The sequence below is a fragment of the Hemicordylus capensis genome, chromosome 2 (assembly GCF_027244095.1).
Source record: "Hemicordylus capensis ecotype Gifberg chromosome 2, rHemCap1.1.pri, whole genome shotgun sequence".
Classification (NCBI taxonomy): Eukaryota; Metazoa; Chordata; class Lepidosauria; order Squamata; family Cordylidae; genus Hemicordylus; species Hemicordylus capensis.
The window spans coordinates 164,722,205-164,779,013 of record NC_069658.1 but is presented as its reverse complement, the minus strand read 5'-3'; the positions used below and the strand labels follow the sequence as shown (position 1 = coordinate 164,779,013).

General features: G+C 46.4%; 2 protein-coding genes across 6 annotated transcripts; one reads left to right on the top strand and one right to left on the bottom strand.

Annotated features, from left to right (window-relative positions):
- The first annotated feature begins 2,153 nt into the window (after positions 1-2,153).
- LOC128347344 (protein Wnt-4-like) lies at positions 2,154-55,077 on the top strand. Of its 4 annotated transcripts, none has more exons than XM_053301829.1 (6): positions 2,154-2,290; positions 33,509-33,567; positions 49,140-49,378; positions 51,196-51,327; positions 52,348-52,490; positions 54,161-55,077. In XM_053301829.1, the coding sequence occupies exons 3-6, from the start codon at positions 49,255-49,257 to the stop codon at positions 54,626-54,628; spliced, it is 867 nt and encodes a 288-aa protein (XP_053157804.1). In that variant the 5' UTR covers positions 2,154-2,290; positions 33,509-33,567; positions 49,140-49,254; the 3' UTR covers positions 54,629-55,077. The 4 variants fall into 4 exon arrangements, with proteins under 4 accessions (XP_053157804.1, XP_053157802.1, XP_053157803.1 ...); XM_053301827.1 differs by having other exon boundaries at positions 2,155-2,477; XM_053301828.1 differs by lacking the exon at positions 2,154-2,290 and adding an exon at positions 17,333-17,387.
- On the bottom strand, positions 24,077-36,904 carry LPAR5 (lysophosphatidic acid receptor 5). 2 transcript variants are annotated; one of them, XM_053301824.1, is made up of 3 exons: positions 36,405-36,904; positions 30,384-30,540; positions 24,077-26,631 (listed from the first exon to the last, which is right to left on the bottom strand). In XM_053301824.1, the coding sequence occupies exon 3, from the start codon at positions 26,384-26,386 to the stop codon at positions 25,259-25,261; it is 1,128 nt and encodes a 375-aa protein (XP_053157799.1). In that variant the 5' UTR covers positions 26,387-26,631; positions 30,384-30,540; positions 36,405-36,904; the 3' UTR covers positions 24,077-25,258. The 2 variants fall into 2 exon arrangements, with proteins under 2 accessions (XP_053157799.1, XP_053157800.1); XM_053301825.1 differs by lacking the exon at positions 36,405-36,904 and adding an exon at positions 31,170-31,227.
- Positions 55,078-56,809: the final 1,732 nt, after the last annotated feature.

The following is a 56,809-nucleotide window of genomic DNA, read 5'->3' as shown; positions in this document are numbered from 1 at the left end:
CAGGGCAGAGGGATCTGAGGATGGAATCCGTTTTTCCAGCCTCTGGGCATCCTTCAATGCAATGCAAGGCTCTATGCGCCCATCTTGGTGACTCTTTGGGCTGCACACAGCCCGAGAACTCACATGATACCTGCTAGCCAGCTTAAGGGTATGAGAGCACCCTTATCGTCATCTAAAAGCTGGGTTTGTTAAGGGGGTTAGGCAGGTGGGGAGCAGAGGGGTCTGCAAGGATCCCTCCGCTTCTCATGAACAGCCTAACCCACCCTGGACCAGCAGGGTCGTGAGAACAGCCTCATAACTTCCCTAAATGCCTGTCTGGAGACAGTGATGAGCTGGGTGAGGGACAACAAACTGAGACTGAATCCAGATAAGATGAAAGTACTTATTGCGTGGGGTTGGAACATGGGAGATGATTTTGATCTGCTGGTTGTGGATGGGGTCACACTTCTCCAGGAGGAACAAGTACACAGTTTGGGAGTGCTTCTGGATCCAAACTTCTCGGGTGTTCCAGGTTAAGGTGGTGGCCAGACTTGATTACTGCAATGCACTCTATGTGGAGCTGCCTTTGTACATAGTCCAGAAACTGCAGTTGGTACAGAATGCCACAGCCAGGTTGGTCATCTTGGAGAGACCGTATTACCCCTGTGTTCAAAGAACACAGTCAACCAAGACACATCTGTTCATCCAGGCTTTTAGTTAGATTTACTATTTAACTATTTTTAACCTTGTTTTAAGTTTTAAATTGTTTTAATGTTTGATTTTTTTTAAAAAATTGTGTTTTTATTGTAAACTTCTCAGAGACGTAAGTTTTGGCCAGTATAGAAATTTGTCAAATAAAATAAAACAAACAAATAATAACTAGAGTCAAGGGTCTAGATAAGATAGAAAAGTGGTATATAAACATATATAGTAGCAAGATATTTACTTACTTACTTACTTATTTGATTGATTGATTTCTATACTGCCCATCCAAAAATGGCTCAGGGTGGTTTACACAGAGAAATAATAAATAAATAAGATGGAACCCTGTCCCCAAAGGGCTCACAGTCTAAAAAGAAACATAATTTGGACACCAGCAACAGTTACTGGAAGTACTGTGCTGGGGGTGGATATGGCCAGTTACACTCCTCCTGCTAAATAAAGAGAGAATATGCTTTCGAATATTCAGGGGTAAATACAGGAGGTCCTGGTGCTTTACATAAAGCATAGTTTGGTAGTTTGCATGTTTCTAACAAATCCGTTGATAACTTTTAACTTTAATAACCCTATTTGTTGGGATTCTATTTAAGTCTTAGTTCTAGATCTTTAATTTCTTTACAATATTTTTCACAATCAAGTTGTCTATGTTTGTTAACGTAAGAGGCTATATTGATAAAAAGGCATCTAATATCTAACATAGGCAGGCTGTACCTGCTTCCCAAATAGTTGTTATAGGTATTTCTTTTGTTAAATTAATGTTGTTTAAGGCCATTTATTTTTCTTTTACTTTTAAAGCAACTTAACGTTAAAGTACTGTATAAGTAATAAGTAAACAAATACTTCGACCACTGCACAATATCGAAAGTAACTCCCATTATATAAATTGGATAATGACCTGCATATATTGCACTTGCAGTATATATAATACATTCGTAACTAAGATGATTGAGACGTTTAAAAAACACACCCCTGTTCATGAATTCTGTGCGTGTCAATAATATGTAACCTCTTTCTTCTGAGAGGTGTAATCTCCATATATCCTTTAGCTGAAAATGGTTCATAGAAGACCTAAACAACGTAGAATATTATTTCCCCTGTTCATTCCTGATTCAGGACCTATCTAGAGAGGCTCTTTCAAACGTTAGTCTGAAGGCTTGCGAGACTTGTAAGCAGCGGGGCGAAAGGGGAGGAAGTCCCGCTCCTGGAGCGTCATTCCTCCCCGCGCGCCCCCGTCACTCACGGGTCCGACGGCGGGGCTTGTCTGAAGTAGGAAAAGCCCTCTCCGGGATGGTGGGCGGACCTGTGATTGGCTCAATGTACCCTCGCAATCAGGGATCCGCCAGCCATCCCGGAGAGGACTTGCCCCCTTTCAGACAACCTCCGTCGGACTCGGACCCGTGAGCGACGAGGCGGGGATGGGCGACAGGGCGGGGGCGGGACTTCCTCTCCCTTCGCCCCGCCGCTCACAGGGATGGTAAGCTTTCAGACGTCTGAAGGAGCCATAACAGAGTTCATATCGCTTGCTACAAGTAGTTGTCCTTCTACAGAGTTGATCCGTTTATGTTTAATTTTTAAAAAATTGCTTTGTTCTGTGAGTATATACTGTCCTAATCATCTGTTGCTCCCCACCAAAGGTTCCCTTTAACCCATTCTAGGTTATCTTGTAAGATATTTTCTATTTCATAACGAATTAGGTTTCTATACATAACTACACCGTCTGTTCAGTATTAGAATGCTAAAAATAATTACCCAGTTTGCACTGAGATGAACTCATCTTGGTAAGTTCAGTTCGTTTACATTTACCTCAATGAATTTAAGTTACAACTTCTATTTTAGTTAACAAATATATAAGAATTTAGTGTTATTAATATGTACTGTTTGTCTATGGCTGATAACCATGAACTTGATGGTATCAGTACTGTAGTTTAATACATTGTCCTCAGGGGTCTTTTATCTTACAAAATATTTTGTTGTATCACTAATTTTTATGGAACCCTCCAGTTGTATTTGACATTTTCATTTCTCAACCAATCAGTTAGAAAGCTTCCATCTACTTTTTTTCTAGGGTAAATAAAGGCATATCAGGAAAAATTAACTTATTTATCATCAATTTTTGGATTAAGGTCTTTATACATAGCATTTGGAATTAAGTTCTATGTTGTGTTTTCAAAAGTAACTATTACAGCTCTTCAACTACAATTTCTTTAACTATGGTTAATCGGGTGGCAGCGCTGCTTTCAACATATTTTTCCTATGGGACCTCAGTTCTGTTTGGTGGAGATCAGCAGCACTACTACAGATCTGAACATTACATTTTTGATCTGTGGAGTTCACTTCATCATCCATGACGTGTTTACAGGCTACTTCTTGGCATGATCACATGTGACCATAATGCATTTGATCTGGCTACTGAGATTCCATTCTAGAATTGGTACCACCAATTCATGTGGAATTATGGTGAGGCCCAATAGAGCTAGTATAAGTCTCACTAAGTCTCACTATGGAAGGAGAGCTGGTCTTGTGGTAGCAAGCAAGCATTAATAGTCCACTTTGTTAAGCAGGGTCCACCCTAGTTTGCATGTGAATGGGAGACTACATGTGAATACTGTAAGATATTCCCCTTAGGGGATGTGGACGCCAGGGGCATAGCAAGGTTGGAGTGGGCCCAGAGACAAGATTTTAAAATGGGCCCCCCTCACTGAAGCTCAGCTCATGAAGTAAAGAAATCTTAAATGATGCTGAATAGTGGTAACCAAATTTTTTTAAAGGCTTTGTAAATTAAAAGGTTTTGTAAATTGTGGACGATGCAAGTCATTTAATGGCACTAGAGAAGGACATGCTGTTCTGGTAGCTCCAGGTCTTAACACTCACATCAATTTCGGAGGATGAATACAACTGAAGGAAGCCCGGGCGGGTGCACTGCTGGGGGAGTCAGTCATGTGACCTGCCTCTGGGGGGGCCCCCAAGGCAGCGGGGCCCCAGACAACTGTCTTCCTTTGCCCGATTATAGTTACGCCCCTGGTGGACACTCTGGATAGAGCATCTGTGTGGTTGCATGCCTGCCTACAACCTTGGAGAAGCCGCTGCCAGTCTGTGTAGACAATACTGAGCTGGATGGACCAATGGTCTGACTCAGTATAAGGCAGCTTCCTATGTTCCTAAATCCACTGTCTGGATTTAGATACCCTAAAGTGGTGATTAGGTTCAAGAAAGGGAGATTAATTTCATGAACTGATTTGAACCAAGCAGCTAAAACTAAGGGAGAAAGGAACATAAATCCTGAATCAAGCTAGCTCTGAGTACTAGTCAGTCTCCATAATATGCAAGGTGAATAGTAGTTACAGAATTTGTTCTGCTTTGTTGGTGTTGGCCCAGAACATTTTGCTGCCTTGAAGTAGAGCAACAAATTGCATCACCCCTCCATTGCCACCTCCCCAGCCCTTATTAAAATCACACATTCAGTTAGAACATAAGAACAGCCCTGCTGGATCAGGCCCAAGACTCATCTAGTCCAGCATCCTGTTTCGCACAGTGGCCCACCAGATGCCGCTGGAAGCCATAGGCAGGAGTTGAGGGTGTGCCCTCTCTCCTGCCATTACTCCCCAGCAACTGGTACTCAGAGCAGGGGCGTAACAATAGGGGGGTAGGGGGGCACGTGCCCCGGGCGCTAGCCCGGCGGGCCACGTGGGGGGCGCCAAAAAGTGGCTTCCCCCGCCCCCCCGGATCACCCGCCGAGTGTGGCGGCAGGCGTGCGGCGGCGGGTCACCCGCGGCCCACTGAGCACTCCGTCCTCGGCGGGTGATCCGCCGCCGCTCGGGCCGCGCTACAGCCCATCGCCACCACGCCAACCACCAGCCAGCCACCGCCGCATTCAGCGGGCCGCGGGCGACCCGCCCCCGCCGCCCGCCCCCGCCAAATCGCCGCCGCACACCCGCCGCCACACTCGGCGGGTGACCCGCCGCCGCACGCCACCGCCGAATCGCCGCCACCGCCGGCGATCTGCCGTCTGGGGGGCGCCGCCATGCCCTCACAGGTATGTGGGGGCCGGGGGCCGGGGGCGCGCCATTTCAGGGCCAGCTTGCCCTGGGCACCATTTCCCCCCGATACGCCACTGACTCAGAGGCATCCTGCCTTCTTTCAGATAGCTCCTCTTTCCTTCCCTTTTGATTGGGGAGAGGAAAGGCACTTTGCCTGCCTTCCTTCCTCTGCAGGCCATCCATGAGGTGATGCTGGATGGGCTTCTCTACTGCCCTGAGAAATGGCCCGTTCTACCACCTGAACTTAGCCTGCTTCATGGTAGGGCCAGCCCTGGCCTTACTCCCACTAGAGAGCATCCAGACTAGTCTTGCACTAGCACAAATGCTGTTGTGCGAGCGTAGGGACTGTGCAGACACTGAGAAGGTTGGATTTGAATGTATTATATGTATATGTATTAGTATTTGTATATATTACTAAGTGACTCAGAGCAGCCCCTCAGCAGAAGCTGGGCTGGCAAACATATAGGAGTGTAGGTAGGTGAGAGGGGCCTGTGTTCACCTCTCTCTCTGGTGATCCCTCAGAGTGAGGGAGATAATGAAGAAAATAGGGAGAGGTGGAGCTGGGGGCCCCTCAGAAGCTGGGGGACCGGGTTGGACTCTTTTGCTCAATTATAGCTACACCCCTGCAAACATAGCAGTCCTATTCTAATGATATTCTAATAACTTTATCATTTGAATAATTGCTATCTAGCTATGTAAATAATTAATAATATGTTGCTGTTTATTTAGTACACCTTGGATCCTGAAAGTCATGAATACAAGAATACGGATGTTAGTTGAGGATGTTGCTCAAACAAAGTAACCTCTGTTCCAAACTAGTTCTTGTGCTAGTAGTTGTACAAAAATGTGCTTGAATTGGAACATATTGTTCCAATTGTTGCACAACATGTTGCTCTAGCTTTTTCACAAGTTTCATATATTCATATATATGAGCCAGCATGGTGTAGTGGTTAGAGTGCTGGACTAGGACCGGGGAGACCCAAGTTCAAATCTCCATTCAGCCATGAAACTAGCTGGGTGACTCTGGGCCAGTCACTTCTCTCTCAGGCGAACCTACTTCACAGGGTTGTTGTGAGGAGAAACTCAAGTATGTAGTACACCGCTCTGGGCTCCTTGGAGGAAGAGCAGGATATAAATGTAAAAATAAATAAATAAAATATACTGTATGTCTCAGAACATGTTTCTCTTTTGCTAGCAGCCAGCCAGCACAGCCAACACAAAAAGCCTTTCTTTCCTTCTCTTTGTGAGAGCAGCACTGAGATGCACAGGTGTCACTGCCACTGAGGGAGACTAGCAAAGTGAGAAAGACACCTTAGGCCTCATCTCATCTCACTTCCTCTTTCTAGTCTATAATCCCAACCCAACCCAACCCTTGCTTGCATCATAGCATGGTGGCCTTCTCTCATACCATGATGCAAGGGCGTGCATGTTCATAAATAATGGGCTGAAGTGAAGCAAAAGGCATTGGTCAAGTTCAGTTACGAGCATCTCCTTAGCTCCTATCTCACCTATAGCAGTGGTTTTCAAACTGCATTTGGAGGAATCCTAGATTATGATTATTTTTTAAGTTGATCAAGGATTTATCAGTAAGAAGATAAATGGGAATGGATGATGTGCACTATAAGTTGTGCCCATTAATAAACACTGCCTACCAAGTTCAGCTGCACCCAGCAATGTGAACAGAACATATTGGGATACACACACACACACACACACACACACACACACACACACACACACACACTGCTGTATCCACTGAGGGGTAGAAAGCCAGTGGTAATGCTGCATGTAGCTCAGAGTGGAAGAGCAATCTCTGGGTAGCGCCAATAGTCTCCAGTATGGAAACCACCAGTGGTCTTTGGTGGGAGAATAGAGACAAACTCGTGTGTTCCTATTTTTCATATGTGAAATTAGGAGGCATGTACTCATAATGTTCTATATTACTATAGCTTAACCTCTGAATAATTTTGTTTTTATATGACAAGAAGGATGGCATCACATTCACATTCAGTAAGGCTACCAGCCAATTTTTTTGAGGCATTTAAAGGCATCATTTGTTTGTTTGTTTATTTATTTATTTAGCATATTTTTATACCGCCCAAAACTTACGTCTCTTGGCAGTTTACAACAAAATAAAAATATTAAAACATTAGTTAAAAACAAAAACAAGAAATTTAAAATATGACAATTTAAATTTTTTTAAACAATATTCTAAAACTACATTAAAAACAATCAAAACAGTATCAGTTAAAAGCCTGGGTGAAAAGGTGGGTCTTTAAAGACTTTTTAAAAATTGTCAGAGATGGGGAGGCTCTTATTTCAATAGGGAGCGCATTCCAAAGTTTAGGCTTCCTGCAGTGCTAAAGCAGGTGACTACCACATTTTAGCTTTTGCACAATACTTCTGCAAGTCCTCTTTTAAAGGCATGGGTGCAATATCGCCATCTGTGTGTAGATGGGGGAATGGGAGGAAGCCAAGGAGGAAGCCTTGCTGTTGTTCCCACCTCCCTTTTAAAGTCTTGGGTGGTACTGTTCAGGAGAGGAGTTAAAATGATAGTTACACGTTCCCACGTAGGTGAGAAATTCCAAGGACAGCACTACCTGGGTTTGGCTTCCTCTGGAGGAGGGATCACTGAAGCTTTTGGGAAATTATTTACAGATATGCAAATAGAGCATCAGTATTTACAGATATGCAAACTGAGCATCAGTTGGAGGCAAGAAGCATGTGCACTCCTACAAAGCAGCAGATGAGCTGCTTCACATCAGATCTCCAAAGAGAGGCCCTGCATGCCTCCCAAGGTGCCTCAACTTGCAGCTTTCCCTCTGAGCAGGTTCAGATGACATAAGGGCAGGTAAGGTGGCGAAAACCGCTGGCTCCTGCTGAGCATATGCTCCCACTGCCATCAAGAACCACTGGCTCCTGCTGAGCATGTGCTCCCACTGCTATCCACAAGTGCTGTACATCTCATGTTGTCCAAATCTGGAAATTTTGGCTTCCCAAGCATCACTCCCCCGCCACATGACATCTGCTGCCCAGCTTCAAGTCATGTTTACAGACGCCAGGTGGCAAAGGGAAGTGCTGCTCAAGAACCTGTCATTTCTGGGTTCAGACAACATGAGCTGTGCTGCACTTGTGGCTGGCAGCAGGATTGTGTGTTCCCTGGGAACTGGATATTCCCATCACCTTACCTGCCGTCTTGTCATCTGTATCTACCCTCTGTAGCTCTGTCTCTTTGTTCACATGAGACACACATACGCACCACCCTTTGCATCAGCCTCACCCCCTTAGTTTGAATGTCACTTATTGCAAGCTGTGATAGCTTTCCACATTCCAGCCCAATCTCTGTACCCAAAGACTCCCATTAAGAAACATCTACCAAGCATCCTGGACTGTTAGCCAGGAATCTGCATAACAAAAGAAATGGCTGGTCAGGAGCCTATAGCATTCTACTGATTAAAGCTTATTTTGCAGTCTTAATAATTAGCTAAAGCTTTAGGTGCTTCACCAGGGAATGGATTTTAGCAAAATAAGGACACACTGATTTATATTCTCATGGGTGTTTTGATTCTGGTATGTTACTATAAAGAGAGCATTAGAGGTGTCCTTTCCTCGTAACCATGAGTGACAGCTTTGTTTATTATGTTGTAAGTGCTCTTATGCTTCCCTTCCCTATCTCAAAAAGGTACCTAATTCAAGGTGTTGGTAATATGCATATTAATTTCAGTGTAATCATGAAATGGTTAAAACGGGAGATGATTAATCAACTAAAATCTTTAATTGGTTGACAGCCCAGAAAAGACTTCTGTTAATCCACTTTAAAAAAACCCAAAAAATATGATGAGCATTCCTGTGTCTAAGGCAAGTACACATTATCCTAATAATAATAATAGAAGTAGTAGTAGTAATAGATCAAAACACAGAGAGTGAGACATGGGGAAAGTTGCATCACTCATCACTATTTATTTTTAAAAAGTATAGAATGAGCCCTCAAGCAGCCACTCATAATAAACAATATCCAGTAGCTGTGACATTTGCACAACGACATTCCATACAGCAGTCATATTCATAATGAAGGTGCGATCTCACACAAATATGACATTTCGTAGGTACACTATGTATGTGCTTTCCAGATGTTCATTTTATATGTGCCATTGTTATTCAGTTGTTGCAAGGGGATTCAGACATCTGTTCCCCCACAAAGTAGCACTTCTGTTGCAAAGAAATTGCATTTCCCTCCACTGTGCAATATTTGTTGCTGAGAAAATGCAGTCACTGGTCCTGTGCAGATCCACTCATGTATTTTAAAAACATGGACAAAAGACATAACTGGTGAATGGGGACCCCCTCAAACACATTCTGCAAATATTATTTCCTCCTTTAGCCCTAGGCTGTGCCCTCTTCCTCCCCAGTGCTGGAGCATGTTACCTCCTATCGGGGCTGGCCCTAGGGATTTTGGTGCCCTAAGCAGCAGGGAAATGCTTGACTAACAAGCAGAAGGTTGCCGGTTCGAATCCCCACGGGTACTAAGTCGGGCAGCAGCGTATAGGAAGATGCTGAAAGGCATAATCTCATACTGTGTGGGAGGAGGTAATGGTAAATTCCCTCCTGTATTCTACCAAAAGAAAATCACAGGGCTCTGTGGGCGCCAGGAGCTGAAATCAACTTGACGGCACACTTTACCTTTTAGCAAAATTTGACTTTGGTGCTCCCCAGTCGAAAAGTGTGGAACTCCGGCTTTAAACTGAAACACGCAGGCTGCTTGTTTGTGGGGCTGAATGACCAGCCCATGCAGATGACCAGCAAATGACTAGCTTATGTTGGTTTGGGGAGACAGTAAGAGAGAGAGAAAAGTTGAGGAGCTCAAAGTTTGCCCAACGCCCACCCGTCCTCTTTGCCACTGCCTCCCTCCCCTCAGCAGTGCAGGTCCTGCGATCTTCAGGGCCAGCCAAATGCCCTTTCTCCCTGAAAGGCAGCTTTTAATGGCGCTGTGAGGAGCTTCTCTGCGAGAAACTTCCGTCCATTGTACATACAATTTATTTGCTGTTTGGGTCTGGGCACTTGAAAAACCAAGATGGAAGCTCCCACCTGAGTAGCCGCAGCAGGAACTGAGTGGAGCGAGTGAGTCAGGGAGCAGGTGGGAGCAGAGAGTGCTGAGGGGTGGGAGGAGGAGGAAAGCAAACCAGAGAGCAGCTAGGAGGTGGGCCTTGCTCACTTGACTTCTGCCCAGGGAACTTCCTTTGGTGCAGAACTGGTGTCCTAGGTGACCGGCGAGTCTGCCTAGTGGACAGCCAGCCCTGCCTCCTGTGCACAAAATGAGGTGGGAGGCAGGTGGAAAGCAGAAGACCGGCTAATCCTTCCACAGAGACGCTTGCCCCATTGCAGCAAGACTGCTCTTTCCATTGCATGGAGGGTGAACTGCAAACAGCTGTGAGGCTGTCCTCTGGCAGCAAGATGGGTGTGGGCAACATTACATACCACTAGCACCAGGTTAGACTTTATGTCTCCCTAAGCATAAAAGAGCCACTCTTTCATTGCACCCCCAAAATCCAGGGAGCTCAATTATAGAAACAGTTAATCGAGTGTATGTATTTTACTTGAATGTAACACTTTTATCTATCTATGTGGTCGCTAAGAGTCGACACCGACTTGACGGCATTTAATCAATCAATCAATCACACTTTTTGAACTGCATTGCAAGGTAGTACACCATATCATGGAGACCCCAGTCTCCTTAATCTGGCTCTGCATCTACCTCACTGGAGCTACCTACTGTGTGGTGTTTTTTTTAAATTCGTATGTTTTTATCCTAGAGGTATTGACAGTACATCTAATTGTCAAAAGCTGAAGGTGTTTCCAATTGATTCTAGGTACAGATGTTTGGAGAGAGAATTCCATCACCCTATGTTTAAAAGAGAGAGAGAGAGACTATGAACATGTAGCCTGACCATTTTAGGTGTATCTTTTTTTCTCCTGGCCCTTCTTCTGCTGCTTTCAGAGCAGCCTGACACGTAGAAATTAAACAAGTACATTCCTGTCCCCCACCCCCATATATTTAATCATGCTTAGTTTCTCCGTGGTGGGCTGCCGTTAAAAGCACAAGTTCAGGGCAAATTTTTTTTTAAAAAATGGTAGCATGATTCATTTGATTAACACAGCTTCATGGCAACGATATGAAATAAGATGCAATTAGAAATCAGGTATCTGTATGTCTGCAAGCATCTTGTCCTCTTTCCATTCCCACCAGTCCCTTCGTCTGCCCCTTGTGCAAGAGGCACATGCTGTGCTTCCCTGAACAAACCTCCTGGGCAGCCTCACCCAGCAGACCGGGGCACATCCCATAATACCTCCCACAGGAGACATTCCCTAGCAACTGTCCCCACCCCCACCCTGCAGAGCAGCCATCTCATAATAGTATGCCTGCTTTACTGGTTCTGACAGTTGAAACAGAGATTAAGCCGGGGGGGGGGGGCAGTGGGGGAGCGTTTGGGCTGGTGGCAGAAACAGGCGGTTGGTGATAAAGGGGAGGAGGCAGGATGGTGCTGGGCTGGCTGAAGGGGGTGGGTAGCTGCTTGGACAGAGTCCCAACAGACACAGCCAGACACGCCGTCTGTGTGCCGACATCCCATAATGATCCATTCCCCTCCCGCTTGTCCACAACATCCCGTAGTAATTCAGAGAGGCCAGCCACATCCCATAATGTTCTCCCCCAGTCACGTGTGCTGATTGAAACGCTGAGATATCCCATAATACTCACCGAGCACTCAGATTTACAACACCCCACCTCCCTCTCCTTGCCTCGCCATCCCATAATAGTCCTGGCCTCTCATGGGGCACCATCCCATAATACTCCCGCCAGCTGCAGCAGCCACCACATCCCACAATGCTCTCCACCACCCACCTTTCCTCCACCCCCCTCCCTCGGCTCCAAAATAAATCTCTGGTCACATAAGGCCTTGCTACTGTTCCATCCCATAATATCCATTTGCTTTCCTTCTCTGTCACAGAAAGCCTTGCCAGCCCATAATACTGCCAGAGGCCTGACCCCGTGGGCCAAACCCCAGCCAGCTAAGCCAGCTTTCCTGTGGCTGGGCCTGTGCTTGCTGCTTCCAGTGAGTGTGAAATTTTGGTCACAGGCTGGGCTTGCTGGGATTCCACTTTCCACCTTTTAAAGTCTCCTCTTGCTGCTTCCCTTTGCAGGTTGAAATGTCAGCTTTGGTCTGTTTAATCTGCCTCTTTCTTCCTGTTTTTAGCCACTGATTTTTAAAAATGTTTTATTTTATAATACCCATCTCATCTATATTTTCACCTCATCAGTTTTCTTCCCTATCTCTGAGCCAAATACAGAGCTCCAGTTTGAGTTATTGCCATGCAAGTCAGAGTGGACAAATATTAAGCAAGCAACTCCAACGTTGGTCCCAGTAATTGCCTTTTGTCACCATAGACATTTTGACTTTTGTCTGATTTTCAGACCTAACTACTATCTTTGTAGCTTCAAGGCTAGAATTCTGTAATGTGCTATGCAAGGGCTGCTCTTGAGCCCGACCCTGAGCTGGTGCAACTCTGAGGCTCCCTTGCCCCCTAGTATGGGTGAGCCACAGAAAGCACATTAAATCAGTGCTCCAAAATCAGGGCTCTCCTCAGGGGCGTAACTACCATTAGGCAAGGGGAGGCAGTCGTCTTGGGGCCCCACTGCCTTGAGGGGGCCCCCAGAGGCACATCACATGACTCCCCACCCACCCATGTTTCACCCCCTATGAATTATGTTGAGTCTCTTGGAGATCGGCAGGAGCAGAGAGTAAAAAAACTAGAGTCAATGTGTACTAGATTTTCACCGTATTCATAATGCGGATGTGAGTGTGAGTGCACTATATATTGTGAAGTGTGTTTGTGTGTGTATATCAGCGAGGGGCCCATTTTAAAATCTTGTCTCTGGGCCCCCTCCAACCTTGCTACGCCCCTGGCTCTCCTTATTTTCTTTTGGGAACAATTCAAGGTGCAACTTTTAGTTTGTAAAGCCCTAAACAGCATGGGCCCAGTGTACTTTGGAAACTTCCCTCTCCCTGACTTTCCATTACAGTTTTTAAGACCAGCCAAGAACCCCCTCTTGCCTGGGCTACGTTTTTTCTATAGGGCCATTTACAAGAGAGCCCTTAGTGGGAACGGACCCACAGCTATGCAACCCCCTTCCTGTGGAGACTCGCCAAAGTCAGAGCATTGGCTTGGTTCTTAATGACTGGTGTGAGGCAGTTTGAATTCTAATGTTGCATTTTCATGTTTTAATTTTACATATGGGTTTTAAATCAACATTTTATGTTTATGTTACCACCTGCCCTGAACTCTTGAGATCAGGCAGGCCAGAAATCCAGCTGTGTTATTATACGATACGATACGATAAGTCTTTATTGTCATTGTCCTGTACAGAACAACGAGATTGAAAGAATCTACAACAACCTCTACAGGACCTAACAAGAAATAGCTAAATATATCCCAGTATCCCCCCCCCCCCCCCCGCCATATACCCATTGCTCTAAAAAGAAACACTGTACTCTTATAAAGAGTATAATCTGCAAAAAGAAAAAGGGACAATGAGAAGGAAATTCAATTGTAAGAAAATAAATACAACAAGGGGCAATGCTTTGGGTCTAGTCTTTTTGATTGCAGCCTGTATTATCTTCTGTCTGAAAAATGATTTGATGTTTCCCTGCTTTCATGGTTGGTGTTTGTAACTCTCCTTATAATCCTTACATTCTTTGGTTTGTTTTCTTCTATTGATATGCCCCTTGCAGATGCAAATGTATTTGTTAAACAATGAAGAAATAAATGATCTCTAGGAACCTTTCCATATAATGCTATAGTTATGTTGATTTAGTCCCCCTGGGACTACTGCAGTGACATTGGTCAGTTCTTTTGTCACTGGGCATCAGGGCATTTTCCTAATGTGGAATTAAGCAGAGTAAAGTAGGGTGAGTTATGAGTTATGAGGTGAGTTATGAGGTAATATATACCTGAACCAAATGGCTCAGTGGGGAAATGACTTGATTATCAAGCCAGAGGTTGCAGGTTTGAATCCCCACTGGTGCAGTGCTATGCACCAGTGGGGAAGATGCTGAAAGGCACCACCTCATACTAAGCGGGAGGAGGCAATGGTAAACCCCTCCTGTATTCTATCAAAGACAACCACAGGGCTCTGTGGTCGCCTGGAGTTGACACTGACTTGACAACACACTTTTATGCTGCATATAAGTGCAATAAAGATAATTTGAAGAAACCTGGGGCTGTTCACATAGGGCTGCTTTAATAGGGTTTCTGTCAGTTCTTTCCAATTTTTTTCTGTGCACTGTTCATACTGTGCACTGTTCAAGTCTGTGTAAGGTATACCACTCCCAGAGTGATACACTGGGAGTGTACGACTCCCAGTGGTACTTTATGGTGAACATAAGAACATGTCGGCTTTTCTTAAAGCATCACTTTTTGCTATTTTTACATTTGCTTGGTAATCTTGCGCAACATCATATGCACCCATGTGGGTGAGGGTGCATACTAGGGATGTGCATGGAACCATGGAGGTGCGGTCCGGCGCCAGCGGGGGTCTCCCTTTAAGGGTGGGGGGGTTGCACTTACCCCTCCTGCCGCTTTCCCCCCGCCGGCGCTCTGTTTTTGAGAAACGTTTTGGGGGCGGCAGCATTCCTCCCTTCTGCCCCTGCCCTCGTTGTCCGGAAATATCAGAAGTAGCGATTGCATGTGCACCTGCTGCACGCCCGCCGCACACATCACACATTGCGTGTGCACATCATGCATGCAGCGTGCGCATGCCACATGTGGCGCGGGCAGTGGCGGCCACACACGTGATCACTACTCCCAGTATTTTCAGACAACAACGGGGGCAGGGGCGGCAGGGAGGAGCGCTGCCGCCGCAAAAACCTTTTGCAAAAACGGAGCGCCGGCGAGGGAAAAGCGGCGGGAGGGGTATGTGCAACACACACACGCCCCCCCCCAGCGCCGGACCACCAGACCGGCCAACATTCAAACCGGTTCGGAGGCCTCTATAATGGCCTCCGGACCAGTCCATGCACATCCCTAGTGTATACTTCTGCAAGATCATTAAGCAAATGTGAACAAAGAACAAAGTGAGGCTTTAAGAAAAGGCGCTCTATCAGCATGGCCTCTCCATTCATCTCAGAAGAAACATCAGTGTATATTGGATATACTGAATTATCCCAAAAAGCTGCTATTAAAAAATTGGAACTTTTTAGCCTGGACATAATGCGGGCTAAGCTTCAATGAGCAAGGAAAAACCAGAAATGTATGGAGTGCTCCCTGATATCTCACATGGATGTCAACGTAAATCCACCCGGTCTGCATGCACACCTGCCCTTCTCGTGATGAAGCAAAAGTAAAATCACTGTCTGGGAGCAGCCCAGGTCCTTAGATCCACTACTGTTACAGTCACTTGCTCTTCTGGGCGGTAGGGATGTGTGAACAGGTTTGATGTCGAACAGGATCAACATCAAGCCAGTTTGCTTTGGTGGTTTGATATCGAACCAACCCACCCACCCACCCCAAAAAACCTGGTTCACTTTTGGAATAGAATCCCCTCCCCAGTCATTCGGGGGTGGAGGTTCATGGTTTTTTAATTAAAAAAAAAAAAACTTAGAAAAATTAAATTGTACTTACTGCCACCCGTCTGGGGGCTTAGATTCGGCCACGGGTGTGTGTGTGCGAGCCTCTAGAAGTCCCCTTCCCCACCCGCCGGCCTCCATTTATGTCCAAATCTCTTGGTTTGTGCTGTCTTCAGCCTGTTCCAGGCCTGCTCTCTGTTGTGGAAGCCATTTTGGAAGCCGCCGCGCATGCTCAATTGGCCTCTGCGTGGCCAGGTCATGACCCGGGCCAGGCAGAGGCCTATTGGGCATGCATGGCAGCCTCCAAAATGACTGTCGAAATGGAGAGCAGGCCTGGAATGGGCTGAAGACTGCCCTAACTGGGTAATCTGGAATATAGAGGTCGGTGGCGGGGAGGGGGAACTTCTGGAGACACCCCCCACAGCTGAATCGAAGCCCCTGGACCGGGTGGCAGTGAGTAAAATTTAATTTTAAAAAGTTTTTTTAAACTTTTCCGGACTCGAACCAAACCGGGCAACCCAGTTTTGTGCACACCCCTACTGGGCAGCTGCCAAAGTGCCAGGATTGAGAGGAAGAAAATTAACAAACAGTAAAAAACATGCCTACAATCACCAAGAACTACCTCCTAAATACCCTTCCTTGATACTGCCTTCTGGCTCTTTTACAGTCAGTAGGGGGCAGTGTGGCCCATGCACTTATCCCATGATGCTTATGGCTTCTTATTTAGGGCATAACTGGACAAGATGATGGGGAATTAATGACTGGATCTCCTTCCCCCACCTTCCTAATACTAACATTGTTGTAATGTTTCAACTTTTTCCTATTGTTTATTTTAACCAATGTTTCAATTTGTCTGTTATCATTATTTGTTTTAACTTTTTTGTTATTTTTTGTTGTAAACCGCCCAGAGATGTAAGTTTTGGGTGGTATAAAAATATGTTAAATAAAATAAAATAAAATAAGTAAGTAAGTCCAGGGTGAGAAACGGTGGCACTGGGGAAGCAGTTTTAAGCCCTTTTGTGTACTGTTTTCCCTATCTAAATTCCAGACCCAGTTGCTCTTTTGCCCCATGGAAGAAAACATACATGTGATGCTTAAATGTTTCCCCCTGTAAGGCAAAAAGCAGCTTTGTGTGAGTGTGGGGCAACTCTGATTTGGAAATGGCATGAGGCAACGGGTTAAAAAACCTTATCCCAGGGGCGTAGCAAGGTTGTAGTGGGCCCAGAGACAAGATTTTAAAATGGGCCCCCACCTCAATGAAGCTCAGCTCATGAAGTAAAGAAATCATAAACGAGGCTGAATCATGGTAACAAAAAGCATAGTAAAAATTATCCTCTATAATAAAACACTTGGTGTCCGTCCGTGGACGGACACCAAGCGTGTGTCCGTGCCTCCCTGGACTGTTCTGAGCATGCGCAGAGCGCATGCTCAGAACAGTCCGAGGAAGACACGACCGCCAACACCCGGAGGCCATGATGAGCCGCGGCGACAAGGCCATGATGAGCCGCGGCGACAAGGCAGAGAGCCCGGGCAGCGGAGGGCCTGGCCACAGCCGCGGGCGGCGGCGGTGGGTGGCGGGCCCGCCGGAGCCACGGGCCGCGTCGGCGGTGGGTGGCGGGCCCGCCGGAGCCGTGGGTGGCTGGCCCGGCCAGAGACGCGGGCCGCGATGGGTGGCGGGAAGGGGAATGGCGGCGGGGTCCAGACCGGCCCAGGGACACGGAGGCCGGGCCCGGGGGCGAGTGGAGGCCGCTGCCGCCGCCGTTGCCGCCGAAGTCACACCCTCCCTCCCTCCCAACTTTCGAAACCACCTTAACCCCGGCCCGTGACAGTGAAGGAAAGACAGACCTCAACTGAAGAGGGAGAGAGGAGCTCGCAAGCAGTGCTCCTCCCTCTGCAAAGGCTCTGCCCGAACTGGCGCTTTAGGCGGGAAGGACGCAAGAGGCGTCCTTCCCGCCTAAAGCGCCAGTTCGGGAAGAGCCTTTGCAGAGGGAGGAGCACTGCTTGCGAGCTCCTCTCTCCCTCTTCAGTTGAGGTCTGTCTTTCCTTCACTGTCACGGGCCGGGGTACGGTGGTTTCGAAAGTTGGGAGGGAGGGAGGGAGGGAGGGTGCGACTTCGGCGGCAACAGCGGCGGCAGTATTAAAAAAAAACAAACCAATAAAGGAGAGAGGAAAAGGCTAGGGCCCGTTATTATAACGGGCTTCAAAATACTAGTACTGTATATATATAAAACCTATGTGCCGCAATAGAACATCATCCTAAATTGTTTTTCACAAGGTTTTGTAAATTGTGGACAATGGAAGTCATTTAATGGTACTAGAGAAAGACATGCTTGTCTGGTAGCTCCAGATCTTAATGCTCACATCAATTTCGGAGGATGAATACAACTGAAGGAAGCCCAGGTGGTTATGCGGCTGGGGGAGTCAATCATGTGACTTGCTTGGGGGGGGGCAAGGCAGTGGGCCCCCAGACAACTGTCTCTCCTTGCCCTATTATAGTTATGCCCCTGCCTTACCCTACCTACAATCTAATCTGAATCAGGGAGGCTCTTTTCATGACTGGAGAGCCTGGGGAGGGTTAGTGGGGAGAGCGGGCTTAGTAATGACTTCTGGCTCTGTTACAGAGCTGGCGGTGGCTGGGAGGATCGGGGGCCATGCGGACCCAGAAGCTCCAGCATGCCCTGGAGAGACCCCCGAGCCAGGAGCCTGCTTTTCAGCCTCCCAGTCAGGGGGGGGGTCTACTCGCGAGTTGCTGCAGCGCGGAGCCACGCCACAGCAATTCATGATTGCAAAAACCAGGTTTGCGGAGCGCTCGCTCCACAAACCCGGTTTAAGCACCGGGCTACTTAAGCGGGTGACCCACTTAAGAACCACCGGGCTCGTAGCCGAGCGTGGTGGTTCTCACAGTGGTAGAAAATTGGGCTAGTGGAGGCTAGCCCAATTTTCTACCATCATGTTAATAGCCTCAGGGCCTCCACAGAACTACATTTGTCATTTGACTTTGCGGGGAGGGAAGTATGCAGGAAATTTAGTCACAGATCTATCTATCTATCTATCTATCTATCTATCTATCTATCTATCTATCTATCTATCTGAGACATTTAATATACTGCCCACTCCGAAGACTCTGGGCGGTGCACAATAACAAGCAAACAGGCAACATTAAAAATTACACTCTAAATTGAAAACTAAAGTGACTACCAAAGAACAGAAAAATAAACTACAGGGCAAAAGCCTGGGAAAAAGAAAAGTCTTCAATAGCAATTCGAAGATCAGTACGGAAGGGGCTAGCCGGATCTGTAGGGGGAGAGAGTTCCAAAGGAGCGGGGCAGCAACCGAAAAGGCCCTTTCCCAGGTCCTAGAGCCCCGAATATCTCAGAAATCAGGGACCAACAGAAGGGCCACCTGAGATGATCTAACCAGACGGGATGTAACTGGATGGGAGAGGCGGGTCTGAAGGTAGACAGGCGCTAGGCCCCGCAAGGCTTTGAAGGTCAGAACCAGGACCTTAAATTGAGCTCGGAAGCGAATAGGCAATGACTGTAGGAGAGGTGTTACCCTTTCATATATTTCTGGCACCCATCTATTGTCTCATCTACTGTACTTTAGTTCTTAGAACTAGATTGACTGAGCCTGTCAGCTCCAGCTGGGTGCCCAGTATTCTCAGTCATGGGGAGGATCTCTTTAAAAATAGAAATTTGTCCCTGCAGATAAATGCTGCGTATGTGGTGGGGAGGCAGAGCTACGGAGCATGTTGGCCCAGGAAGTGGGCTTGCCAGCGCATTTCTGTTGGCACTGTGTCACCCTGCAAACACAATTATATAATCGATGAACAAGGCTATCTGGTTAGGATCTCCCTAGTTAAAACAAAATTGTAGCAGCTGTGGGGCTCCTGAATTTGATCAGGACCACCACATTAGAGGAGAGTTTTACAGCCCTTCCCACCTGTACCATTTTCCTGATTAAAATTCCCAACCATGTGGCTATTTGCCACATGGGGAAATTTTCATAGGAATCTTATGGGTGACTGTAAGTGTCCTCTACTGGGCAAATAACATTGGGAGGCAATTTTAATGAGGAAACTGCACAGAGGGGAAGGGTTAACTTGCCCCCTGCTGCGGCACCACGGTTCTGATCCAGTTAGGAGGGCCCCATGGCTACTATTAATATTTTTAAAACTGCAGGAGATCCTAATAATATTTTCCACCTTGTTGCGCCCTTAAGACGGCTGAAAACCAATTAAGTTACTTGGTGCCGGCTCAAGGGATCCCAACAAGGCATACTGGGGGAGGGAGCAATAGCTACTCTCAATATATAAGTTTTTAAAAAGCCAGCAGTGACTCAGATATATCACTAGATCCAAATCTCGAGAAAAGAGTAGAAGGATTCCCTGCCCAGGATCCCCCAAAATATGGCCTGGGGTCATTTTATAGCGGCTTCACTCATAGACACAAATAAAACTTATGTAGATTTAACTAATGTTTTTCCAGCAACAACCCCATTTTCAGATTTATTATATCCTGCATAGCTGGACAGTTTTTCAAACCATACATTTATCACTATTACTTACAATATTTGTACATAATATTTGGATTGTTTTTAGATGTGCTGTATACATGGCTGTCATCCCAAAAGGAAAACAGGGGGATCCTAGTAGGGACATAGAAGAAGCTGCCATCTGCTGAGCCAGACCATTGTTTCATCTAGCTCAGGGGTGGGGAACCTTGGCATTCCAGCTGTTTTTGGACTACAACTCCCATAATCCCCAGCCACAGAGGCCAATAGCTAGGGATTATGGGAATTGTAGGCCAACATCTGCAGGAATGCCAAGGTTCCCCATCCCTGATCTAGCTCATTGTTTCATCTGGCACGGGCTCTCCAGGGCATCAGGCAGGATTTTTTCTCAGCCTACCTGAAATGTTGCTGGGGATTGAACCTGGGACTTCCTGCATGCTCTGCAAATGCTCTACCATTGAGCTCTGGCCCCATTCCCATTCAGAAGCACTCTCACCCCTGGATTTCTGGGCCAAAGTCCAAGGCCTCCACAGCCCCCTGATTGATTGATTAAGTACCGTCAAGTTGGTATCAACTCTTAGCAACCACAGAGATAGATTCTCTCCAGGATGATCTGCCTTCAATTTGGCCGTTAAGGTCTCTCAGTGATGCATTATTTGCTGTCATAATCGAGTCCATCCACCTTGCTGCTGGTTGTCCTCTTCTTCTCTTTCCTTCAACATTTCCCAGCATTATGGCCCCTAAATCCTCTTTAGTCTGTCCCGGGTGGGGTAATTGCCAGGCCGAGCATGATGATTCTTAATTTGCAGGTTGGGGGGCAACCTCCAAAGGCCTTTAGGTCCAGGCTCCAAAATTATCTAGGTGCACCTTGTCTAAGGGTCACAATAAATTTTTACCCAGAGTGCATTATTAAGATTGGCAATGTCTCTTCTTTAACAGAAGCTATTGGGTGGGTGTGTTCAGATCAGGACTGTCACACACAGGGAGAGAGTTAACGCTTCCACCCATACCAATTTCCTTCTGAAAGTTGCCCCCTCATCTGGTATTTGCCTCCTGAAGTGGTTAGTTGCTCAAATAGCTGCTTCAAGAGGAGTGTGCGTGGATTTTCAGAGGTGCAGGGGAAAAGAGTTAACACACCCACCCACCCTACAATGTGGCTGTTCCTGATCTAGATCAGGCTCCTGCAGCAGTTCTTGTTGTTAGAGGAGACATTGCCAGTCTAAAGCACATAGCTCAATAATGCATACTGCATAATGCGTAGTTTGGCCTCGGGAGTTTCTTCAGTTCATTTAGTCCCTGATTAACCCTTTCGTCAATTTCCCCTCCACCAAAGAAAACTCACACCCAGAAAGAGGCTGGAAAATGACGTGACCTCAGAAGAACAGATAATTTAAACAAGCCCTGAATCAATAAAGCTGCAATGGCTATGCCAGGATATTTTCATCCCTGAGGCAGGAAGTCCAAATGCTCTGCCACCTCGCCCTCTAATTAACACAGTGGCAGCGCATAATGTTCTCTTGCACAAGGCTCACTGAAATGACAAGGAGCTATGCGAGAGGCTGACATGCTCAGGATTCATTCAGGGGTCACATTAAGCATGGATTGTGGGTACAAAGGAGTGTGTCAAGAACAGTTTAAGGATGTAGGCATGCTCTTTGGTTGTGCAAGCTGACTTCCCTCCCTCTCCCTAGCTCTTCATATAGCCTGGCCTTCATGTCACCACTTGATCATGGATGGACACCAGGGTCCTGTTTGAGGGCCTTGGAATGTGACTCCAGTCATCAGAAATAGTTTGAAAATAGGGTGGGGAATAATTTGAAGCTTGCTGGAAAAGATGTTTCAGGCTAGAAGAAATATCTTGTCAAGATATTAGGGTCCTGGAGAAATTGAGCTTGGCGTTTGTTACTGCTTGTCTCGTGTGTGTGCATGTGTGCGCACGTGCATGCACTCATATAAGAAGAGCTCTGTCGCATCAGACCAAAGAGCTAGCTAATCCAGCATTTTGTTTCCCACAGTGGCCAGCCAGATGTCTCTGAGAGGTCCACAGGCAGGATATGGACAGATCAACCTTTCCTGCTGATGGCCTCCCAGCAACTGGCATTAAATGATATACTGTTTCTGACCCCGGAAATAGCATTTAGCAATCACCAGGACTAGTAGCCATTGACCGATGGCCTCCATGTATTTGTATAACCCCATTATAAAGCCATTTAAGTCAGTGGCCATCACCACATATCATGGCAATGAATTCCATGCATTGATTATGTGCTGTGTGAAGAAATACTTCTTTTTTTGTCTGTCCCGAATCTCCTGCCAATCAGTTTCATTGATCCTAGGCCCTAGTGTTATGAGAAAGTGTGGCCAGGTGGGCGGTGGGACTTCTCTCGCTCTTTGTACATCATGCATATTTTTTTCAATAATGTCCCCCCTTTGTCATCTGTTTTCCAAACGAAAGAGCCCCAAACTATGTAGTGAAGGTGCTTCAGCCCCCAATAGTTTCTGTCCCCCTTTTTTGCAGACCACTTCCAGATGGACAATCTCCTTTTTGAAATGTGACCACAACTGTGCACAGTATCCCAAGTATGGCCACTCACTAAATATTTGAATAAGGGCATTACAATATTGGCAGTTTAATTTTCAATCCCTTTCCTAAGCATGGAATTCACCTTTTCTGCAGCTGCTGAAAAAAAGGGTCGACATTTTAATTGAGTTGTCTACCATTAATTACCTCAATGCCTTTTTTCTGATTAGTCACTGCTAGCAGGCCCCTTCAGAGTATATGGTCCGGATTTTTTACTCAAGTGTGCATCACCTTACATGTACTTGCAGCATCCCTTCCCCAAACATTAAAAAAATGTGCTGCCGCCCAATTCTCCTTTAAAAAGAAAAAAAGCACTCTACCAGACCACACATTCTGTTCCACTCCATACAAACATCTATCCGTTGTTTTTAAGATCTTCAGAAAAAACACTTTTTTCCTCAACATCTTTCTGGCTACACCAGAAAGAAATGGGGATGTATCTCCTTGCTTTGGGGGTGATTGAGTTTACATTATAAAAGATGAACTGTGTTAAGTCATAACACACACATTATTTAAATAAAAGTTTGTCATCCCTGTTTTCAATAGATTCCAACCAAATTCAGACACCAGGTGGCAGCAGAGGAACAGACCAGGACTGGGAGAGAAAGAGACTAGAGTCGGGGGGGGGGGGGGGGAAATCACAGATTAGCTCTCAGAAGAATCAGAGAAGAGATAAGGAAAACACAGAAAGTAATGGTTTGACATATGGACTGCCTGCATTCTCAACCATCTTATTGATCCATCTTATTTGTTTGTAATTTCTCTGTGTAAACTGCCCTGAGCCATTTTTGGAAGGGTGGTATAGAAATTGAATGGATGAATGAATGAATGAATGAATGAACAACAACAACAACAACTGAGGAATAGTTTCTGAAATAAGAAGCCACCCTGACTGGAACTGGCCTAGTCAGTGGTAAATATTTATAAACTAGACTGGTTTGCCAAAACAAAGTGGTGGACAAATCATACCAATGTTGAACCACTATAAATATAGGAAGAAACTGAAGTCCTATGACATTGGACAGCAGTTATTCTATTGCTCCCACAGAAATGTACTAGCTGCAACACTAGTTGTAGAAATGACTAGTTGCAACACTGATAGCCACCCGTTACACTGTTAATGTGAACAGATCATTTCTAAGGATAACAAATTTATCTATAAGTAAATTTATCTTACTACATTGATCTAAGTAAAACTGCCCTTAAAAGAACAGAATCACTTTCACTTTGCTATGTTAAAAAAATACTCTCCCTCACTTTATACTTATGCTTCATAACATGTTTCACACAGTTTATCATTCAAAAATTCTGCCAAGTACTTTTAGTAATGTTAAAACTCTGTTAGCCCCCAGATCCCCCATCCTGATAACCCATCCATTCTTAGAGCACTTCCAAATGTGCACCTTGTTTCATCTCCTTCGGAGTTGCAAGCAGAATTGCATTACTATTTCCATACCAGCATGCTATTGTGTGTTCTTATAGCACCATGTTCCATCCATTGTACTCCATAGTGTAAAGAAGGTGTGACTGACCTCACACCTTTTTGTGATGGTCATCCCTCTCGCCCACCGCCCACCGCTTTTTATGTTGTAGCTGGTATGACTGGGTACAGGTACAACACAGACATCAATGATAACTTTATTTTAAATGATTGGTACCATGGGGCCATATTGCTAATACATCAGAAGCACCATACCCGGTATAGCACTAGAAACTGGAAGTGATCTTGCCTCAGAGATCGCTCTATAAGCTGGCACTCTAACCACTCCCCTCTCCCCCCATTTTTTAATATTGTACTTTGGCAAGTGCAAATATGAAAGTCAGTAGCATGTTATGTCTTCATCATTATGAGCTAGTCAGTACGGTATTATGTTGCAAAATGTCAGCTATTAACCTTGTAAAGATACTACCACCACCGCCACCGTTATGAAATATCTTCCATGTTGGGCACCATACTAAAGGAATGCCAGGAAAAGCAGACATTTTGTTTGATTTGTTGTGGTTAGAACATGTATACAGGTAAAATTGTGCCTTTGAGTCAGTGTTGACTCCTGGTGACCACAGAGCCATGTGGTTTTCTTTGGTAGAATACAGGAGGGGTTTACCATTGCCATCTCCCACGCACCTTTTTATAATATGCCCTCATCTGCAGTGCAATATACTGAGAGGTGTCAATACTGTGGTGTCTGCTCTAGAGTTGTTCCTGTATTTTCGGCTCCCCCCAATGTCCAGTGGATCAGTAGTCTCTGTGTGCTGCCAGGAAACACCATGGTAATTCTTTCCATTTTCCATTTCAGTTACCATAGGTGCTAATACGGTATAAACTCCAAAGCTAATTAGTCGATCTGGTGTTATGTTGCCAATAATAGGAGCACCTAGTTGACATTTGCAAGAGAATTACAGTGTCAAAAAGAGAAAGAGAGAGAGAGATAGCTTCCTCTCCTCAAAAAAGAACATCTAATGGTGGCAGTCAGAAAGGAAAGGGGCAAAGGTACAGGTGTCCTCTGCCGTAGAAGTGCAGCAGTGTGGTGATTTGGCTCAACTCCTCAAATTACATCACAACCATACCTAAATCAAAACGAAAGAAAAGTTGTGCCACCATATGAAATTACTGCTCAACTGCACTGCTGTTAAAAAACAAAAAAAAGGTGGGGGTGTTTCTGTGGTAATAAATGTGACAATATAAGCGTGGAGAAAGTACAGGTTGACATCCAATGGAGGACAATATTGGGATGGGCGATATTGTCCATCCCAAAACCTGAATGGACAGGTGTGACAATTCTAGACTAAAACCCCATCTGGAAGTGCCCTTATATTTCAGAGTCCTCAATGGGACTGTTCAAAAATATCTTAGGGGAGGCAAATGGCAAGTCCTCACGGGAGAGGATCAAGTTCTGGACTGGGAAACATTTGGCTCCTGGCTTCGCATGTGCCTGGTAGGACTTGCCTTGTGTTACCCGAGTCTGAAGCGTCCCCGTTTCGGAGTCCCAAGCTTGCCCCCTTCTCAGCTTCTTTAAAGTGTTTCGGAAGCCCTCCGTGTTGAAGTAATAGACCAAGGGGTCCAAAGTGCAGTTCATACTGGCCAACAGCACAGTGACAACCAGGGCTTGGCGCACTGAATCCCGCGTTGGTGGTTCAGTCTGAATCACATGGGCTTTTATCAGCCCATAGACGGCCAGGATGATGTTGTAAGGGACAAAGCAGATAACAAAGATGACGAGGTTGACCACCAGCATGCGAATTGTCTTTTGCTGGCGCAGGCTCTGAGCACCACCAGCCTGGCACAGTTTCTGAAAAATTCGGACTGAGCAGTAGGTCACGGAGGTCAGAGGCAGCAGGAAGCCCAGGATCTCTGCTAGGATGACCAGCGGGAAGAGCCCATTCTGCCACAGACCATCGCTGAAGCTTTCAAAACACAGAGTGATGGACTCGTTTGTTTGATTTTCTTTGAAACATTCAGTTGTTTGGTGGACCCCAGCAACTGGAACGGAGCCCACCAGAATAAGCACCCACACCACAAGGCAGAGCAGCCGGGCCACCTTGGGGCGCCTGAGATGGCGCCAGCGTAGTGGATGCACAATAGCAACAAAGCGGTCCAAGTTGATGCACATTAGGAAGAGGCAGCTGCCATACATGTTGATTTGGAAGACAGAGCCAGAGACCTGGCAAAGAATAACTCCAAAGGGCCACTTCCCCACGGAATAGTAGTAAATACGTAATGGCAAAGATATTGTGAAAAGGAGGTCGCTCGCGGCCAAGTTTAACATGTAGATCCTCACCACAGACTTGAGTCTCAGGTAGAACAGGAAGATCCAGAGTGCTGCAACATTGAGTAGCAAGCCTGCTGTGAAGATCAGGCTGTATCCAATCAGGTGCAGCCGGTGACTGGCACTATGATCCTTGCACAAAGTAGCATTGGGAGCTGACATGCCTGTCATCACCAGAGGGCTTCAACAGTGCTGCTCAGGGTGCTGGAAGAAACAGAGAGCACAGAAGAGCATCTCTCTCAAAAAAGTGGGGGACAAGCTAACCCCATACTGCTTTGGTGGGTACTCATCTCTTTCCTTGTTAGATCGTTGCTGACAGATGATTGTCCCAATATTCCAGCTTGAGTCACTAGGCCTCAGAAACTGTTGGAGATGATGTGGATGTCAGGGCCATTCTTCATCACAAAATGATGAGCCTGCAGGAAAATTAGAAGGGCCATTTCTTAATTGCAGAACACTCAGAAAGAGACATGAGGAATGAAATCACAAGGATGGGGAGCATAAAGGAAGGAGGAAAAGGCAATGTATAGGAGGAGGACAGATGTAAAGGGAGACTATAGGGTGGTTCACACAGTAAGGGAGTGCATACCATTGAAAACTGGATAGGACAAGGTTGGACAAAACTGGATACCCCTACCCAGCTTAGGGAACTGTGTACACCCCCAATTTTCAATTGTGTGTGAGTAAACAACTAGGTAGGAGGAGAGGGAGTGATTGTGTGTGAGGCAGGAGGAGCTGGGCAGGACAGCTTTAGCACCCAGCCTTTTAATGGGGTAGGAGGGAAAGCTGTCCCCCACCCCCATCTCCTCTCTCACACCTGATTATGCCCCCTCCTACTACCTAGTTGTTTGCTTGCACATGACTGAAAACCGAGAGCATGCACAGCTCCTCAAGCTGGGCAGAACATTCACCCTACCCAGTTTTTGATCATGTGAACAGCCTTGAAGGCCAGAGATGCCTGCTGCTCCCTGAGTTTGGGAGCTGCGTGTGCTCCTAATATTTGATTTTCTGAGAGAGGGAAACAAGGCCAGAGGCTCCTTCTGTGCCATAAGCAGCAGCTGGGTCAGAGGAGCCCCTCCTATCCAGCCGCTGGATCCAGCGACTGAATTAGGCAGGACAGAAAGCCTTCCAAACCCAGCTGCTGCTTAGCACACAATCATGGAAAGAGCCGCCAACCTTGTTTCCCCCTCACTGAGGACCAAATATTGGGAGTGCACTCAGCTTTCGAACTGGGGACCAGGTGTCTTCTGCCCTAGTCATCCTCATGTGAACTGCCCTATAGTTTGTTGGGTGTTATATTTTCTTTAGAGAAACCCAGACATTTCCCCAGGTTTGTAGTCAACAACTTCTGGAAATCCCTCTTAGAGGGAATACTGGCTGGTGCCCATTCATATTTCTGCCCACTGCAACGTGTTTTCCAGGCAGGAGGTGTCCATATTCTCCTTGAGATGCATTTATCTGCCTACTCCTCCTGTTCCATTTGGGCCAATGGAGTCGCAGGGGATGTGCTGTGATGACCTTTCTTTAAAAAATAATAATTCTCAGCTGCCTTGCACAAATCTGCCAGCAGGAGGAAGCACCGTTCCAAAACAAAAATCTAACTGAGCCTTGCACCATTGCAGCCTTGCGCAAGCGATCCTGGGAAATTTCTTTTTTAAAAACCCAATGGCAGAGAGGGCCATAATAATAGGAGGAAGCAGGGACATTTGTCATTTTTACCACCATTTGCACGCCTGGGGTGGGGGAGCCATCTGGCTCCACCAATTTGTCATTTCCTCCCTGTCACCTTCTGTTCCTCCCCCCCCCGCTTTGCCTCAGGCACCAAAGCAGGGCCGTGTGGAGTGTGTGTTTGTGGGGGGCTCATGATAGCTGGGAGGCTTGGCCCTTTGGTTCCCCCTCCCTCCCTCCCCCTGCTCAATGTCCTCACACGTGTGCTGTGGGGGGCATTTTTGTTTTTTTAGCCCATGGTGCCCGGCTCTGTCTCGCCACCACTGACATGATGAAGCAGCTGCTGCTGCCACCCTCCCTTCAGCCCGCTTCTCTCACCTTGGACCCTCCCACCAAGCCGCTTCCGCCTCCACAGCCATTGTTGCTGCCTCCCGCAAGACCAACCCACCCAGCCCCAACAGTAACCTCAGCCCCGGATCCGCAGGAGGAGCCTGAGCTGCAGTGGTGGGGCGCCCCTTGGCAGTGGCAGGGGAGGCCTCCCTGGAGGAAGCAGCTGGTTTCCCTCGGCTGCTTCAGACCCAGGGCAAGAGGAGCCACCAGAGCTCACGCTGAGGGTGCACTGGGCCACTGCCATGGTGGGCGGAAGGGGGCGAGAGGGCAGACGAGGAGGTAGCAGAGCTAGTTGCCTGCCCACCCACTGCTCCCCATAAGAACAGCCCTGCTGGATCAGGCCCAAGGCAGCCCATCTAGTCCAGCATCCTGTTTTGCACAGTGGCCCATCAGATGCCTCTGGAAGCCTTCTTGGTAGGTCTGCTTTGCTGGAAGAAGTCCCAGACCTGGGCAGCAATAGATTATGCCTCTTCATTGTGCCTAGCCAATTGGGCCTTGCAACTAAGACAAAGAGAGAAAAGACCTTTACTCATCGAAGCCTCAGTCAGGTTACGTCATGATCTGTAGAAGGAAAGGGGATTCACATTTGAGATCCCCCCCCCCCATAGCAACAGGCAAAGCTGTCTCAGCCATACAAGCAGACTACTAGGCAGGGCAGCAGCTCATGACAGCATAGTTCAAAAGGTGCCCTCCGCCTCCATTGTAGCTGTAGCATGTTAACATGAGAACATAAGAACAGCCCTGCTGGCTCAGGCCTAAGGAAGCCCATCTAGCCCAGCTTCCTGTTTCGCACAGTGGCCCACCAGATGCCGCTGGAAGCCTACAGGCAGGAGTTGAGGGCATGCCCTCTCTCCTGCTGTTACTCTCCTGCAAGTGGTACTCAGAGACATCCTGCCTTTGAGGCTGGAGGTGGCCTATAGCCCTCGGACTAGTAGCCAATGATAGACCTCTCCTCCATGAAGTTATCCAAACCCCTCTTAAAGCCATCCAGGTTGTTGGCTGTCACCACATCCTGTGGCAGAGAGTTCCACAAGTGGATTATGCATTGTGTGAAAAAGTACTTCTGTTTGTTGGTCCTAGATTTCCTGGCAATCAATTTCATGGGATGACCCTTGGTTCTGTGAGATGTTGCACAATTATTTGCACAATAAAAAATAATAAATAAAAAGAAAGAAATAATAAGAAACAGGATGTAATAGAGTGGAAAGGAGCCGTAAAAATAGTGATTCAGTTCACTGGGCTTCCTTGAAGTAATCAAGGGGGTGGGGGACTGTAAACAAATGCAGTTAAAAATGGAATTGTACAGTTCAATGGGCTTCCTCTTAAGTAAGTGACCAAATTGTCACACTGTGATTTGAACCATCCACACAACACTTCATTGCAATGCACAAAGGACAGGGCAAGATTCCTCCTACAACAGAAAAATACAGCGACTTTCCTGCAACGGACATACAACATTATAGCACTGAATTGCGGTGATAGGTTCCGAAGCAAGGCATGGGAAATATGGGCACTGTGATGTCAAAACACAGGCAGTACGGAGGGGCACTCGGCAGACACGTTGTGAAACTGTTGCAGCAATTAATCTGGAAAATGTCCAGGAGTCTTCTGTAAACAATTCCTTGGCAGCTGGTGAAAAGAGTTCTCTTCAGGATAGCTTTTACATCGTCTGGGGGCTGATAGTGGTACTGATGTTGAGTTACTCAGGCTTCTGGGCTCTTAGGTAGCTGCACAGACTGGCCACTCTGCTGTTTTTCTTCCAATGTGCAGTTTTGAAAGACGGAATACATACCAAATACTTTGCTTTGTTTTACTTTACTTTAAATACATATTTATGTCCTGCCCCTCTTGTGCAATACTCATGAGGGCAGCTCACCAATATGATAAAACAATAAACATAGCATTAATAAAATAAATACAAGAATTAAAAACAAGACCCAGCTAAAACCAGATTTGAAAGTTGAAAGTTCAATGTTAATTTTTTAAAAAGTTTAAAAAACTAAAATGAAAAACCACTAGAAGGAATTTGACTGTTCTTTTTAGTGTTGTTTGATGCCAAGAGTAGATTCGGAAGCACACACACACACACGGTTCACAAGGGACAATTTACCTGCAGAGTAGCTTCTGTTTTTGCAGAGGCATAGTGGCATACGTGAAAGACCTGATGCTTCTAGGCTCCCTTGGGTGATCCACTTTCAGGGGCAAGGTGGAGCATCCTTTTATCTTCTGTTCTAGATTTTCCATTTGTTGTCGTTTGTCATTGATTCCTGTATGAAAAGATTGATATATTGTAAATAAAACTTTTAAAAAATATATATTATATTATATTATATTATATTATATTATATTATATTATATTATATTATATAAAGGATTTTTTTTTAAAAAAAAGAGTGATTCTTCAATGGCTTAATGAAAAACAACCACCATATCAAATTTGGGAAACAGGATTACCTTCACTAATGGCCACTTCACAGGTTTTTTAGACATAGACCTGGGCACTTTCCAGATTAACCCCTGCAACAGGGTCACTATAGATCTGCTAAGTGTGCTTCCATACGTCCTGTGTTGTGACACTGCAGTCCCTGCGCTGACAGTAAGGTGCTGTTCACATTTCCGTTGCCTTATTTAGCATTTTATCTTTGTGTTATAGTGCTACAGCGTTGCAAGTCCATTGCAGAAAAATAGTTGTATTTTCCTGATGTAGCAGTTTGAGATTCTGGGGATCGTTTTTTATACGATCCTGCCAAGCCGAAATATTTTGCTGCGGTTCTAGAGTGTAGTCCGGTGTTTTAGATTGTGAATTGCCCAGAGATTTGCATATGGGGCAGTATAGAAATGTGCCAAATAAAAAAATTAAGCAGAACTTAGAACCTTTACATGTGAGTAGACTTACCCCCCCTTACTTGTGAGTAGATCCCCATTGTGTTGCTCATGAGAAGCTTGCATCTTCCTTTAAGTAGACACTTAAACTTATTTGTGAGTAAGCCTTCCAACTTTATTTGCAACTTTATTTATTTATTTATTTGATTGATTGATTGATTTGATTTGTATACTGCCCTTCCAAAATGGCTCAGGGCGGTTTACAATTAAAACTTTACTCATGAGCAGTCCTGACGTTACACATAGGTAGCCTCTCAACCTTATTTGTGGGTATTTATTTATTTAACACATGTGTATACTGCCCAAAACTTAATTCTCTGGGCAGTTTACAACAAAACAATACAAATTAAAACAAAATTTAAAATGTTAAGACATTAAAATAATTTAAAATTTAACACAATGTTAAAACTATTAAAAACTGTAGATCTAATTAAAAGCCTGGGTGAACAAATGTGTCTTAACTGCCTTTTTAAAAGTTGCCAGAGATTACTATTTAGCAGGCATTATAGCCTTACTCTTAGAGTATCTTAAAGGAGATATCACAAGACCATCAGCCTTATTCATGAGTTGACCCTCAAAATTACTTGTAAATTGACAGTGTATTGTTGCTCATGAGTAGCCCCTCAATCTTATGAGTAGACTTTGCCATACTTGTGAGTAGGTCTACTCTTGAGAAAGGATGCAAGGATTACGTCAGCAAAAGGTTGCAGATCTACCCACAAGTAAGGGTGCAGTCTACTGATGAGTGAAGCTGGGGTGTTACTGGTGAGTAAGGGCGTATCCCTACTCATGAGCAGACAGCCTTATTCATGAACAGACCCTCAACATTACCCATAAGTGTGTGGTCTACTTCTAAGGATGCAAGGTCTACACATGAGGCTGAGAATCTACTGGTGAGTAGGATTGGGAGGTCTACTCATGAGTGCAGATCAGGTCTATTCGCAACTAAGGAGGCACAGTTTTCGCAGGTGTAAAGTTGTGGGTCTACTCACAACTAAGGGCCTAGGGTGTAATGGAGCAGGGGAGTAGTGGAGGGGGGACATGCAGAGACGGTGCTCCTTGGCTTCTTGGGCTGTTGGGGCAGACAGGGCCTTCCATGGGGCCTGTCATGGAGAGCGCCTGCACCTCTGAATTTGCAACTACAACACTACTTGGGAGCAAGGGTGAGGTCTACTCAAGAGTAGAAGTAGGTGCAAGGAGCCTCATTTCTAAAGCAGCATAATGTGTGAGAAAAGTCTTCTCACCAGAGGTGTAGGGAAGCCACTGCTGGCTCTGGTTCAGTTCGTTGCCACTGCCCCCCCCCCAGCTATGCCCTCTGCATCTGACGTCAGACACAGGGGGCGTGGCTGGGGTGCGAGCCATGGCCCCTGAGTGCGGCGGCTCGGGTTATTTGAACCCGCTCACGCAATGGTGGCTCCACCCCTGCTTTACCGCTTATTAGGTGCAGAAGTTAAGCTGGGCACCTTACCTGGCAATTTCCATTAATTTTAAAGCATGAGTGAAAATCAGAAGTGTAACTATAATAGGGCAAGGGGAGACAGTTGTCTGGGGGCCCACTGCCTTGGCAGGGCCCCCCAGAGGCAAGTCAACATGACTGACTCCCCCAGCTGCACACCCACCCGGGCTTCCTTCAGTTGTATTCATTCTCCAAAACTGATGTGAGTGTTAAGACCTGGAGCTACCAGAACAGCCTGTCTTTCTCTAGTACCATTAAATGACTTGCATTGTCCACAGTTTACAAAACCTTGTAAAAAATAATTTAGGATGATGTTCTATTGTGGCACATAGGAGATATATGCTTTTGGTTACCACTATTCAGCCTCATTTAAGATTTCTTTACGTCATGAGCTGAGCTTCAGTGGGGGGGGGCATTTTAAAATCTTGTCTCTGGGCCCACTCCAACCTTGCTACGCCCCTGCAGAGAAACACAGGGGAGAGGGTCGGCTTAGCAAATCCCTCCTCCTCTTAATTGTCTACTCAAAATGTGAAGTGCTTTGGTGTGAAAGGCAGGATAAAACTATTTTATTAATGAGTACAAATAAAAGTATTCTCCCCCACTCCCAGTCCTAACCCGCGATGCTACTTTCAAAAAAGAAAATGAAAGGAAGAAAAGTCAGAAACCTGTTCACGAGACTCTTACATATCGTTTAGTTGAACTAAATTTTGTTCAACAATCATAGTTCAACTAAATGATATATAAGAGTCTTGTGAACAGGTCTCTGACCTTTTTCTTCCTTTTTGGGGGGCGGGTGGAGTTTGGCCCTTTGCTCTAATAATGAATTTCTGTTAATAATGCTTTGCTGTAATAATTATGTTCTAATAATAATGCCTTTCATAATAATTCATTTTCAGGATTCTCACCATACTACAATTCCCAGGATTCTTCAGATGAAACCCTGACAATGGAACAGGTATAAAACCAATATAAGACTATCATACAGGCAGATAAGCCTGCAGTCTTAAGACAAATACCTGGTCAATTCACCTGATGAGGAGGCCAGTTAAGGAGTTTGTTCAGAAGGTGTCTGAAAACTTGGATTGAACTGGCTGTTGAGTGAAGGTCAAATTAATGGTGTCACTTTCATTTCTCAGCTTTTTGACAGCAGAAGTAAAATGGATAAAATTCCATTTAGAGCAGGGAATGAAAGATGTGACTCCTCCTTCTCCAGAGGAGACTCACTAATCTAGCCCTCATCCCTTTTCATCTTAAGGGATTTCATAGCAGCAGATGTCTCCCCCTGCTCTGCCCTACATACTTTCACAGTAAGCCACCCTCCTCCCATTTATTACCCCCTAGGAAATGTGCTATAACATTATGCTAACTTATGGGACGATTCTGTCAAGATGATGGTATGTGATTGCACTTTGCCACCTCATAATCTGGACACCAGATAGCCTCCTAATACCGTGGAAGATTTAAAGGTTCAAGAACTGTCTCCAGAGCAGAGGAGGCATCCCCATTGCCTGACATCACCTGTTGAGTTCATGGCAAAGGCAATTTGTGAACCAGGAACTAGAACAATCCTGTAAAGCAGGTCAGTAAGTAATTAATAGTCCCATATTGCAGATGGCTGACTGAGAGACAGTAGGTTTCGTAGTAAGGCTACCTAGTGAATGCACAGCAGAGGTGAGATTTTAGCCAGTGACTTCCTGGATTCACTATTCATCTTTTAGCACCAACGTACACTTTCTAGGCCTCCATTCCTTTTCTCTTCAAGGGGACAATTTTGAGAGAAAAAATGGCTGGTAGGGAAGGGTGAACACCACCCCACAACGCACCCCACTTTCTCCCAATTTCAGCTTCCTGCAACTGCTTTTCAAAGAAAAAAAAAATCAAGGAAAGTTCAGGAGCAAAACGTTCAGTGTAAGGTTTTCACCACAATGGTACAGTAGCTTTCAGAAATAAACTTCAGAGAGTTCAGTGGCATTTGCTCCCAAGTAAGCAGGGGCATAACTATAATAGGGCAAGGGGAGACAGTTGTCTGAGGGCCCACTGCCTTGGGGGAGGCCCCAGAGGCAAGTCACATGACTGACTCCCCCAGCCGCGCACCCGCCTGGGCTTCCTTCAGTTGTATTCATCCTCCGAAACTGATGTGAGCGTTAAGACCTGAAGCTACCAGAACAGCATGTCTTCCTAAGCAACATTAAATGACTTGCATCGTCCGCAATTTACAAAACCTTTTTGCATTTTAAAACCTTGTCTCTGGGCCCACTCGAACCTTGCTACGCCTCTGCAAGTAAGCATGCTTAGGACCACGAGTAGTAAGTCTAATTGAAATAAATGGGGCTTCCAAGTAAACAAAGCAAGGCATCTTCTTCTTTTTGGCTATACAGTTTTAATTGTCTGCTTTTACAGAATATTTCTTTGCACTTCTGAGTTCCCTAAATTGCCAGCAACTGGTATGCAATAATATTTACTCTTCTAGAGAAGAATTGCCACATTTTGTTCTGTCAACATGCCTGAGTCTTTAACAGCTACAGGACAGGCAGAAGAGCTACTGCAGATTCATGCAGCTTTATCTGGTGTGGAGATATTATTATCACATTTATATCCCGCTCTTCCTCCAAGGAGCCCAGAGCGGTGTACTACATACTTAAGTTTCTCCTCACAACAACCCCACAAAGTAGGTTAGGCTGAGAGAGGAGTGACGGGCCCAGAGTCACCCAGCTAGTATCATGGCTGAATGGGGATTTGAACTCTGGTCTCCTAGTCCAGCATTCTAACCACTACACCACGCTGGCTCATATAATGACAGGGGAAGTTTTGCCTGTTGAATTTCTGCTTGTTATGCTGCTGTTAACGAAAAGAAAAAGGTAGCAATACTATCTGGAGACAGCATCTGAGCCAGGGTGCACCAGATCTCCATGGAATCCCCCTTTTTTTAATGCTAGAGCAAAGAATTGGCTCTGACTATGATGAAAGAAAGTACGTTTCTTTCATCACTGCATAATCATAATAAAAGTAATGTTGTGCTGTCGAGTCGGTGTCGACTCCTGGCGACCACAGAGCCATGTGGTTTTCTTTGGTAGAATACAGGAGGGGTTTACCATTGAACATGTCCACAAATCTGAGATTTGGCCCATAATGTGGGCAACATCACCTGGGACTAGATGGGCCTTTTGACTGACCCAGGAGGCCCTTGTCTTATGTGCTTATTTGAGATTGGGGCAGGGGCAGGCTTTTTAATGAGGCAGTCTGGAATTTCAGTGCCTCTCATCATACAGATTAACCCCGGGACACATTGCACCCCCCCCAAAGGTTTTATCTTCTACTATGGATTGCCAACATTTTTTCTTTTTACCAATTTCAGTTCTTTCCCCTGTTGCATGATATGTAGTCATTAGGTGATAATCTAATGACTCCATTACCAGAAAGGCTTCACCTGCTGATTCCTGCCTGTCTGTTAACAACACAAGAGCAGGCCAGGCTGTTTTTGTCTGATCAGCAAGTACGCCTACAGATACCAAATATTTTGTGGGGTGTTTTTTTTTTTTTGCCATTTTATAGTTTTATTGATTTTTACAATATCTTAGCAATCAAGTTACACTTAAGTAAATATTGACTTCCCACTTACCAGTCTGCCCGGTTCTTGTTAACTATACACATAAGCCGTTGCTATAATATTACAAAACATATATTCTCTGCCTTACAATTTGATTTTACCCTATCCCAATGTGCTGTGATACTAAATTTCAAACCCTGCTGAAAGGTCCATGTTAGAAAGATACCAAATATTTTGTTAGCTACCGTTTGCCAGCCGCAGCATCTAACCCGGTCTTCCTTCTCAATCCAGCTCCTGTGCTTTACCTCTCTCCTTGCGTAGATTTGGTGGAGTTACAGGCCTTCTAGCCTCTGCTCCGTGTTCACAGCAGATGACGGAACTTCGACCCACCAGAAAAACCCAAAGGCAGCTCTGAAGCAGCACCGGATAGGCTTGGACTCTCCCAGCCACGTAGAATTCCCTGGGTCCATCCAAGCTAAGGTTTTCCCTCACGGCGCCTGTTCCATCATGTACTTTGTTGCTCTTGCTCTTTCTTCCATCTCATTTTTTCATCCTCTCCCTGTGATACAACCTGGCATTGACAACCACATACGAACTTTGGCTTCAAGAGCTGATAAGTCACGTTGGGCTCCGCATAATAGCAAAAGCTGAGAGCAACCAAGAAACAACATCCTTTGCCGTCAAAACCAGCTCATTAGACACACATAACAAATCAGGAAGTGGTTGAGACTCAGAGATACTTTTGTCAGGTCTTTCCCCTCCCTTTCACTTCCTGAGACATCTGCTGTTAGAAGCAGGAGAGTAAAGCAAGGCTGAGAAATTAATCATTAGCCAATATCTAGCACATTAGGGATCAGCCTTACAGGGCTGAAAGGCACCTGGCTGGATGGGTGTGTCATGCAGCACGTGTTACAGCAGGCCTCCAGCATTGGCGCTGGCTCTCTATGGCTTCCAGATGCAATTCGAGGTGCTGGTTCTGACCTTTAGAGCTACTTATGCCTTGAGCCTAAAATACTTCGCCGTCTACCTCCCCTCCTTTGCACCATAGCAACAGTTTAAATCAGCCCAAGATATTTTTGGTGGCTGAGACAGAAAATCAAAATGGTGTTTGCAGTAGTTAAAAGTGGTGCCCTTAAAGCAAGGAGACCTGAGTTCAAATCCCCCTTTCACCAAAAAGCTGACAGTGGGACTTTGGGCTAGTTGCTCTTAGTGGGCCAATCAGCCCACAGGGTTGTTGTGAAGATAAAAGTGGTGTGCGTGTCATCTGTGCCAGGGATTCTCAACGTTGGGTCCCCAGATGTTATTGGACTTCAGCTCCCATAATCCCCAACCAATGGCCACTGGGGCTGGGGATTATGGGAGTTGAAGTCTAATAACATCTGGGGACCCAACGTTGAGAATCCCTGATCTGTGCCAGGGCTACTCAACTTTGACCTTCCTGCAGATGTTGGCCTACAGCTCCCATAACCCCTGACATTTGGCCACTGTGGCTGGGGATTATGGGATTTGTAGTCCAAAACCAGCTGGGGGTCCTAAGCTGAGCAGGCCTGGTCTATGCTATCCTGAACACTTTGGAGGATGGGATAAAACAGGTGACAGATTTGCTGACTTTGAACAATACTGTAATTGCTGCTGGAGGGCTGCACATGACTTGAAATGCATAGTTTGGCCCTGATGTGCTGTAGGTAGGCAGGCAGGCAGGCAGGCAGGCAGGGGTGTATATGTGTGCTGTAGAGGAGGGTCAATCCAGATTGCGCCTATGGGTCTGATGGAGGCAAAGGATTAAAGCCCCCTTCTACAACACTACGGTCCTGATCTGCATCAGGCTCTCACAGCTGCGATTTAAAAACAAAACCAAATACCACAAACCAAAACATCCTAGTGCTTTTGGTGAAGGCAGAGATACTGCCAGCCAGACCAGATTTAGATATGCAGCAGAATGAAGTGGTAGAGACCTGAGCTAGTAGACTGGGTTGTACTACTTCAAATTATAGGGGTGTTTGTGTGGTGGCAGCGATCATTTTTAAATGTTTCCCTATGTAAAATTAAAAATTTCTGCAAGTAGAACTTTAGGGTACCAGGGAGAAAAGTTCACATCCAACCATCTGCTGCTGAGCTTGTGGGTTTTCTACTTGCAGGGAGGATTTATTTTAAAACATGAATACCCTTCCTGTGGACTGGAGTGGTACAGTCCATTCTACCCTGTATTCTGCTGCCAATGTAGACCCATGCTTTTCTGCCAGAGGCCTTTGGGGCTCTTACTGTAGGGAAAGTGCCACAGGGGTGTGTGTGTGTGTGTGTACACACACACACACACACACACAGATATTCCTCACTCCCTTCTTTGTCTTTCTCTTTGCAGCCTCTGCCTGATGGACCATCTCCCTGCTTGTTTGTCTTTCTCACTCTCTATATGGTCCTTGTTCTACTGACACTACCTCCTCCATTCAGAGGGTGACACTCTAGGGGATATATATGAGCTGACTCTCCATAAATCCTGAGAGCATACAAAGGTATCCCAGCCACTGATCTCATCCAATTTTGTTTTAGTGCCTGTCCTCTTTTGAGACAAGCCGCTTGCCCTGCTTCCTTGTTGCTGGGATCTTTGTTCTTCAAACTTTCCATGCCTTTTCAAGAACCTAAACCCTTAAAATCCCGGAATCTGCCAGTGATGGCTGGAAACAGCCTATACCCTCCATGAAAACTCACAAGAAAACATCTGTGGCCGGAAACATGGGTGTTGGTTGCACAGGCTATATAAGGCAATTTCCAAACAACAATAGCTGTTATTTTTGTAGTGCATTTTAAGTGTTCAACACTTATTATCTCAATAAGAACATAGGCGTGCTCCTGCTGGATCAGACCAAGGTCCATCTAGACTAGGATTCTGTCTCCAATAGTGGACAGCAGATGCCTCTGGAAACTCACAAGCAGGGTATGAAGGTGTTGGCCATTTCCTATTGTTTGGTCCCCATTATCTGGAACGTTCCCAGACAGCAGGCTTTACTGGGAATTCAAAGTTGCCCCAAAGAACTGATGCAAAAAGTGGATTTTTTAAAAACCCTAGATATAAATCGGATTACACTTGAATGAGCACTGAAAAACCCAAATTGTGTGTGAAGTTCTCAGTGTCTTCAGGGTAATTTGGGCCAATATGTGAACGCACACCCTCCATTCTGGAGGAGAAGCGGACTAAAAACTTCCTGATGTCCAGAGCATTCTGAACATACTTTCGTTATGACTGAAACAGGCCCTGTCAGATCTATCCTCCATGCATTTTGTCTAGTCTGTTTTTAAAGTGATCTAAGCTGGTAATCAGCATCACATCATGTGCCTGTGAATTGTGCGTGCTACATTATATGAAGAAATCATTTCTTTTGTCTGTCCTGATTCTGTTCCCTGGATGATCCCAAGTTCTAATTCTATGAGAAAGGGAGAAAAACATATCTTTCTCCACACCATGCATAATTTGATGAACTCTTATAATGTCCCTCTTAAGAAGAAAAAAAGGAAGTTGCCTTATATCAACTCATAGCATTGGTCTTGTCGACACTGGTTAACATCATGACTAATAAAGTATGTGGGGACACACCGGAAACTCCTCCACCTGCTCACAACTGTTGCATAAGATGATGAATAATTCTATGTTTCCACTCTAGAAGTGCTCTGTAAGAGCAGAAACAAATTGCTGACCCTCAGTGATATGTTTCTGCTCTTACAGAGGGCTACTGGTGCATTAGCAGTACTTGGAAGTCTTAACCCTTTTGTGCTCCAGAGTGAGTCTAGGAGGCCTGGGGAGTCGATGTGTTCCCGGTGCATCCCTGCAGACTCTGCCGATGGGCGCACTGCCTTAGTCACGGTGTTAGTCACTGACTGGTAACAGCTCTCCAGGGTTTTAGACAGGCAGGGCGGCCGAGATTTGGAGACAAACCAAGGTTTGAGCCTCTCATACGAGGCTCGCAGGTATCAGGCAGTGTTCCCCCTAGCAGGGATTCCCAGATGTTGTTGACTAAAACTCCCATAATCCCCAAGCAAAGGCTATTGCAGCTGGGGATGCTGGGAGTTGAAGTCCACAACACCTGGGAATCCCTGTTAGAGGGAACATTGGTGGCAGGGTGCCTCCTTGCTTTCCCCATAACCCCCACACTGCCACTGTCACTGCTGCAGCCATTTAGCCAGCTTCCTCGTCTCCTTCTTTCCAGAAGAGGAAGTCAGTGAAGAGGAAGTCCCAGACAGGTACTGGGACTGCCCTGGAGTGCTTGTCTTCTCCTTGACTGGCTTCCTCCTTTTGGAAGGAGATGACAACGAGGAAGCCGGCTGATCTGTTGCAGCAGTGGAGGCATGGGGGAGTGGGCAGAGAGGCAGAGGTGCACCTAGGTCATTTTGTAGCATGGACCTAAAGGCCTTTGGAGCACCCCCACAGCTGCAAGTTAAGCATCGCACACCCCTACACACACACACACACACACACACACACACACACACACACACACCACATGCAGGTTTTTTAACATGTGGGTTCTTGAGGGCACAAACAGCAACTGAACACTCAAGAAGTGAGAGCCAGTGTGGTGTGGTGGTTAGAGTGCTGGACTAGGACCGTGGAGACCTGAGTTCAAATCCCCATTCAGCCATGAAACTAGCTGGGTGACTCTGGGCCAGTCACTTCTCTCTCAGCCTGACCTACTTCACAGGGTTGTTGTGAGGAGAAACCTAACTATGTAGTACACCGCTCTGGGCTCCTTGGAGGAAGAGCGGGATATAAAATGTAATAATAATAAAATAAATAAGAATGTAAGACTATACAACAGGTATATTTATGCAAATATGCACTAGCAGAAACATTTCAACACGCAGCTTAACATATTCCCATCCCACGTATTTCTTCCCCCCCTCTGTCTCTAAAGCAGAGGTCATGCTCGGTGCCCAACGCCAGTCACAGTCACGCTTGGCTGTCTGGCGCAGTGTGGGCTGGCAGCACGGTGACCACACCACTCAGGACAGACTAAAGAGGATTTGCGGGCCCCCAGGGGGTGTGGATGGAGGCCCTGGACTTTGGCCTGGAAGTCCAGGGGTAAGAGTGCCTCTGATGAGAGGCACACCCTGGAGGGGTGAGAAGGGCCTGGAGCGGGGAGGGAAGAGGCCGGCTGTACTTTCACTTGCTCACTGGCCACAGCTGTTGGACCTGCTGCAGGACAGAGCAGCACTGAGGGATATATTGGGTATCGCAATTAAGGTGGCACTGTGTTACACCAGCAGTTCCTTCCTGCCACAATACAACCAAGCACAAGTAGCCTTAACTTTATTATTCCTTCCTCCAACATAGGTTGCTCACGCACTGTACAGTGAGCCCCCCAACCCACCCACCCCTGTGTACACACACACACAGGGGCGTAGCTATAATTGACCAAAGGGGTTCAAAGAACACGGGCCCCCAACTCCTGAGGGCCCTCCAGCTCCTTCCTTCCCTATTTTCTTCATTATCTCCCTCACTCGGGGGGGGGAGGTCAGAGAGAGGGATGAACACAGGCCCCCTCTCTCCTAGCTACGCCCCTGCACACACACACACACACACCCCACTTGTATTTCAAAGGCTGTGTTCACACAATCATGGTGATTCTGGTTAAAGAGTTAAACAGGATCGCTGAGCCCTACACTGCTGATTGTGAGAACCAGGGGCATAGCTAGGGGAGAGGGGGCCTGTGTTTGCTCAATTATAGCTACTCTCCTGGTGAGAACCCAGAGTTTCCGGGCAATCCTGATCAAACCACAGTGGTTAAAATGCATTTAACGTATCCTGGTTATATGTGGTTTAACCACAGATTGAGATTTGACCAGGATGCCCAGAAACTCTGGGTTCTCACAATCAGCCCTGCAGGGCTCAGTGATCCAAGTTAAAGAGTTAACCAGAATCACCATGATTGTGTGAATGCAGCCCAAGATAACCATGTTATGTTGACCTTATGTGCAGAAAGCAAAGAAGTGCAACAGTGTTCAGCTGGCCTCCTGTCATGTCAGCAACACACACACACCAATCCCTGGAGTAGTGCTTTGCTGCAAAAATGGTCCCTTTTCAATTAATAAGGTAATGATGAACACATCAACTCACAAGCAATTCTGAGAGCAAAGAGAGGAAAGAAGTGGTCCAGAATGGGGAGAAGGAGGGTCCCCGAGTTGTTTCTAAACTGGCACACTATACCAGCACTGCATTCATTTCAAACTATAACCAGCAACGTGGAGCAGGCTGCAATGCTAAGCCCCCTCCCCAAGGAACCAGTTTCATTGCACACAACAGGACTGACTGCTGAGTCAACATCCTGACAGGATCTCACTGTAAGGCTACAGGCCTCGGCTGTAGCATCTGCTTTAGTGACTCTCCCCCCCCCTCCCCCTCCCCTCACTTTAAAAGTGGAAAGAAGGTGGTTGACTCCCAGAAACACAACTGGCGGAGGAGCTGTCAAATCATGCCTTCGTTCTTTGCTTCAGTTTGCAGTAAGTTACAAAAAATTGGTAGAAGGGTTTTTAATATTTGGTGTCCCCCCCACAATAATATTATCTCCCTGCAATCTCATCAGCAACTAAATTAAACGTGCTAAACCAACAGAGAGGATGTTGAGAGAATGTGAAGTGATCGATCTTTCCTTTCCCCTGGAGCTGCTGAGGCAGATTTACCTTATGTTAAAAAAAAAGGAAAAGACAAAGCACACACATGTTGCTCTGGGACTGTGAGTTCTGCACCCAGCAGCCAGCCCAGAAGCACTCAGACCCGAGTGAAGAGTGTGCATGCAGGCACACATGCACACTGTCCCCTCCCCGTATTGGTAAGTTGCAGTTCTAGAACTTTGTCCCCAAGCAGCAGCTCTTGCCAGTACGTTGGTGATGGGGGACCCAATTCACACACAGTGTTCTGGGCACAGGAAATCCTGTTGGTACCCTCACAGACAGCCCAGCCCAGCCCTACCTGGAGAGGCCAGGGACTGAACCTGGGGCTTTCTGCATGCAAAACAGATGCTTTTCCGCTGAGCTACAGTCCTTTCCCACATAACATAGGAAGGTGTCTAATACTGAGTCAAGCCATCTAGCTCACTATCATCTACTACACCAATGGTTCCCAACCTGGGTTCCTCCAGAGGTTGCTAAACTACAACTCCCATCATCCCCAGCTACAATTTATTGTGGCGGAGGGTGATGGGAGTTGTTGTTCAACAGCTTCTGGAGGAACCCAGGGTGGGAGCCACTGATCTACGCTGATGGACAGCAGCTCCTCTCCAGGGGTCCCAGTCCTATCTAAAGGCTCCAGGGATTGCACTGGTGACTTTTTGCAGGCCAGGGGCGTAGCAAGGTCGGAGTGGGCCCAGAGACAAGATTTTAAAATCCGCCCCAACCACCGAAGCTCAGCTCATGAAGTAAAGAAATCTTAAATGAGGCTGAATAGTGGTAACAAAAAGCAGAGTTTATATATATAAATTTATATATCTATATAACCTATGTGCCACAATAGAACATCATCCTAAATTATTTTTTACAAGGTTTTGTCAGTTGTGGACGATGCAAGTCATTTAATGGCACTAGAGAAGGACATGCTGTTCTGGTAGCTCCAGGTCTTAACAGTCACATCGATTTCGGAGGATGAATACAACTGAAGGAAGCCCCGGACAGTTGCGCAGCTGGGGGAGTCAGTCATGTGACTTTCCTCTGGGGGCCCCCCAAGGCAGTGGGCCCCCAGACAACTGTCTCCCCTGGCCCTATTATAGTTATGCTCCTGCTGCAGGCCAACCATGTTCTCTACCCTTGAGCTGCCCCAGCCCCTCCCATGCAACACAGTCAGCCCGTCTCCTTCTCCCCCATAGTTCAAGAGCCACTGTGAAAACAGTAGCTTGCCCAAGGCCACTGTGTGAGTTTGTGGCTGCGGCAAGATTGGAATCAGGGAGGCCCTGAGCTGGCCCATGGTGGCTCCCCGACGAAGCCATGACATGACACCAGCTCACAAAAGAGGGGGAGCTGCCAACTCTGACCGAAGCAATTTCTGGAGGATCCCCCCGCCCCCCGATATTTTTCCCCACGCCATTCAAACCTCTCCGGGATTGCTTTCAAAAGTCACCAGGAGGTCACCTTTAATTCCTGGAGACTCCAATCCAGGCCAATCTGGGAGAGTTTGGAACCCTAACAAGAGACCGCCACTCCTAGGCTCCCGCTGCAAGGCATTCCAAAAGGAAACATTTAGAAGAGACTGTGCGGCATGTTAACAAGAAGTCAAAACCTGGCTTTTAAGGCTGGCAAGAGTATTTACTTCAGGGGTGCAGCTATCATTGAGCGGACGGGTTCAAAGAACCCAGGCCCCAGTTCCTGAGGGGCCCCCAGCTCCGCCCCCTCCCTATTTCCTTCATTATCTGCCTCACTCTGAGGAGCGGCTGGGGAGAGGGGTGATCATGGGCCCCCCCACTCCCCGGCCACACCCCTGATTCACTTAATTCGCTATGCCCACCCCTGTATGTAGTAACACCCTCAAAACCAGGGAGACATTTCAAATGAGGCTTGTTCAAGGTCCTCCAAAGCTAAGAGCTACCTGAGGCTCACACACTTTGCTGAGTCCATGGGAGCTTTGCTATGGGTGGCTTGGAGAACTTTCGCTCATCCATCCTTGCTGTCAATGCAAGATTCAGGCCTACCTACCTCTTATGGTTTCTCAGCCCCTCGGTTGTTCATTGCTGGTGGGTAATAGAGCCCCACACTGTGTCCGTGAGCAGCATTGTGTGGCCTTAACTCTGTAGGGAAAGCAGCAGGGCTTTCCTGAGTTTCTTCATCCCCTTGTTTGAATTGGCAGCAGGTAAAACCAGACTACTGGGGTGTGTCGAGGTGTGCTGGGAGCTGCAGATCCTGACATGTCTCTGGGACTTGGTGTTCATGATATCTGGAAATAATAATAATAATTACCATCAGATACAAACCCATACGGAGACACACCCTCCCAAATGTCACTGATGAAAACAGAGATAGTTGCCTTGTGTATCCTGGGATCCCTCCTCTTCTCTAGCCTGCCAGTTATACACTACATACAAGCACTATGAATGGGAGGTGCACAGCTTTCGCCCATTTCCATGAGGGCTGTGCAAGAGATCCTCCCAGTAAAATATGCCCAAAATTTCTAGAATCTAATTTTTAGCCTACTTTCCAGAATAAATATGTTCTATGTATATACTGTTTTTCCACAAAAGAGTTTACAAAGTGATTTACATTGCAAAAGGAATGAGAAGATGGTTCCGTCCCCAAAGTCTCAACATCTGAAAAAGAAACCCAAGTAAGACACCAGCAACAGCCACTGAGAGGAGCATTGCACTGGGATGAATAGCGGGGAATAGTTGCTCTCTCCCAGCGAAACATAAGAGAGTCCTCCCCACATTCTCAGAGGCCTCTTTGCCCAGGTAGCAGAGGCAAAGTCAGAGTAGAGTCAGTTCTTACTTTGAAATAGGCTCCCATCTAACAGAATATATTTCACCGTATGAAATAAACCTGTTTAACTGCAGCATGTGAAATGGGAGGATGTGCACTGCATGATGCCATTGTGCTAATGCACATGCAAGTTACATACATCAGAAGTATTTCCTCCTTCTTGAATAGGGAACTCCTAGTGGTCCAGAAAGGCAGGGGCTGTAAGCTGGGGATTGGTGACAACTCTGTCAACTGACACTAGCATCGTTCATAAAAGGCATCCCCCAATAGGGACAGTGATTTACCAGGGGCAGGTAGCAGCAAACTGAGAAAGATTATTCTGAGTAAACTAGTCTGTTGGGGCATATGAAGAGATGAAGAGAAAAACAGAGGGTGTGAACAGGGGTGTAGCTATAACTGAGCGAAAGGGTTTGAGGAACCCACGCCCCCAGCTCCTGAGGCCAACACAGCTCCACCCCTCCCTATTTTCTTCATTACCTTCTTCACTCTGAGGGCCCGGCCCGCCAAAGAGAAGGGTGAACATGGGTGGGCCCCCTCTCCCCTAGCTACGGTCCTGGGTGTGAGGTTTGAAGTTGGGGACTGGGAGACAGGACTGTGGTAGACCTCTTGTTTTAGTCCTGTTTAGTAAGAGGATTTGCTAGCATGTTCTGTTGTTCTTGTTGCTTTCCAGGTAGGAACAAGTTGTTCACTAATCTGCCCACTTTCCTTTCACTATCCCTACAACTGGACTAAATTTGGTCCAAATAGGTTAGGCAGTTCAAAAATTAGTCCACATGCACCTCAAATGTGCATGCGTCTGCCATCTTGAATTGGGGTGGATGACATCATCACAAACTATGTTTTTGAGGTGTCCCTATGTGTCCCTACAACTGTACCCAGTTTTGTGTGTATTGGTCCGGGCATTGCAAAGTTGATGTGCAGGGTGGGGACCAGTGTTCTCTCTAACAGAAAATCCCAGATGTTGTTGACTACAGCTCCCGGCATCATCAGCCAAAGTCCACTGCAGTTGGGGATTCTGGGAGATATCATCAACATCTGGGATTCCCTCTTACAGGGAACACTGGGGAGACACACATGGACACAGAATGCCAGGTGCACATAAGCTTACTTATAAGCTTACTTCCCTTAAGGAAAGTAGGCTAAGAAATGGTTTTGTCACATTATCACAGATACAATGTGGTGGGGTAGGGAGTGGGTGGGATTTGGAGTAAGTAGTGCTTGTAAGGGAGGTTCTACCTGCAGTCTAACTGATTACACAAGGGTTGAACTTTATTTGAGTTGCCCCAGATTTCCCAGAGAAAATAATTTCTATCAGGGTGTCCTACCTCCCCCCCCGCCCCAGCTCAAGAGTGTGAATTCTCCCCAATTTTAGTAGTGTGCCTCATCCTTGATTAGGGGGAAAGCAGACAGGTCCAACTAGGAAGAGACCATTTCAGTAAAGGGGTGTCACCTTTTTGTCTCCCACCGCGTCTCTGAGGCTGTGAAGGGCTGACAGGGAATGAGCAAAAGAATCCAGAGAACAACAGGCAGTGTTCTGCGTGTTTGCTGTCACCATGAGGGTCCCAGGATAGAAGAGAGGCATCTCCCGGACAGAGTAGCCAGACAAGAGAGAATCCCCAAGGAGGCTAAAAGGGACAGCCAGGCCCCAGGCCAGCCAAAGCTCCCCTTTGCTCTAGGAACCAGCACTGGAGCGTTGCTTGAGTGCTTAATCAGCCTGGGGGAGAGGTGAAGAGCTGAGCCAAGCAAGCAAGCAGGAGGACTGAGCTCCCAGCGGTGTCAGTGAACAGCAGCCAAACGGTGCCAGCAGGATTTGGGAGTGCTCAGGAGCTCAGCTACTTCCCCAGCTGGGCATTTTGCCCATGATTGATTTGGGGGGGGGGTGCATGGCATGAATCTTTGAGGAGGAGGACTGAAGAAGAGAGTGTGTGAGAGAACATATAAAGCGTCTCTCCCAAGCGTGGGCATAAAAAGAAGCTACTTGACCAACTGCTGGGCCAACGGCTGTTTTCTTTTTTGCAATCCAGAGACGTGAATCTTTCCTCGACCCTTTGTGGGAGGCCTGGCTGGAGTCGCTGGCTCAGGACTCGGCAATGGATGCCTCCCAATTCTGGAAGGAAGGAGGTGTCGGCATGGATGTGTGTGTCTTGTGCTAACCTGGGACGGTTCCTCTCTCCAGGCATGGGATGTGTGCTGATGGGCACTCAGAGACGCCTCATGGTTGCAAAGTGGGCAGGGATACTTGCCTTCTACCCAGCTGGACTGATCTTGGATTAGCCCTTCAGCGGAGTTGGGGAGGGAAGGTGAAGCAGGGGGTGGGTGGGAGGGTTTGACAAGTGGCAAGATGGGAAGTCACCACCTGTGCTGGATGCTGGTTTTGGTGCACCATGCCCTTGCTGTGTCCTGGCTGTAAGTATGCCCTGCTGTCAAGTTGCCATCACCGTCTAAAGGTGCTTCAGGATTGGGAGTGGGAGGGCCCTGCTTTCTATCTGTGGATTTCACAGGAAACTAAGGACTCCAAAACAGGACTACAGGTAGGTCCTAGATATTTCCCCTGCTAATTGAGCAAAGGGGGGAAAGTCCCCTGCTAACTGAGCAAAGAGGCACCTTTGATGATTATCTTTATTGAAGTGGTGATTCTCTTTACTGAGCAGGGAGAAAGCAACTGGCCCTATCCATCAGCACAGCATCCCTCCAGTGGCTGTTGCTGGTGTCTATCTTATGTTTCTTTTTTACATTGTGAGCCCTTTGAGGACAGGGAGCCATTTTAATGTATGTATTTATATCTATGTGAACTGTTTTGGGAACATTTGTTGAGAAGCGGTATATAAATATTTGTCGAATTCATATCCTGCTATTTGAGGTGGTGAATCCAAATAGAAAGGTGTTTTGGTACCTCAGGTGGATGTTCCAAACGGCACTTCTTAACATGGGGCATCATCTGCTGGGAAGTTCTCCTGTGCAAGCCCCGTTGACATTTATTGGAGCTACACCATTTATTTATTTATTTATTTATTTATTTATTTATTTATTTATTTATTTTTACATTTATATCCCGCTCTTCCTCCAAGGAGCCCAGAGTGGTGTACTACATACTTGAGTTTATCCTCACAACAACCCTGTGAGGTAGGTTAGAGCACTCCTCCTCCCATGTTGCCACCATTCAAGGGACCCCAAACCTGAGGTGAATGCCTCATCTTGTCTCAACTAAGGTACGGCCACTTCTGCGCGAGAAGAATTCTTCCCAGAAAGATGGGGGTAGGTAATCATATGTCTGAGGGCAGGGGCTGGTTATTCTCCAGAAGCTGTTTAACAATCCAGCCTCCATCACTTTATTTATAAATATATTTCATTACTGCTTGGGGCAGCTCACGACATTTATAAAACAGTTCCAATATAAAACCAGACTAATAAAATTAACCAAGTTAAAAATCCAAGCTAGCAACCACAATCATAATTAGCTTTTAAAATTCCAAATTAAATTCTTAAAGCTAAAAACTGAGAACTATCAAAACTTTTCTCTTTGGGGGCAGGTATTTGGCCAAGCAGCCTTCCCTTCGAGGGCTTCTGTGGGATCCCAGTGCCTGTGAAAACCTCAAGGGCTTGTCAGAGGAGCAAGTGAGGATATGCTATCTCCAGGTGGAGGCCATGGACTCAGTGAAGCGGGGTGCTGAGGTGGCCCTTGAAGAGTGCCAGCACCAGTTCCGCAACCGCCGCTGGAATTGTTCTACCTTGCAGGCACTGCAGGTCTTCGGGAAAGTTATTCTACAAGGTCAGACATCGTGAGTGGTGGTGGGTGCAAGAAGCCTTGTCTTTGGTGTCACCTGCCCAAATCAAAGGCTCTTCAAATCAGCTTAAGTCTCAGACTAACCCCCAAAGGAACCCTCATCTGGCACAGAAACTAAACCAAATACACCTTCTCCTACAGCAGAACACCAGAGTTACAAATGTCTGATAACAGAACTTCATGCTGCTATGATAATGTAGTGTTGTGGTTAAGAGAAGGAGATGTGGACTGGGAAGTCCCTGGTCCAAACCTCAGGGTAGTGGTTGTCTCTGGAACGCCTTGATTAACCACACAAAGAAAGAAGAGGGAGATTAGTTGTTTCCCTTTTTCTACAAAATGCTTGCTGATGCATCCTCTCTAGATGTCCCCATCAGTCCAAAAAGGCCTCGCAGAAGGGATGTGTTCTTGCCAGGAGAGTAGATTTGTAGCAAAATATATTATGCATTCCTAGTAGCAACTTGCTGAATGATTTACTCTGCCATCTTGGAATTCATGCTGGTTCAATGTGCTTGGTAGCGTTTCAGTGAGATTCTTATGTCTGACCGTTGCAAAGAATAGATGACATTTTGGGGGGAATCATTCCTTTTTACAAGACACTAGCAAAATGCCTATTATTGTAATGGAAAGGCTTGTATACTGCAAGGTCCTCGCAACATAGAAGTGTGTGTGTGTGTACGCACGCATATATGTGATGCATCTCTGTAGACCTTTGATGGACACATTGCACGCACGCACACATACATACTTACCTCCGAGGAATCAGTCAGTGGGAGCTGGATCACCTAGGGGCATAAAAAGGGGGTGGCCCATGGGGCTCAGGCCCCCAATGAATAACAACTCAGAGCCCCGAATCTCACCAGCCACTTCCTTCTCAAATGCGTGGGTGCATGGGTGGTCACCACTGCTGCTGCTGCCCCAGCAGCAATGATAGCTTCTCATCTCCGTCTCCTTCCTAAAAGGTGCTACTCTGGGAGCAAAACAGATGCTTGTCGCTTCCATTTCCCTTTGGGGATAAGGCGTTAGTATTTATTCTTGAGGGTGGCATGATGGAATAGAACGATCAAAAGAGGGGTTGTGGGCCTGGGCCCCAGATCTTTTGAGTACCTAGCAATGCCTCTGGGATCATCCCTTGCAGGGGGGTATAAAGCAGGGTTTGCCCTCACCACAATAGTGTTCCCAGGTTTGGCATTGTACTTTTCTCAGGAGGAGTGAGGGGCAATGGTTCCCTTCTATGGGGGAAAGTAAATCTCAGGGACACAACTGGGGAGGGTGGGGGCAGATGCACTCTTACCCTTGGACTTTAGGGCCAAAGTCTAGGGCCTCCACACCCCCTGGGGCACCCCAAATCCTCTTGAGTATGTCCTGAGTGGTGTGGTTTGTGCCCTCGAGAACCTATATGTTAAAAAATGATGCTTAACTTGCAGCGGGTGGGGGGGCTCCAAAGGCCTTTAGGTCCAGCGTCCAAAATTACCTAGGTGCACCTCTGGGTGGGGGCTACATTTGCTCCTTGATCCCGATGACCTTGCTCAGCTTGAGAATCAGGTCTGCCCCTTCTGACCAGCTTAGCCCTATCCTGGGTTCTGTGTTTTGGTCACCCTAGAGCAGGGATTCTCAACGTTGGGTCCCCAGATGTTATTGGACTTCAACTCCCATAATCCCCAGCCCCAGTGGCCTTTGGTCGGGGATTATGGGAGCCGAAGTCCAATAACGTCTGGGGACCCAATGTTGAGAATCCCTGCCCTAGAGGACGGCAAAATGTTGAGAATGGGCTTTTATGTGTCAATATAAATCCTTTGCTGCAGGTACACGGGAATCAGCCTTTGTTCATGCTATCTCCTCCGCCGCGATTGCTTTTGCGGTGACCCGGGCCTGCAGCCGGGGTGAACTGGAAAAGTGTGGATGTGATCGCAAGATCAGAGGAATCAGCCCTGAAGGTAACAGGAAATATAGCTGGAGGGAAGTAGCAGTCCTGCCCTGGGTTGTGGAGTAGAGCACAGAATGAGCAAAAGAAAGCTTCAACCTGGGGACCGGCTGATCCTTCTTGCAACATGCAAGTATAAGGCTGGGCAGGGAGACCTGTTCGCCATAAGAAGCAGAGGGTTAGAAGTCCCTACCTGACCTCTGTATAGACACCATGGGTCTTTCAGGTTCTGTGTCTTCCATGCTTCAGATTTACAGGAATACAGAAAGGCTGCAGAATGTGATATTGGCTGTAGAATTTCATTTCTTAAAAATCTTTGCTTTTGCTTAAAAAAAAAGCAAGTTTCTAGCCCCTCAAACAAAAATATGTTTGAAAGTGTGCGAGGAGTAAAGTTTAGTTTAAAAAAAAATATCAGAAAAGTAGGAACATAGGAAGCGGCCATATACTGAGTCAGACCATTGGTCTATCTAGCTCAGTATTGTCTTCACAGACTGGCAGCGGCTTCTCCAAGGTTGCAGGCAGGAATCTCTCTCAGCCCTATCTTGGAGAAGCCAGGGAGGGAACTTGGAACTTAGATGCTCTTCCCAGAGCGGCTTCATCCCCTGAGGGGAATATCTTGCAGTGCTCACACATCAAGTCTCCCATTCATATGCAACCAGGGCAGACCCTGCTTAGCTATGGGGACAAGTCATGCTTGCTACCACAAGACCAGCTTTCCTCCCCTCACAGTAAAATCTAGTACAATCTCAGAAGCCAAAGGGCTTGCTCAATGACCTATTCAGCCAGGGGCTGGGAGTTCAGTGTCCTAAGTAACTCCTTTCCCTTTGACATGACTAGAAAATCCAGAATAAATTGTGCAGAATGATAAAACTGTGGAATATGTTTAGCAAAATCAGAGAATACAGGCAAAGTTGTCTAATTTTATAGGGTGCAGAATTCAGCTTTTTCAGAATATTGGTTTTATCTTATTTGGGGGGGGGGGATCAAGAAAAACCAGCCCTGCTCATGGACTTCTTCTTCCCTAACCCAACAGGGTTCCAGTGGTCAGGCTGCTCTGATAACTTGTCCTATGGCATCACCTTCTCTCAGGCCTTCGTGGACACCCCAGAGCGGAGCCGTGGAGTGTCTTCCAGTAGAGCACTAATGAACTTGCACAACAATGAAGCTGGGAGAAAGGTAAGAAAGTCAATAGCAGTTCTAAAGGAGGGACCCACTGAGCTGGTCTATCAGGTGAAGTGCTTCATCGCAAGGCAGGTGAGATAAGCAAAGCTTGTGAGTGTATGCATATATTCATACTCATACTCACTCTCTCACTGGCTACCTGAGTTGAAGTTTTGCAACAGAAGGGGTATACTTTTTTTAAGAAAAGGTTGGGACCCCTGAACTATGATATGGTAACAGAGGCGTATCTAGGGAAAATAGCGCCTACGGCAAGCACTGAAATTGCGCCCCCTGTCCAAACATCTGACACCCATCTTTCAGATAACTTTACCATAATATCAGATGAAAAATACAAGTCAAGCACATTAATCTTTCAATATTTCAAAAACTATTTAGCAGTGGACGTAGCCAGACCAAAAAATGCTGGAAAACTACAAATTTGGGTATGCTGGGGCTCATGAAATACCCAAATACTATGTGGAGGTGTACTTGGAAAACTAAACAGAAGTGCCTGTTTAATTCTCTATTATGCATTGCATTATCACTATTACATAAGTTTTTAAAATAAATGGAGAATTTGACTTTTCCCAGATACTCTGAAAATAATTAAAGGATATGCAAAGTAAACTCACTGCATGGAATATATTCTAGGATTTCAGAAAGACAGTTAAAATGAGAGAAAGAGAGCAAGAAACTCCCAGTGGGCCTTAATACTATGGATTTCACACTGATTCAAAGACAAACTCACCATTAACAGCCATATTATTAAGACATCACATTTAACTCACTTATCACAAGAAGCAAATGAATACAATCCTAGCTCATAAGGTTCAGCTCAGTATTCACAAACCCTGATTCTCTGTACATCATGCCAAACGAAACATGTGTACAGTGACTTATATTATATTAATTAAAAAAAAAATACCTGTAGCCCCTTTGGGGGGCTTCCTAAAGGCTGGGGGGGGGGGTCTGTAAAAGTTCCCCCTCCCCCTGCTGGCCTCTAGAGCCTCGCAGGGACCATTTGAGCATGTGCGGTGGCCATTAAATTTTTTTTTAAAAATGGCTTCTGAAAACAAAATGGGGGGCACCACGCATGCTCAAATGGCCTCTGTGAGGTCTGGCATGGACTAGGGCCTCACAGAGGCCATTTGAGCATGCGTGGTGGCCATTTTGTTTTCGGCGACCATTTTTAATTATTTTTTTAATTTTTTAAAATGGTGCCCCCTTCAAGTGGCGCCCGGGGCACGTGCCCTGCCTGCCCCACCCTAGATACGCCCCTGTATGGTAAACATTTATTTCTTTATTTAGCAGGGGGAGAGTAACTGGCCCTATCCATCCACAGCACAGTAACTCCAGTGACTGTTGCTGGTGTCTATCTTATGTTTCTTTTTAGAATGTGAGCCCATTGGGGACAGGGTTCCATCTTATTTGTTTGTTATTTCTCTGTGTAAACCGCCCTGAGCCATTTTTGGAAGGGCGGTATAGAAATCAAAATAAAATAAAATAAAATAAAATAAAATAATAATTCCCACCCCTCATTTTATCCATGAGTCATTTTATCCATGCCTGCCAATTTAAGAGAGAGCTTCCTGCATCTGGTCTGGAAGAGGGCTACAGCCCATAAATGCTGGTGTCGCATTGAGCTTGCTCATGCCACAGGACTCGTGCTTTGCTTTGCTTTCCAGGCCATTCTGTCCCACATGAAGGTGGAGTGCAAGTGCCACGGCGTGTCAGGCTCCTGCGAGGTCCGCACTTGCTGGAAGGTCATGCCGCCATTTCGCAAAGTGGGCAACCTGCTGAAGGAGAAATTTGAAGGTGCCACCGAAGTGCATCTGAAGCGGGTGGGCTCCCGCAAGCTGCTAGTGCCCAAGAGTTCCCACTTCAAACCGTATGCCACTCAGGACTTGGTCTACTTGGTGAGCAGCCCCGATTTCTGCAACTGGGATCCACATGGTGGGATCTTTGGCACTTCGGGGCGCCAGTGCAACCGGACCTCCCCTGCCCTGGATGGCTGCGAGCTCCTGTGCTGTGGGCGCGGCTTCCGCACAGCCCAGGCGGAGGTGGTCGAGAGGTGCAGCTGCAAGTTCCGCTGGTGCTGCGCAGTCAAGTGCAGGCAATGCCGGCACCTGGTGGAGGTCCACCGCTGTCGATAGGAGAAGGCAGGGGAGCCACACTGACGGAAATGGTGGAGTGGAAGCAAGAGGACAGGAGGCGAGTGGTTCGCAAGGGGAGAAACCCACTTGCCAGACCCAAAGAAATGGGCCTGAGCACTTGACAGGTGCACATCTCATGAGCATGCATGTAGTAGCATCTCTCTGGCAAATGTAGCAACAATCCAAGATGTTTGGTTTCTCTTCCTTTTCTTGGCATTGTATTTTGGACACAGGACTGAACACATGGCATGGCATCAGCTAAGCTTTTACCTGTTAGGAATAAAATAACTTTACTAAAGAAGGGTGTGTGTGCGCGTGCACATGCACATGAATGTGAGCATCTTCTGTGTGGGAAATCTGGACTGGTGTATCTTAGGAGTGGGTGCAGATGTAGGTTTTAACAGGACCGAGCACTCCATTCTGCTGTGGTGTGAGCCCAGGTTCCTCTGGTCTTCACAACACATTCAACAGATGCATTTCTTATGGTTTCAAATACTGACCAGAGCTGTCTGTTTTCTTGCTCACCCCAAATGTCAGGAACCTTTCTTAAAAAAAAAAAAAAATTAATGCAGCAGGTCCATTTATTCATGTACACTTTTGTTCATTGCTTTATTTATTTTTAAAAGGAAATTCAAATTTAAAAGAGCCCCCCAATTGCTCAGGGGATAGGACTGGACAAGTGAACTTAGCCATTGCAAACCCCAGCCAATCAGCAGACAGCTGGCTTCTTCAGAAAATGTAGAACTTATTTGAACTTATCCTGGACAGGGAACTTTATGTTTGTATAGAGCAGTGTTTCTCAACCACCGGTCCCTGGACCGCTGCCGGTCCCCGAAGGGTTGAGTGCCGGTCCCTGACTGGGAGTCAAACCCTCCCCCCCAACTGAAATCAAGGCACTCACTTCCTCAATTTTGCACATGGCACAGAAGAGGAAGAGTATCACGGAGGCATGGGACCCTTCTTGTGCCTTGCCTCCACGTGCTGCTGAGATCTTCCTACAGCTATCTTATTCCCTATCTTTACAGCTTCAAACTGTATGCGATGCGGGGGCATGGAGGAAAAAGTATGGCAGTGGGCGCCACTTGAAGGGCTGCTGGTTCTTGCATGCTCATTGTTTGCAGCCAAAGGTTGGTTGATTGAAACCCAGCTGCCTGTTGTGGTCGAGGCGCCTTGAGAGGGAACACTGTTTCCCTCTTGCATCAGTGGGGCTTGCTTGTATGTTGTTTTCATTGGCCCCGTGTAGCTTTTGAATTTTTCTAATGGCCCAACATCCCCTCTCCATTGAGTAATCACAAGCACCTCCACTCCAGACATACTGGAGACAAATTTGTTCACCCAGGCTTTTAGATTCAGGGGTTCTCAACCTTGGGTACCCAGACGTTGGTGGACTTCTACTCCCATAATCCCGAGCCATAATGGCCAAATGCCATTGTTGTTGGAGGTTATGGGAGTTTAACTGAGGGACCCAAGGTTAAGAACCCCTAATATCCAATGTTTGCAAAAGATTCCAAATTTAATTATTTTAATGCTTATATTATTTTCATTCTAAACTGCCCAGAGATGCAAGTTTTGGGCAGTATAGAAGTCTGATAGACAGACAGACAGACAGACAGATAGACAGACTTGAAACCCCTTTACTAACTGCTGGTCCGGGAAACTGCGCATGAAGAATGTAGCGGTCCTTGAAACTCTGCACGAAGAATTTAGCGGTCCTTGACTCCAAAAAGTTTGAGAAACACTGGTATAGAGTACAATTGTATAAGTCTCACAGTAGCTCAACCACTTAGATCAATGTCTGTATATATCCTAGGTATATATCCAGAAGTGTCATTAATGCACAGAGGCTGTGGTGGAACATAGCTGTCACACAAAAAATGCTTGGGAACTGAATTATACCTGCAGCTCAACTAGGTCCCAGAATTAGCACCTGTGCGGGTGGGGGAAGAACTTATTTTAATTCATGTAGTGAACTGCAAAATATGGTTTCTGAAACAGGCCCTGGGAGAACCCATGGCAAGCTGAGAATCCTTGGTTTCACGTACCAAACAAAACAGGTTTCTAGCTCTCATCATTTTAGAAAAGCAAAGAAAGTTTGGGTACTTTCTACTAAATAGTTAAAACATAGAGAAATTTGGACAGGACTGCCAAAGGTTTAGTCTGCATCTAAAGAGAAATACAATT

Bases quoted from the DNA above. Each gene is read 5' to 3' on its own strand.
- LPAR5 (XM_053301824.1), bottom strand. From the start codon at position 26,386: ATGACAGGCATGTCAGCTCCCAATGCTACTTTGTGCAAGGATCATAGT.
- LOC128347344 (XM_053301829.1), top strand. From the start codon at position 49,255: ATGGACTCAGTGAAGCGGGGTGCTGAGGTGGCCCTTGAAGAGTGCCAG. The intron at 49,379-51,195 runs GTCAGACATCGT...CCTTTGCTGCAG, and splicing joins CGGGAAAGTTATTCTACAAG to GTACACGGGAATCAGCCTTT. The intron at 52,491-54,160 runs GTAAGAAAGTCA...TTTGCTTTCCAG, and splicing joins ACAATGAAGCTGGGAGAAAG to GCCATTCTGTCCCACATGAA.